Source organism: Eurosta solidaginis, chromosome 3 (assembly GCF_040869045.1).
Source record: "Eurosta solidaginis isolate ZX-2024a chromosome 3, ASM4086904v1, whole genome shotgun sequence".
Lineage (NCBI taxonomy): Eukaryota > Metazoa > Arthropoda > Insecta > Diptera > Tephritidae > Eurosta > Eurosta solidaginis.
In genome coordinates, this window is record NC_090321.1 from 16,886,415 (window position 1) to 16,958,503 (window position 72,089).

The window sequence follows — 72,089 nt, forward strand, 5'->3', positions numbered from 1 at the left end:
AACTAACACCAATAAAGGAGGATGATCGGTAGCTACTATATAAGAATCTCACGTCCGTTGCAAATTGCTCAGGCTGTCAAGCAGCGATCAAAGCTCTTCAAGGTAGGATTGCTTACTCAAAGGTAGCAAAAGATTGCAGACAGTCACTAAATAAACTAGCCTCTCAGTGCACCACAATACGATGTGGGTCTTAGGTCAAAATATTGCACCTGGGAACTGTGTTGCAGATGAACTGGCCTCTTAACAGACCGAGTTAATGCAGTTAAGGCACATCGCTCTTCCTTCTGCTACATGAAAATATTTCCTCACGGGCACTGGAACCCACGTGTGAGCTCTATCGACCAATTTGGTACACATAAATGAGAGCCGAACTAGATTCCTTAGCAAATCAATGCCCGATATGTACTGGAATCCTCTTGTGAGGTTCCTCGACCAACTTGGCTCGCACAATACGTACAAATGAGAGTCGAACTGGTTTCCTTATCAAATCAATGTCACATATCGAATCCTGGGAATCCTAACTAATGAGTTCTATCGAAACTTTCGGGATGAGGAGGAGATAGAAAGTGTTGAACATTTCCTCTGTAGATTCCCGGCTTTAGCCATGACAACTATGGAATGTCTGAATAACTCCTTCATAGGCTATTTAGCAGAGCAGCTTGCCTAAGCTGAAATTGAAGGCTAAGTTCCTCATCAACCTCAATCGTTCCTCCCCAGGTATATTGATCGGAATATTCACGGGACTCTAGGAATCATAACGATTGAGTTCTGTCGAAACTTTCGGGATGAGAAGGAGATAGAAATTGTTGAACATTTCCTCTGTACATTCCCGGCTTTATCCAGGACAACTATGGAGTATCTGAACAACTCCTTCCTAGGCTGTTTAGCGGAGCAGCTTGCCTAAGCTGTAATTGAAGGCACTCAGTGCTACATTAGACGGGTAAATTGGTTAAGACTTTTACATATTCAAAGGGGAAGAGTATTAGCTCATTTAGTGGTGTCACAATGTGCAAGCGGGCATAAGTGTGGCCCACCCCCTTGCTGGGAGGAAGCTACTATAACCTAATCTAACCTTTAGACCTTTTTTGTTCCTGTTTTAAGATGCCGATTTTCGTTCTGAGTGTATTTTCGACGAAGCTACTTATTTTTTGCACTCTTATGAGCGGCCCAGCATTTTTCCTAACAATCGCTTATGACACTTTTTGGTGGGTATGTAGGGAAAACTTAAACGCAGACCTATTTATGTTAGTATTGTTTCATAATTTTTCTTATTTGCGCTAAGAATGACGCTAATAATTGAAAATAATTTGTTTTTAGTATTGATGTTTTAAGAAGGATTTATTTTTCAGGATACTTTTTGGAATTTTGACGGTTTTCTATTTCTGGAACAAAACTAAAATAAAATATGCATTAATTTGTAAAAGAAAGTTCAAGAGAAACGATAAACAGTTGAAATAGTTTTGTTGCAAATGTTGAAAAGGTGAGTACAATTTTAATAAAATGCGTAAATTTTGTATAAAAATGAATGACAAAACAAAAAAAAAAAACTTCACTCAACGCAAGGACATAAGAAAAAGGACATGAAATTGAAAAGTCTCGCTTGCTAATGGCAGTGTTTGTGGCAATGTATTTTATTGCTTTGTATGTATAAATGTATTTTATGCTCTAGAAAACTAAATAGCGCTGATTATTACTTTGACGGTACATAGCATGTATATTTTTATATTCAGGAAAAAGAAAAACAAAAAACTTGCACATTATGTTCCAAGACCTTATTTCATACGAAAAGTACATCGTCCACATTCAACTAAGGGTGGTTAAAATTCGCTTGTAACTTGAATAATAATTTTAATTTATACATAGATATGATCATTCATATGAAACACACGTCAGTCGCATTCCTTGACAATTTCCGAGTTAACAAATGCGCAATTTCTCGAAAGATACAAATTTCAGCGAACTATTGAGCATAAGAAATCATAGAACCACCCCAAATAATGTACGTAAAAACATTTTCAGAATTCATTATAAATATCAACATAGCTATGCGTCATTTATATAAAGAAAATCCCGCTGCGCACTAAAAATCAGTACCACACACAGTTGCGCATGCGCCCTACCAAGTTCTTATCAAACTTCAAGTTTTTCAAATTCCAACGCCTTTTCTTGTGTCAACGCTTGCAAACAAAATGGCTGAAGCGTGTCCTTGCGCACTCCAATCGACAGAACAAAAACTTTCACACGCGTTCGCCACCATAGGAAGGAAGTGTAATAGTAATAGCAGAAAAATGAAAAAGAAAAATCAGCCAAACGAAGCGGAAAAACAAAAGAGGGGATTTCATATCCTTACGTGTTGTGCCATTGAAATTGACAAAAGGTTATAAAAGTTACCATTCGACTTCATATTCACTGCGCATGTAGGCCTTGGGTTGTTCTTTCAAAAATTCTTATTCATACGTGTATGCACAACCGGATTTTATTTTTAAAAAATATTTGTGCTCTAGCATCATTTATGCTTGATTGTCCAGCTTTTGCCAGAACTAGGCGAAAGTACTTCGGTCGCGACTCACTTGGATCTCCCGAGGATATATCCAAAGTTGAGATCGGTATCATTCGGAGCTTTATCGTTGCCACCCAACGATTCTCTAAGTAGCTAGATCTAAGTCACCGTTATTTTTGGTGTATGTGGTATCACAACGGACCTTCGTGTTGTCCAAGTGAGCTATCCTTATCAGGGCAGCTACCACCTAACCTATCCTATCCTATCCTTATGTACATGCATACACTGAAAGAAATGGTGCTAGTAAAATCAAAAAACCTGTTCTGTTGTTCTTGACTTAACGGAGATTCGGTGAAATTGATCGAATTATGGTTAATTCGACCGAGTTCTTTGTCCAGCGAACAAATTAGTTTAGTGATTTCAACAGGAGAGAAATTGTCGCTCTTAAGTTAACAAAATTTTGTAAAATTGACAGATTCCTAATCAATCTAACTGATTTTTCTGTTAACACAACTGATCTTACAAGTCATTTCAACGGCGATCAACTACCAATACATGAGCAAATTTCAAATTTCCCTACTTTTTACTTATGACGATGGTGCCATTTATTAAAAAAAAAACACCAAAATAAGAAAACCATCAAATCGAAAAAACACAAAATGGGAAAACAATAAAAAACTAGTTTTTCAGTTATCAGTACAAAACGAAAAAACCCCTTTTTTGAATTTACTGTGCAAAAATTATGAGATACCGGGACACTTATTTATCGGGTACAATTTTGCAACTTCTCCTCCAAGCGAAATGCAAAATTGCGCCCTCTTGCTGCAAAAGTTTTGTTTGAACGAATAGGATTTTTCCAAAGTTAGTAACATTTTGTTCAAGTTTTTATGAATGAACGAATCTAATAAGATAATAAAAAAAAACATCCTTTTTAAATGTTGATGTTTCCGACAAAATAAAAGTTTGAGTTGTTTTGGAATCGTTTCAACTTAAAGTATTACGAAAATTAAACTTGCCGAATTACATGTAAAGTTACTCCAGTGGTGAATTACCTTTCTGCGATTTGATTATTTACTTTTCTATAACTTACAAGTTCTCTTTTTAAAATGTTACGTCAAACATATATACTACAAGTTTTGTCCGAAACAATCAAGTGTGGCAACTACATGCGAGAGAAGAAATTGAGAATGAGCTGAGCTGCAACTGAAAGAATTGAGAATCAGTTTTGTGACTGCTATTTTCATTTCTATATTCATGTGTATGGATATGTAGCAAGCATGCGTATCTATGTATTCACATATTTACGTATTTATATGGCGGCCGCCGTGGTGTGATGGTAGCGTGCTCCGCCTACCACACCAAACACCCTGGGTTCACACCCGGGGAAATCAACATCAAAATTTTAGAAACAAACTTTTTCAATTAGAAGAAAAATTTTCTAAGCGGGGTCGCCCCTTGGCAGTGTTCGGCAAGTACTCCGAGTGTATTGCTGCCATGAAATGCTCTCAGTGAAAACTTATCTGCCTTGCAGATGCCGTTCTGAGTCGGCATAAAACAAGTAGGTTCCGTCCCGTCAATTTGTAAGAAAAATTAAAAAGGAGCAGGACGTAAATTGGAAGAGAAGTTGGGCCTAAAATCTCTTCGGCGGGTACCGCACCTTATTTATTTATATGGCAACATGGGTACTTTCATACAAAGCTGTCGCAACAACTTTTTGTTTTCATTTGACTACTAAAACGGTCAATTACGAATCAACGATTTGTGCGCAGTTGATTCGACATCTTGTTGCGATGGATACAAATTTACAGAAATTTCGGTTGAATTGACCCGTATTTCGGTTGATTTTACCAGTCTTTTTCTTTCAGTGTATGTGTGTATGTACGTGAGACTGGATATATTTGTATACAAAGGAAAACACAGAAAAATTTTTTATGTGCAAAAAATTTTCACAAACACAGCGACTTTTTTGATACCGAAAATTTTGAAAAATAGAAAAATATGCCGGTATTCAAAACTCTTACCACAAAATAGACTTGAGTTGTGAGTATCACTCGAATGATAACAACTTCGGATGAAAGCATGGATTGCTGATTCTGATTTCTCTTTGTCATATCAACAAACACTTGCGAATTTATTGATTCTACGAGGTACGATCCGTAGTAGCTGGTGCACTAAGGATTACCTACGGTTTCTGACATCACAATGAGCCAACTGGTTGTTTAAGTCTCAGACTGCGATGCAGCTTCTCAGCCCAGGTCTTTGAACCTTCTTTTAGCTAACACTTGCGTGGCTCTTCAGGACGTTCAAGGCTTGATTCGCGAACACTCAATATAAAAACTTTTCATGATTTGAAAATTGAACGTATGCTAAGAAAATATTAAAACGTCAAACGTTTAATTATATACATAAGTATTTTTTTTTTGAAACTGTATAAAGAATAATTGAGAACACCTGAAATCTATCCTAGAAATATTCACGGAGCGCTCTTAATTTACACTGAAAGAAAAACACTGGTAAAATCAACCGAAATACGGGTCAATTCAACCGAAATTTCTGTCAATTTTTATCCATCGCAACAAGATGTTGAATCGACTGTGCACAAATCTTTGATTCGTAATTGACCGTTTTAGTAGTCAAATGAAAAAAATTTGTTGCGACAGCTTTGTACGAAAGTACCTATATTGCGACATTTGCAAGGCAGATGAGTTTTCACTGAGATCTTTTCATGGCAGAAATACACTCGGAGTGCTTGCAGAACAGTGCCGAGGGGCGACCCCGCTTAGGAATTGAAAAAACCTTATTTCTAAAATTTTTATGTTGTTTTGCCCGGGGTGTGAACCCAGAGTCTTCGGTGTGGTAGGCGGAGCACGCTACCATCACACCACGGCGGTCGCCATATACACACGTAAATATGTGCATACATATTCTTACGAATATTAGCAAAACTAAGGGGTGCTGCCATCTCTAAGCCGATGCTAAGCAGTGACGTGAATTTTCATCAATAATTCAATCATTATGTATCTACATAAACGAAACAATAATTGCGTCTACACTTATGTACCATGTACATATACGAGCAGCGGAGAGTTAATGCACAAACACATGCATATATCTGAGATACTCCTGAAAGTATGCAATGAGAGAAGCTATAAAATCGTGCAGTTGTAATCGTGTAAATTCTGGAAGCGCCTAGAAGATGCGAACGTTGAAATCAGAGAGTATAAAAGACAGCAAATGTAGAGGCGCTGGAATTCAGTTTGATTTGAGTTATCAAGCAGTTTCGATTAAGACGCTATCTAGCGAGCCATAGCAGTATTATTTTGAAAGTCAGTTTCATTTAAGCTACCAGTTTGGTTATTAAGCCAGCTAGTTGCAAAGTATTAGTGTGAAGTACTTTAATAAAGACCATTTTTCCATTATTCAATATTGGAGTTATTTATTCAACAGTTTAGTGATACGAGCTTAGCAAAAGGGCAAATAAGAGGATTTGCAAGTAAATTCGTTACAATATATTACACAGCATACATAAGTACAAAGTAGAGAGCGCAGTGAGCGTAAAATTCTCTTTGAAATTTGCTCATGTATTGACTGTTGATCGCTGTTGAAATGACCAGTGAGATCAGTTGTGTTAACAAACAAATCAGTTAGATTGATTAGGAATCTGTCAATTTTACAGAATTTTGTTAACTTAAGAGCGCCAATTTCTGGTCTGTTGAAATGACTAAACTAATTTGTCCATTGACAAAGAACTCGGTCGAATTAACCATAATTCGCTCAATTTCACCGAATCTCCGTTAAGTCAGAACAACAGAACCGATTTGTTGATTTTACTAGCACCATTTCTTTCAGTGTAGTAATCCGATAGGAGACCGAAATATGTGAAAATTGTTAGCATCACAAATCTGATATTATAGGAGTCTCTTATGACTCTGATATGATTAAAATTATGAGCCGCATGGCGAAAGTTAATTTTTAGCAAAGCAATCTTGGAAGAAATATTCATATTTTATTATGAAATTTTTTTCATTTAAATTACATACATACATATGTAGGTACATAGGATATTGCTTATAACGTTTCTTCTGTTTGTGACTAAAATTGCATGGATGTAATTTCTTTTATTGTTGCTGACCATATCTAATCATAAGATCTTAAAAATGTGAGTCTTCCAACCGATTTTCACCGCAGGATCGCCTAAATCGGTATGCCTTACATATGTATGTATGTATGTATGGAAATTGTTCATTTAGTTCCAAAGACTCCCTGCGAAATGCTTGTGGAGACCGCAGTAATGTGAAGAATCTTTTCCAAAGTTTGCTCGAATATATTTCCCTTATTCCAATGTCCAAAAGTTGTCATTTATATGAATATATGCATGTGTATGTAAATATAGTATGAACCTATATGAAGAACAAAAAAATAAAAAATTCGGTTTGTGAAAGTTATAAAAGACTCCGAAAATCTTCGCAAAGTAGTCCGGAGCCCAATAAGTACTGAAAATTAGCTGTTTATAAGTCCATTTGGAGGCATATATGACTCTTATTTAGGGTCATACGATGTATGAGAAAAGGCACATATCGAGGGAAATACATTAATTTTGGACTCCTAAAAGAGTTCATAAAGAGCGTGAACGTTACAATTTTGGACTCCTTTAGGATACCTTTATGGCTCTAATTGTTTGCTGGGCTAATATCGTAAGTATGTATGTATGCGATGAAATCAAATTGAAAACTTTAAAAGCAAACGGAAAGTGCATAGTTCATTTGTCGTAAAGTAGTAACAATTTCGAAAAGACATATGGGCATATGCACGAATATTACTTCAACTTGGAAATATATAAAAAGTTATTGAAAAATCCACCCCTTTTGATTTGCACACTACGTCAGCGAAAGTCATAAAATGTAAATAAAGTAACTCAGTCTTAACCGCACAATTCCTTGGCTCATAAAAAGCCACTCTTTTGTTGCGCATGCGTACAATAATTATGAAAAATTTCGATTTGATTCAACCACCATAATGCCTCATTCTTAAGTGTGTTACCCTAGAAAACCTTATGGTTTACATCTTACACAAATCTTTTTACTTTAGTCGCCTTTCAAAAAGTTTTTTATGTTTTTGTTTTTTGGTCTAGGTACAGTTAATTTAGAATTTGATAGAATCGCAGTCATTATTTCTTGCGTTCGCTATTTAATAGTCACAAGCCAAGCGCACACCTGGTCACACGTGAAAAACCTCAATCGTAGGTATGTATCCCTAATCTTTTCTTTTCATTTAATTTAATGGCTTTTGCGCTTTTATTACGTATTGCGTGTGTTTTTGTCTTGTAGAAGAGGGGCTCCTTGCTACTTTGATATGGATATGTCAGTTATTTCGGCGTGATAAATTTGCTCTTATGTTCTGTGTTCCTTTATGCAAATAAATATGTGTCGTAGAGCCTCAGCGATCGTGTGTTGGGCGAATGTGTATACAAAAAAGGTACCGGTCTTGCAATCGACAGAAAATAGCCAACAAACATTTGATATAATTTGAATAACAGGTAAGGAGACATGTCTTTAGTTCTTAAGTAAATTACAAGCTGCCATCAGAAACTTATTGGGGTGGGAAATGCGACTCATATGTTTACCAGAAAAGCACCCCTACCTGCTAAAGGAAATTAAAAAATATTGATATAAAGTATAAAGGCATTACGCAGGCCAATAGTTAAAACAGTACTATAGTTACTTAAAGTTTATACTTCGTATCGGTAGATTTTACCCCTCCAGACTTCCATATTTTGGGTTACGAGTAAATATTCGAAAGCTTTGGATAATGGCGTGAAACATACAGAACAATACTCGTAGGACTAGTCTTATCTAAAACTTCTGACATAGTCAATCATTCAATTACCGACCAAGTCCTTATCGGTTATATTATACAACCACGTCGATGGCATAACTCTACCGACTGTCCAGCACCGAGCATGCCGCCGCAATTGCAGGATTGTGTGAAAACACTGCGCACAGAACTGCTACAGGATGCATTCTTATGTCACCAGCACCCCATCTCAACAGTGCAATGGAAACACTCTTCATAAAAAAGCGAAATGCTTAAAACAGTTTCTGTTAAATACTCAAAAACCAGAGCATCCAAATAGACATTTGATGGAACGATCTGCCCAGGAACATAAGCAGTTATCTCCGTAAGCACATGAGCATAAACAGGCCGTCAGGCTCATCCACGATGAGTCGACGCAGTCTTGTTGGATAACTTGAAGCACTGCCACAAAAATAACGAGAAGATACAAAACAGGCTTAAACAAGTATACGAATTGTAATTCTGAGTCAACATGCAATAGCCAAAAGGTAACGAATTTGGTAACAGAGGAAAGCCGAGACTTCCAATGAGATGTGAAAAACAGATGAAGAAAGTGTTGTTGCCTTTTATGTTGGCTAGCACTGATGGGAGGTTTTTCGCACCACTTTCTAGCTGCTTGTCTGCGATCAGTTGCCAATTGGCTGTAATACTTCGGCCATGTAAAATACAGAGTTGAGTCCCTTGTTTATCGGGCTGGAGATGCTGAGCCCTTGACAGTGTCCAAGAACCGCAGCGAGTTTGTAATTTTTTTACAATAACCTCAAATGAAATTTTCTCACGAGCGTCCGTGACGGTATTGCATACAATAACGGTGACATAACCTTTGATTACATAGAGATCTCGACTTTGGTTAGATACTCTAAAGATCAAAGTAAATCGATGCCGAACTACTTTAGTCTATTTAAGCCTAGATTCCACTTCATCATACTGCATACAATTGCAGTACGACGTGTTTTCAATTTAAATAGCTTAGCTTTATTTTCCTAAATGGTTTCGGTAGGCCACCTGCTATCCACTTCCGGCCAGAAGAATATCGATAGCCTAACAGACAGGTGTGTCTGCACAGTACTTGCATAGCTGAGTCGGGGCTCAGCGAGATTCGGATTTCTTTGTCGCACGCCAATTTCAGTTGATTTGTATTGGTTCGGCCTAAATGGTATGTGTAATAACTTTACAGGATACTACTACTCCAGTGATTCTAATGCTCCTTATCTTAAAATAAATCGTAGGAATCGCAAGGGAGACCAGACACACACAAATTAACTTCGATTGCAGCACAGTCGAACTCAGAGCCTTATTTACGACTTCCACTTGAGAGACATATCACTCATCAGGCAGCTTGAGTTTGCGGCTTACATCGAGCTAAAACTCTGAGATAAATCTTATATTTCAACTTCGACTTATCTTTAAACCATTTCACTTGTCAACTGTCCCAGTTGAATTCTTCCCCTTATATTTTCTAGAAACAACGAAAGTACTGAAATAGTTGCATGATGCAGTTGTCCGCACAAATATGTGGACTATCCTTCCTGCAGTAAAGTAGAATGCTGTACTACCTGTAATAAGAGGACCCATATCTAATATCACGAAACATGATCAACGCCTTGGCCGCAGTCTTCTTGCCTGTAATATCCACTTATTTGCAACATCATGTACAAGACCAATGTGAGTGTTGCCCTGAGAGCGGCGCTAATGTCAATCAGGGCTGGTAGTGTATGAGCGCCAACAACTAATTAATGCTCGCCGTGTATAATGACCAGAATACACAAAGAGTTATGTATATCAGCTCAACTAACATCTTGTAATGCCAAAGAAGGACTCATGGCAAGAAATCCCATATCCCTATCTCTCTCGCCTTCTGCAGGAGTGCAAGGTAATCGAGGCCTTCTTGGCCCTTTCCTACCTATTGAGTTTCCAAGGCAGCTGTGCGGCATAATTCCAATATATCTAATCCCATAAGACAATGCCAGTGATGGTGCCCCAATCGAGGGAGGCCTGGATCGTGCAGAATATGCAGAAAATTTCTCCTGACCAGCATTACCATGCTATCCACTAAAGTAGCTCCTCGGCAGCCGCTGGCATCGGCAATCTTCTGCAATCATTCTCACACTCGTACTCTCGACGCCTAAATCAACGCGCATGTGCTAGCTACAGGCAAGACATTATTAAACGCACCTATCAAACTATTTTAAAATTGAATGAAGTGCCGTTTGCGTTGAAGTACCCTTGCTATAAGTATGCAGCGATGTTGTGATAATATGCCACGAGGAATTTTATTACTAATAGGAATTTTTCCTCAGCTTTCTCGCTTCGCAAAACTTTATTTGAATTCCTAGTGTGTATCGGCAATCTAAAAGAGAGCTTGGAATGTATTGGTATTTTGTTTTTATCCAGAAATATATAGAAAAAAAATGATTGCAAGGGTTTATTTTGTTGAAATTTCTAATGTTTATAAATCACATCCTTTTTCGCGTGTGAATTTTTTGTGTACTTTTATATTTGTAGCTGCCGCACTCAGCATTGTCAACACAGCATGACAAGTGCATTTTCCCAGGATCATTTGCTTCGATTCCTTCACACAAACTCTCCAATCAATAAATACTCAAAAATACGCATTTTACCTACCGACATTCTCACAGAGCTTCTTCTTCTTCACTGTAATTTTTCATTCTGTTCCTTTTTGAATAAATAAATACAATTTGACTTATTAGTTTGTGAGTCCTTTTCATATGAATAAACATTCCTTTTCATGCTCATTCTGATCGTTATGATAATACTAATACCGCTATTGCGGCCGCTGAACTAAATACTTTTCGGTACAAGGTACGAGTACCTGTGAGAGCTATTCCATTTCTGTTATGTATTGATGTACGTATGTGCCTGTGCGAGTATGCTTCGTGAGAATTTATTCTATTTTACGTGCTTATGCATTTAATTTGATCCTTTTCGTTGTTGCTCTTTATTCATACAACATGCACTTGTTTCATGCATGCTTATAGACTTTTGTTTGTTTGTATGTGTAAGGATATCATACTTTACACATATGTATATACTTTAGACTGGGTCAGTCACCATACGAAGAAAAGGTTGCAAAAGTCTATCCCTTAACTTGAAACTTGTTTCAAGGCTTACAGAGAAAATTATTTTTTATGTGTAAACAACTTTGCTCCGTGTAGGTGTGGTCTGAGAAGGTGGTATGCTGTATGGGGGATTACAGTATGTAAGCGTAAGTGTAGTCACTAAACTGTAGCAAATAATGGCAAGGTGTGTTATCGATAAAGTATGACTAGTTATCGATTTTTTATCGAAAATATGTTGTTTTATTATCGAAAAGTTATCGATTATATATCAAATAATTCTCGATTATTTAATTTTTATTTTTTTTTCATCGAAAATTTTCGATTTCTTATTTCGGAGTATTACCAATTTCTTATGGGCGTGTTATCGATTTGGTAAATAAAATATCAATTTGCTATCGAAAAACTATCGATTTGTAATCAAAACTTTTTGGATGTTTTATCTACAAACTATGGATTTTTTACAAAAACTTATTGTTTTTTTTTTTGGTAAAGTTATCGATATTAAATTAAAAAATTATTAATTTTTAACCGAAAAGTGTCGACTTGTCGTGTGAGTGTTAAACATTTTGTATCGGCGTGTTATTGATTTGGTATAGAAAAATGTATCGATTTGTAGTCAAAGATGTATGGGTTTTTTATCGAACAGTTATCGATTTATTATCAAAAAGTTATCGATTTGATATCGAAAAATTATAGGAAAATAATCGATTTGTTATAAAAAATGTATGCGTTTGCTAAGTTTAGCGATTTGTTATCGGAGTGTTACCAATTTGTTATAGGCGTGTTAACGGTATGCTATTAAAAAGTTATCAACTCGTTATCGAAAAGTTGCCGACTTATTATCTGCGTGTTAGCGATTTGTTACCGACAACTTACCGGGCTGTTATGAAACGGATACCCATAAAACTGCAATATAAAATCGATGACAAATCTGTAACCTTGATAACAAGCTGGTCAGAAACCTATATATAAGGGGCCTATCAGTTGGCGATAACAAGACGAAAACAAACCGATAACTCGACTATAATTTCCATTTCGATAATAAGCAGATAGTAAAATAATAACTATTTGGTATCTGTTTAAGTGACTTAAACTATGAACATTTTTCCTTCGCTTGTTTCATTAACCGTTGAGTGTGCTTGTAATTCTCAAATAGTTAGTAAAATATTTTTAAGACAGAGTTTAAAACATTACACCCAAATCGGGGGGTTTTCATAGCAAAATAAGGTACCAGAACACGCAGCCAATACCTATATACGATAAGAAGCTCACTACGCTCTACCTAGTTAGTCTGGTATTTTTTATAGAGGTAAAGTTACGTTTGTTGTGTTATAACTTCAATTCCTAGGCGAGTTCTAGCTAAATGAAGAACAAAAGTTATCTAAGTCGACGTACACCTATATCTTTGAAGAACATTCAAAGGTCGTTGTAAACACTTTTCTAACTCCTTTTCAATTTAGGGCCACACTTTTCCAACTTTTTTCATCCCAATCTAATGTACTATTCCTTGCGTTATAATAAATGAAAGGGAGCAATAAATGGACAAACATTCAGACGAATTCTGCTCTCAAGTAGGCGCTATCATTTTATTGATTCATGAAGAATAAGATTCAGTGTGATAAAAAAAATAAGAAAAAATAAAAATAAAAAGGAATTGTAGGTGCATTGTAGTTGGCAGTATTGGGGATCAGTAGATTCCTTCAAAAAAAACTCAGAAATGTGCTTTGTGCACTATTTCTTTTGCTCTGTGTGAAATTCACACGCACTTGTTGGTTTCCTTTGGTTATTTGCTTTATTTTTTTTTTTTTTGTTTTGATCGCAATATTTCTAAGAACCACTTTGTTTTGCAGGATAATAGGGATTATTGTTGGTGGCTGTGAAAATAAAGAAATTGTGTCAAAACTATAATTGAGAATGCCTTTCAGCGCTTATTTGTTTGTTTAGCTAGACTATAATTAAATTAATTGCGTACTTGGGAGTTGTGAAAATATGTAATTTGGAGCGCTTAACGATAGGCTTGTGGGTAAGGGGCAATGCTGATATGCAGAAATGCTTTTGTTGGAAACATGGTTAGAGATTACATCGGAGATACATAAGTAGAGTTATTTTATATATAAAACTGGAATAAATATTGAATTCCAATAAAGTCTTTACCTATACTTGCTATAATCTTTTGCAAATACCTGAAACTTCTCAACTCATCAAGCGTAAAACCAGTTTTCAACCAAGAATCAAAATCACCAATGTCCTTGAAGAGTTCACAGCGCGCTGTGGCACACAACTCTACGCCGCTTAACTGCCTGGTTACCATGTATTTAGCAACTTTGATGCCTGTATAGCTGGCGCACAACACTTTTCATCCGAAATATTTATGTAACAATACCATTCCTAATTGCGCATATCCTTGAATAGCCTGCGTAAGTTTTTGTTGAATATACCAGTTTAAGCGCTGCGCATTGTTGCCGACATTTTCATAGCAAACAACTCGTAAAAGTTAAAGTCTTCAATCCGGTTAATGAGCAAAAATCCTTGAGCGCCAAAGGATTTCTTATACTACATCCTTTAGGGATTTGTCTCGTATGAAAGACAAGTTATTGTCTAAATAAATACAGCCAAAGTGATTATTTGCTTTTAAGTATTTGTATTTTGCCTATAAAAGGCAAATTCGTGGAATATTTAATGCAAGGATACGTCAAAGGATAATGCGCTAAAGTGTTGTAAGTCAGCAGCAATTGCGAACAGTTAACGCGAAACGGTAAGATTTCGTTTGACTGTATGCTAAACGCATTTTATGCGTTAGTATGTGTGCGCGCATAGTGAGGCGTGCAGGCTGGTAGAGAGCAAGAAGTTGGACTCCCATTTGAAAGGAAATCTATATATAATATGAGTTTTTTTAAGGATTTTACATGAATGTATACAAAAATTATAAAGAATTGCATGCTGCCATGTTATTGCATAAGATTCGTGTTGCCCAACTGATTATTGTAATTCTCAAAAAAAAAAAGGATACAAAAGCATTTTACGAGTCAATGCCCAACAAAAAAAATATAATAATAAATGCATTTCGTAGAAAAAGAAATCTTCACGCGCAGCTTATGCAATTTTGCATCAACATATTTTCGTATCCTTTTTCTAGCTAAAAACGCTTTCAAATATTGTTTTAATAAAAAAAATGTTAGTGTGGGTTATGTCGTTTGCTTGTATCAAGAAAAAAAGGATGCTAAAAAAAAAAAAAGGATTTTTGTTGTTAAAATTGCATAAGTTACGCCAGTTACGTAAAACGCGAAATGTGTTTACTGATGTTTACCGATTTTTATTTTTCCCAGAATGCACTTACTGCACTTTTAAGAAAAATAACGGGTAACCCCTGGACAAAAGAAATACAAATGAGTTGTAATCAAGTGTTTTTTTTTTCATAGTCTTCGTACACAATAGAATTGTATAAACTAAGCTGACCGCCGTGATGTGGTGGTAACGTGCTCCGTCTATCACACCGAAGATCTTGGGTTTGCGCCCCGGGCAAAGCAACATCAAAGTTTTAGAAACAAGTTTTTTATACCCAGCTGAGCAGAGCTCACAGAGTATTTTAACTTTGTTCGGTAACGATAACGGTAATCCGTAACGGCATAAACTAATCGAGATAGATATAGACTTCTATATAACAAAATGATCTGGGCGAAAAAAGAAATTCATTTAGCCATGTCCGTCCGTTCGTCCGTCCGTAAACACGATAACTTGAGTAAATTTTGAGGTATCTGGATAAAATTTGATATGTAGGTTCCTGGGCACCCATCTCAGATCGCTATTTAAAATGAACGAAATCGGACCATAACCACGCCCACTTTTTCGATATCGAAAATTTCGAAAAACCGAAAAACTGCGTCAATTCATTACTAAAGACGGCTAAAGCGATAAAACTTGGTAGGTGGGTTGATCCTATGGCACAGAATAGAAAATTAGTCAAATTTCGCACAATAGGCGTGGCACCGCCCACTTTTAAAAGAACGTAATTTCAAAGTTTTGCAAGCTGTAATTTGGCAGTCGTTGAAGATATCATGATGAAATTTGGCAGAAACGTTACTCCTATTACTATATGTACGCCTAATAAAAATTAGCAAAATCGGATTACGAACACTCCCACTTAAAAAAAAAATTTAGAAAATTTACCAATCCTTTTGAAATTTTGTAGGTGCATAGCTTTTATGACGCTAACTGTTTTCTTTGAAAATGGGCGAAACCGGTTGAAGCCACGCCCAGTTTTTATACACAGTCGTCCGTCTGTCCTTCCGCTCGGCCGTTAACACGGTAACTTGAGCAAAAATCGATATATCTTTACTAAACTCAGTTCACGTACTTATCTGAACTCACTTTATCTTGGTATAAAAAATGGCCGAAATCCGACTATGACCACGTCCACTTTTTCGATATCGAAAATTACGAAAAATGAAAAAAATGCCATAATTCTATACCAAATATGAAAAAAGAGATGAAACATGGTAATTGGATTGGTTTATTGACGCAAAATATAACTTTAGAAAAAACTTTGTAAAATGGTTGTGACACCTACCATATTAAGTAGAAGAAAATGAAAAAAAGTTCTGCAGGGCGAAATCAAAAGCCCTTGGAATCTTGGCAGGAATACTGTTCGTGGTATTACATATATAAATAAATTAACCGTACCCGACAGATGATGTTCTGGGTCACCGTGGTCCACATTTTGGTCGATATCTCGAAAACGCCTTCACATATACAAGTAAGGGCCACTCTCTTTTAAAACCCTCATTAATACCTTTAACTTGATACCCATATCGTACAAACACATTCTAGAGTCACCCCTGGTCCACCTTTATGGCGATATCTCGAAAAGGCGTCCACCTATAGAACTAAGGCTCACTCCCTTTTAAAATACTCATTAACACCCTTCATTTGATATCCATATCGTACAAGCACATTCTAGAGTCACCCCTGGTGCACCTTTATGGCGATATATTGAAAAGGCGTCCACCTATAGCACTAAGGCCCACCCCCTTTTAAAATACCCATTAACACCTTTCATTTGATACCCATATTGTACAAACACATTCTAGTGTCACCTCTGGTCCACCTTTATGGCGATATCTCGAAAAGGCGTCCACCTATAGAACTAAGGCCCACCCCCTTTTAAAATACTCATTAACACCCTTCATTTGATATCCATATCGTACAAACAAATTCTAGAGTCACCACTGGTCCACCTTTATGGCGATATTTCGAAACGGCATCCACCTATAGAACTAAGGCCCACTCCCTTTTAAAATACTCATTAACACCTTTCATTTGATACCCATATCGTACAAACAAATTCTAGAGTCACCACTGGTCCACCTTTATAGCGATATCCTGAAATGGCGTCCACCTATAGAACTATGGCCCACTCCCTTTTAAAATACTCTTTAATACCTTCCATTTGAAACCCATGTCATACAAACACATTCCAGGGTTACCCTCGGGTCATTTTCCTGCATGGTGATTTTCCCTTATTTTGTCTCCAAAGCTCTCAGCTGAGTATGTAATGTTCGGTTACACCTGAACTTAGCCTTCCTTACTTGTTCAGTTAGAAGGAACTTTTTCTAAGCGGGGTCCCCCTCGGCAGTGTTTTAGCAAACACTCCGAGTGTATTTCTGCCATTAAAAGCTTCTCAGTGAAAACTCATCTGCCTTACAGATGACGTTCGGAGTCGGCATAAAACATGGAGATCCCGTCGCGCCAATTTGTAGGAAAAACTAAAATAAATACGACGCAAATCGGAGAGAGAAACTCGGCCTAAAATCTCTTCAGAGGTAATCGCGCCTTTCATTTTATTTCTAAGCTAACCTCCTATGAAAATGTACCTTTTGTTTAAACAATATTTCTCAAAACTACTTCGTAGTATCTTTCTTAAAAATCATTATTGCTTTCTTATTATACTCACTTAAATCTAGATGACATGAGGCAGGCTCTCAAATGTAACTTCAGCGCTCGCTCGGTATGCAGAACGACTGGGGGCCTCCCTCAGGCCTTTCTTGTGGAAAATGAGCTCATGGGGCTTCGCCATGGACAAGGCAAAACGGGATGTGGGTGAACACCATAAAAAAGGAGCTGGTCAAGCGGGGATTCAAGGGGTTGATAAGCGCAATACAAAGCTTTATAGATTCAGAGATTCCGCAATCCAATTGTCTACCTCACCTACGCGATAGGAATCCTGTTACATATATGAATGTATCAAATACATATTTAGCAGGCGATGCCGGTGACCCCAAGTTACTCATGGAACTAGTGGGTGGGTAGGAGGTATGACTTAGAAGGTTTAATTTGGTCCTATTAATCGTTCCCGTGATGGTCGGGCTGGTACCTTAATGATGCTTACTACCGGAACGTACCGGCAAAGGACCATTAACATTGATAACACTCCCCGAAACCTTCGGGGAGTATATTTATATAATACAACGTCAACAACAACAGCTGGTCCTGCATACTAGAAAAACGCAATATTCCACTTCAAACTAGCTGAAACTGAAATACACTGCGATTAATAGCTACTCTGGAACCAAAACTCCAAATGAATTTGTAACAAGAATTTGAAGAGAGATCATAAAAAACTCTGGCAGTGTGTTAAGGCTTTTTGGGGTGTACTAGGGACTGCTGCCATATTCATCCATGGTATGCACATTCGACTGATATTAAGGAATGATACTCCAAGCTGGTGGAGGTAAACAAAAATGGAAATAAACTAAAGATTGGAAAGTTTTTGTGGTTTGGCTGGCAGGCCTGTAAATATCAGGCGCAGTAGCAGTAAGGGTTGTTTACTTGTTACTTGATGCAAAAAACCCCAGGCTGCGAAAATCAAACATGTGGAGGTACCACGCCACAAGAATGATCAAACGGTGTCAAACTGACGCAACGTTCGATATGGACCATATTAAGATAGGTGTTACTTTTAGCTACAGAGCATAAGGTATATTTCGAAGGAGAAGGGCTTAAACAGTGGTCCGTTTTTTACCGGATTTACAGTCTACACAAATGGCCCAAAGACGAAAAAAAGGAAATGGAGCTAAGTTCCTCGCTTGAAGATTCTGCGGGTGTATTTTAATCGTAGGCCAAGCTAAACTATTCCAGGGGAGTATAGTTTCAAGGACCACCATAACGTGCCTTCTTCTTAAACTAAAAATAAACAAATCTTTACTTTGGCGGAAGTAAAGAAGATGTATCTCTCGATCGTACTTAAGTTCAACTGGGGAAGCAAGATGCTCGCTGAAAACTAATTAGGAATTATTAGTTAAGTCGAACAACGATCACAATAGATAACAAGTAAGGAAGGCTAAGTTCGGGTGTAACCGAACATTACATACTCAGTTGAGAGCTATGGAGACAAAATAAGGGAAAATCACCATTTAGCAAAATGAACCTAGGGTAACCCAGGAATGTGTTTGTATGACATGTGTATCAAATGAAAGGGGTTAATGAGCATTTTAAAAGGGAGTGGGCCTTAGTTCTATAGGTTGGTGCCTTTTCGAGATATCGCCATAAAGGTGGACCAGGGGTGACTCTAGAATTTGTTTGTATGATATGGGTATCAAAAGAAAAGTGATAATGAGTATTTTAAAAGGGAGTGGGCCTTAGTTCGATAGGTGGACGCCTTTTCGAGATATCGCCATAAAGGTGGACCAGGGCTGACTCTAGAATTTGTTTGTACGATATGGGTATCAAATGAAAGGTGTTAATAAGCATTTTAAAAGGGAGTGGGCCTTAGTTCTATAGGTGGACGCCTTTTCGATATATCGCCATAAGGGTGGGCCAGGGGTGACTCTATAATGTGTTTGTACGATATGGGTATCAAATTAAAGGTATTAATGAGGGTTTTAAAAGGGAAGGGTGATCGTTGTATATGTGAAGGCGTTTTAGAGATATCGATGAAAATGTGGACCAGGGTGATCCAGACCATCATCTGTCGGGTACCGCTAATTTATTTATATATGTAATATCACGAATAGTATTCCTGCCAAGATTCCAAGGGCTTTTGATTTCGCCCTGCAGAACTTTTTCATTTTCTTCTACTTAATATGTCACACCCATTTTACAAAGTTTTATTCTAAAGTTATATTTTGCATCAATAGACCAATCCAAATACCATGTTTCATCCCTTTTTTTCGTATTTGGTATATAATTATGGCATTTTTTCATTTTTCGTATGTTTCGATATCGAAACAGTGGGCGTGGTCATAGTCGGATTTCGGCCATTTTTTACACCAATACAAAGTGAGTTCAGATAAGTACGTGAACTGAGTTTAGTAAAGATATATCGATTTTTGCTCAAGTTATCGTGTTAACGGCCGAGCGGAAGGACAGACGGCCGACGGTGTATAAAAACTGGGCGTCGCTTCAACCGATTTCGCCTGTTTTCACAGAAAACAGTTACTGTCCTAGAATCTAAGCCTCTACCAAATTTCACAAGGATTGGTAAATTTTTGTTCGACTTATGGCATTAAAAGTATCCTAGACAAATTAAATTAAAAAGGGCGGAGCCACGCCCATTTTGAAATTTTCTTTTATTTTTGTATTTTATTGCACCATATCATTACTGGGGTTGAATGTTGACATAATTTACTTATATACTGTAAAGATATTAACTTTTCTTTTAAAACTTGACTTAAAAAAATTTTTTTTTTTTAAAGTGGGCGTGGTCGTTCTCCGATTTTGCTAATTTTTATAAAGCATACATATAGTAATAAGGGTAACGTTCCTTCAAAATTTCATCATGATATCTTCAACGACTGCCAAATTACAGCTTGCAAAACTCCTAAACTACATTCTTTTAAAAGTGGGCGGTGCCACGCCCACTGTCCAAAATATTACTAATTTTCTATTCTGCGTCATAAGTTCAACTCACCTACCAATTTTCATCGCTTTATCCGTAGTTGGTAATGAATTATCGCACTTTTTCGATTTTTCGAAATTTTCGATATCGAAAAAGTGGGCGTGGTTATAGTCCGATATCGTTCATTTTAAATAGCAATCTGAGATGAGTGCCCAGGAACCTACATACCAAATTTCATCAAGATACCTCAAAATTTACTCAAGTTATCGTGTTAACGGACGGACGGACAGACATGGCTAAATGAATTTCTTTTTTTACCCAGATCATTTTGATATATAGAAGTCTATATCTATCTCGATTCCTTTATACCTGTACAACCAACCGTTATCCAATCAAAGTTAATATACTCTGTGAGCTCTGCTCAACTGAGTATAAAAATGTCGGCGAGTTGAAGTGAAAGTTTCTATGCACGCCTTCTCAGTATTACGTAACCTTTCAGAGAACTAGTCCCGTAAATTACTGCAATGGTAAGAGCAAGATATTTAAGATAGGGTTAGAGATTTTGAACAATTTTTGATGTTGTTCAAATGGAACCGCGTTGAAGAGCTTGTTCAGTAATGTAAGTTGTAGTTTACCTTGACGTGACCCGGGTGCCAATCACAGGGTGTGATGTGAACAGGTATTGATGGATCCAGTTCTGACACTCCTCTCTTCGGCCATCAACACCGCGTTCTTGAATTGAAGCAAGATTTCACTCAGTTGAGACTGGTATGCCCAGAGTGTTGTTGTTGCAGAACATTAACTTTCTTAGCCTTCATGAATGGAAATTGAGCTCCTCGAAAGAAATGGCTGACTTTTAGAAAGTCTTGTTAGGTGGCTGCTCTCATTGAGTAGACGATGTTGCAGACAACACGGCATATTGCCACAAAATGATTCTCATCAGGAAAGTTGACAACCCAACTATTCCTGCACTGAGGAGAATAAAAAGGCTGAGTAATTTCAGTGCTTTCGTTCCGCCCACTTTTGGATTTCTGCTGTAATACATTTTCTAGATATTTAAATTTCGGAAAATGACATGCTTAGGCGTACCTGGCCCACAAATTTCTTTTAATAAATAACACTGTGCATCAGTAATTTTGGAGGCGCAATCAATTTAGAAAGTTCCAGACCCATTTAGAAAAACCTCGAAATCCTTTGGCATTCTTTAACTCAGTGGTGCACAACACCGACAGAGTTACATATACAAAGGCAATTAATTTTTTAGTAGTATGTGTTTACATGGAGAATGTTTACTGCTTGAAGTACAAGCTATAACTGATTGACTGCTTGCTGTACCGAATAGCTGTCGCAGCGCTCACACGACATATAGGTGAGCGGCGCATAGTCTTCCGAAGCTCTCAAGTGCACCACTGCTTTAATTAAGTATATGAATGAATGCGTGAAAAGCGCGATAACGTCCGAAGAGATTTAAGGCCGAGCTTCTATTTCAATTTGCGTCGTGCTCCTACAACTTGGCTGGACGGGACCTACATGTTTTATGCCGACTTCGAACGGTATCTGCAAGGTAGACGAGTATTCACTGAGAGCTTTTCATGGCAGAAATATATTCGGAGTGCTTGCGAAACACTGCCGAGGAGCGACCCCGCGCAGAAAAATTTTCTTCTAATTGAAAAAAACTTGTTTCTAAAATTTTGATATTGCTTTGCCCGGGGTGTGAACCCAGGATCTTCGGTGTGGTAGGCAGAGTACGCTACCATCACACCACGGCGGCCGACATATATATAAAAGTTATGTTTTTTACCCAGAGTAGAAATCATTTCGTTCGCTGAGAATGCCCTTTGAATTACATTGAACAGTGCATTAAGAAACCTAACAAAATTCGCGAGAAAATTATGCTTTGAAATGTTACGCAAGCAATTGATATATATGAGACTACAATCATCCTTTTCTGCTCCGCGTTTACAAATAATCTACAGTCTTCATATTCTTTTCTACTTATTTTACTCATTCGTTAATTTGATATTTTTCCCAGCGTTTATATGCTTGCATATCCTTTCCCATGCACTTGTTTCCTTGCCTTCGACGGCCGTTGCACTCGGCATCTAATATACTCAAATCTACAATGGGGGATTCTACATACATACATACATACTTGTATTCAAATTTATACACTCTGAACTGAGGGTGGGCTACATAGCAACACAAATATTTTGCTTTGTCATTTACAGCCTCTTTTGGATTCCCACAGTGTGGCATTTCTGTGGTACATACATTTTGCGATTCGTTCCTTTACCTTGCTTGTGGTTCCTTTCGCTTGCATATCCTTTACGTTGCGACTGTTTTATTGTCTTTCTACACAGGTTGATGGGTATTTGTTTGTTAAAATTGAGCATTGGTTTTTAGCCTTTCGGATATGTGGGTTTGTGATGGATTCTTTACTGTTCGACTTTTTTACATTTGCATTGTTTGTTTTGCTTTGCAATTTGTTGTTGCACCGGAAGCAAATTTCATGCGGTTACATACGGAAATCTTGCTTTACTGTTTAGGGTGCGGAACTAGTTTTTTTAGAGTATTCTTTTACTTATATGTTTGTATATTTAAAATATTTCCCATTCGACTCTATAGACTCGGATAAGGTTAATGTGACAATTTGTTTTTTGTTCTCAAAATTACAAGGAACAAGTTCTATTGTTGTAAATGTGAAGATTCCGTTCTACTTTTGCGTATATGTCAATGAGAAGAAAGGTGTGAGAATAATCATCATTCCGCAATGATTGGTACTACTTCCAACAATTACTGTTAATCTTTATGAAATTAGGTCCTTTCTCGTTAATTCAATACCAATTTTGAAACGGAAATAAAATCCATTGCAGAGATGAAATAATTTACCATCGCTTGAAAAAATCAAACTATGACACACCTAATGATGACTAGGAAATAGTCGAGTTAGGCTCTCACGCACTAATGCCAAAATGTACAAATAAATACAACCATGTATGTGATAATGTTAGGACATCGTAATTTGATATCCGCTTATACACAGAAATACACTTGAAAACAGGATTTTCAAGGACATGGTGAAACATGGGTCGCCACATTTGATCCTTATATGAAAGCATTTAGTGAATAGGTAGGGGTCACACAGCCTTTGCTTACCCACATAGAAAATTCAAGTGCTTACAAATGCTCTTACAACGCATAGTTACATCATATCTACATTAGGTTGACCCTAATTTGTATGAAGAAAACATGTGAGCCGCACCGATGTTTGACAGAGAGGATACAACAGTTTCGACACGGGAGACTACTACAAAAGTAATTATTTGATTGGTTTGAAAGTTGGTCCTTATTACTTTAAGATAAATTTGTTTCAAGAATTCGGCCATGGAATGATCTACATTCACAGTATATGGAAAAATCTTGCTAATGAAGCGATTTGCCTGAAACTTTGAACCCTTTCGTTAATGTTTGCAAAACTCTTATTGGAGTTAAATTGTATGGTTTTAGAGCAAGAGAAGGAGAGTTGGAGGATGGCGAATGGGAACAGAGAGTTGTAGAGGTGAACAAGCACTGGTGTGGACCTGGGTCGCGTATAAGGGCAGTGACGAGTAGAGAAGGACTAATAAGGAAAGATGTAGGGTGGGAAAGGGGACGAAAGAAGCATGGGAGCGGGAAAGCTGAGAGAGAGAGGGAGAGGGTGTGAAGAAGAGGCAGAAACAGAGGTGAAAAAGTCGTGCGAAAAAAATTGTGGAAAATACAGGTAGGGCGGAAAAAGGGAGAGAGCGTTGAAGAGAGGGAAACGAATAATTAGAAGGTGTGAAGAAGAGAAAGAGCTTTAGGTAAAAAGCTTTGGAAAGAAAAAAAGAGTTTGAGTGGGTGAGAAAGAGAAGAGAAAGAGCTGACGTAGGGAAGATAGTGGCAAACACAGGTGGAGAGAATAGAAGGAGTGAGTGATTAAAATGTTCACCATAAATCAGGCTGAGTGTCCGCTATTCCAACTGGGTGAAAACAGATAAATTGAACACCTACAGTTTGAGCAAGGTGACATCCACCATTATTTAAGACATGGATGGGCTTTAGTGAGCACTAGCTGCACCGAGCGCTTGGCATCTAAAACTGACCAGAATAAACTTCCCACTTAGTAAGAGTGACGCTTCTTTATCTTTCCAGACGCACTTTTTGTAGATGTAGCCAAATTTGTTTTTGAGATCTACCTCAACACGCAAGTTGCAGCTCGGGCCAGGAGATTCGCGTCACAACTGTTTGGGATTTCACTGTGCCCTGTTATAGTTTCGTACCCCGGCCCTCTACTATAATCTGCGAGTATATATTAAACTTCAATATTAAACTCCCAAACACATGACGCACTCGATATCACCTGCCCACCGCGTTTGTAATACTTGTAAACTTGGAAGGCGCTTTAATGGTCGGGTAGGTTTAACTTATGACTTACTCTGAGTTCCTTCCACAAATAAGTTACCAGCCTCATCCTTAAACAAGTTTGCCAGAGCCCCACTCCTGATAAGTTCTATTTCCCACTAATACCTCGAAGCGATATGAGTTGCGAAGATAGCACCCGGCAAAGAAACTGATAGAGTAATTTTCCTTGACGGAATGAAGCCCCAGTAAAAATGTTCGAGTGTCCGTTTTTATAATTCTGTATTCTGCGTCTCGAATGTGAAATATAAATTACAACCTGGTTTGTGGTTTTTGTTGAAAAAAACTCAAATTCAGGTGCTCACAGCTTAATTGATAACTTTCATCTAAAATATCGCAAATTCCCTAACAGAACTAACATTCAAAAAAATGTCAAAGGTTATTCAAAGGTAAGGAGAATTAATCAAAATTTCAAAAATGATCATCAAAATTAAAATTTTTTTTTCAGAATTTCTAGAAAATTTTTGAGTATGCAGTTTTGTAGCCCAATTAATTCTTAGTAAAATAATGTGCAAGTTAGAATTAGCTCAAAATTTTTCCTGAATTTTCAGAATTATATTCGGCGTGGGCGTTGAGCAATTTCTTCCATACATCACATGAACAAAAATGCATTTTGTATGTGGGGAATTGCTCAACACCCTCGCCGAAAAAAAATTCTGACAATCCAGGAAAAATTTTGAGCTATTTCTAACTTGCACATTATTGCACTAAAATTAATTGAGCTACAAAACTGCATACTCAACACTCACACACCTACATAACCTACATACATATTTATTTTTACATGCCTTTTAATAGCACTACATTTATAGTTTTGAGTAGCGGCAAAGGAACCTGCAATTATTAATAAACAACCAACATTCTCACCCTCCTACTTCAAATGATTTCTTCCTTCCTTCCTTCCTCTTTGTTTCGTTTTTTATTTATTGTGTAATTTTTTAATTTTATTCAGAATGCAACAACTTGCCGTTAGGTTATTTGAGTTTAGCTGATTGCGTTTTGTTGGTGGCTTCTGTTCCGGTTCCTTGATTTTCTTGTGTTTGGATGTATGTGAGACGAGTTTTTTGGTCTTTGCATACCTTTTCAGACGTATCCACATACATGCAGTCTTCTATTATTTAAAAAATAGTGCTTGTTGTTGTAGTCACTTCCGGTTTGTGAGCGAGTTGTGTCTGTTGCATTTCGATTTCGACAGGACATTGAAGGGATTGTTTCAAGTGGCTATTCTTAGAAATTCGTTATAAATTTTGATTTCATAAATTTGAACATCTGGAGAATGAGATAAAGTTGATTCGGATGACTGTATAGAGATGTACTATTACCGTATATGTATGTATGTCTATGGCTAAAGGAATTCCCATATGAGTGAAAGTAAAATTAAAATATCTTTAAGTTCTATATTGTGGCAGCGAAAATTTTTGTAACAATTTTTGGTAAAACAAGTAAATTGACGTTTCCGCTATTTTTTGAAACAACTTCTACATCCCAAATTCATTTTAACAGGTAAGCGAGAATATTGCAGTGGGCCAAATCTTTTGACTTTGTTAGTACATTTTTAACAACTCGGATCCTTTACTCAGCGCGAGTTTTACGCCTGGTTTAGAATGAATCCTTTACAAGACGTTGACATTAACAGATGAGTTCAATGTATAGTTTAGGTGCTGTTTTGGTAAACAGGGATTGGGATATGCTGATGATATTGCAGTGGTAGTAGTGGCCCAGAAACTGGACCTGCTTCAAGCATTATATAATGACGCTGTAGGAAGAATAAAGAAGTGGCTGACCAATATGGGACTGGAGCTGGCTAGCCAAAAGTCAGAAGTGGTATTAGTAAGCTCCAAACGGTCGGCGAACTAGTTAGTCTTAACTGTTAGGGATCATCAAATCACCTCAAAGGATTCTCTAAAATACTTAGGAGTGCACGTTGATTAACTTTCAAAGAGCACTTCAATGCGGTGGGAGAGAAAATCACCAATGTTAATTGAGCATTGAGCACTTACATTGGTGGTCCGAGCGAAGCTACCCGTCCGCTATTGTCCACAGTAACCAGCTTGATAATACTATACGCAGCACCAGTGTGGTACGCATCTAAACGGATCCAACAAAAATATGTATTAGCAGCATACCGACTTGCAGCTATAAGAATAGCTAGTGCTTATCGGACGGAGCCCGATCTGTATAACACTAATATCGAACGACCATCTGAAAACGCCAAGAAAAGAGCAAGTACACAAACAATAGCTAAGTGGCAAGAACGGTGGGAGGCCTCGAGTAAAGGGCGTTGGACCTTCACGTTAGTTTGGGAGCTAGCTCAATGGAATTAGCGGAAGCACGGCGAACTGAGCCAATTTCTCACGCAGATACTGAGTGGACATGGCGGTTTCAAAGAGTGTTTATGGAAGCGTAGGATAGAGGAAGATCCTCTTTGCCCAAGGTGTACCACGGGGTTAGAAAACGCATTCATGTTCCACTGCCCCCGTTTTCACGAGGAAAGACTCACCTTGCATAGAATGCAACGGGAAGGAATGCTGCACTGCAGTGAGAAAAATGGCATTTATAGTGATGCCACGCCTGATGGATGTTGAGAGGGAGAGCAGAGAAATGCGCAGGCGAAGAAGTTGCGATTAAATCGACACTCAGACTCAGAGCAAATAACGGGAACCTGGACGCAGGGAGAACAGTAGGCTCTTAAAAAATGAGAAATATGGAACGCCACCCTGAAGCAATGCGAAAATGGTAAACGTTGGAGACGGTTCCAAAATTATGCCCCAAAAAAAAAAAAAAAGAAAAAAGGTGGAGTTTTGGGATTTATAAACGGAGCGGTCCATATAAGCAAATCCGAAAACAGCACTTAAGGAAACGCTACCCAGCTGCGAGCGTATGCAGTCTGGATAATAAAACTGGTCGTTTGGGAGCGTAATAGAAGAAAAGGATGAGGGTGGCAAGGATAAATCCATAAAAATGATTCCTACTAAAGACTTGGCTACACGGAACATGATAGCATCATATATGCGACATTAGAAACCCGGCATTAGGATATTTACAGGAAGTTTACGAGGTAGGGGAAGAAGATTTAGTCAAAGATAATACAAGCAAAATTTCAAATATCAGCATATAAAGGCTTGCCTTGACGTAGATAATAATCCAACATGATACTTTTGCTACCTCTTTTTAGACTCTCTCTATTTTTATTTCTGGCTTACTCAAAAAAATCATGTTATTCTAAAACGGTAACTTTGTCGCTCTTAAAAATTCTTTTTTGTTGTGAAACTTTCATCTTTATTATGAGTGTTTCTTGATTCGATATTCGATTCAAATAATTTATAAATTTTTTCTTATCGGTTCGTTTTATTTAGTCTTAAGCTGCCCACTTGTTACTTTGGGCTTAATGGTTTCCTCTTAAGTCCTTTAGGCTTGGAGCTGAGCGAGCTAAGACAGGAAACAACCTTCATGAAGATGAAATAAGCGCAGGCTGGATTGTAAAGGAAAAGAATAGTGGTATCATATATGCGCTCTACGACGGGAACAATCGAGCTGTTACTAAATAAAAAAAAAAAAAAAAAATAAATGTAAGGCGCGATAATCTCCGAAGAGATCCAATGCCGCGCTTCTCTTCCAATTTGCGTCGTGCTCCTATTTTTGTCCTAAAATTGCCGGAATGGGACCTACTTGTTTAATGCCGACTCCGAACGGCATCTGCAAGGCAGATGAGTTTTCACTGAGCACTTTTCATGATAGAAATACACTCGGAGTGCTTGCCAAACACTGCCGGGGGTGACCCTGCTAAGAAAAAATTTCTTCTAATTGCAAAAACTTGTTTCTAAAGTTTTTGATGTTGATTTTTCTGGGGAATGAACCCAGGATCTTCGGTATGGTAGGCGGAGCACGCTACCATCACACCATGGCGGCCGTCGAGCTGTTATTGCTGCGCGTCTAATTCCATTATTCAAAGAGGCTAGATTAATAAGAAATTGAGATCTTTAAAAGCAGCTGAGCTAAACGAAGTATAGTGCGATGTCAGAGTTACGAAAGTGGCCACTTAAAACAAGTTTTGGTGAGCGATTTTGGAGACGAAGTCATCAAGTTGACGTCCAATTTTGACTGAGGATAACCTTACCTTTAATATGAGGAAAAGACTTATGACGTACAACGTCCAATATATGCATCTAATACTGTTTTCACACAGAAACTTAATGATATCATTCCACCTGCTAATGAAATCGTAAATTTTGTGCTTCCACACAGAAGTAACTGCTCGATTAGTATGAAGGATGAGACAATCATGGCGGAACGATACAAGGTGGGAGCATGGTGACATACCTACAAAGAAAAAAAATTCCATGTACTTGTAAATTCGATGGACAAATGTCAAAATCGTACTGCGCCAGTAGTTGATGTATCAAATCAAATAAAAAAGGTTATAATCAGCTGTTCGATGCGGCCACCTTGTATCGTTCCGCCATGCAGACAATGACATTTGCTTTGAAAATTAAGAAGCGGAAACGGAAGCGGAACGCTGCCAACAGAGTTGCATTGTGCTTTTGACTTCATTAGGCATTCGATTAGCTACTAATGAAATAATATTAGTAGCTAATCGAATGCATAATGAACTCAAAAGCACAATGCAACTCTGTTGGCAGCTTTCCGCTTCCGTTTCCGCTTATTAGTTTTTCAAAATATCATTGTCTGCATGGCGGAACGATACAAGGTGGCCGCATCGAACAGCTGATTATAACCTTTTTTATTTTATTTGATACATCAACTACCGGCGCAGTACGATTTTGACATTTGTCCATCGAATTTACAAGTAAATGGAATTTTTTTTGTTTGTAGGTATGTCACCATGTTCCCACCTTGTATCGTTCCGCCATGATTGTCTGTTTCATCCTTCATACTAATCGAGCAGTTACTTCTGTGTGAAAGCAAAAAATTTACGATTTCATTAGCAGGTGAAATGAGATCATTAAGTTTCTGTGTGAAAACAGTATTAATGTAGAAAATTGCCTTTATTATTCAATAAGCCGTCTGTGTGAAATTAGTATAACCTTAGTTCAAAATTAGTGCTAAAGCAGTAAAAAAATAGTCATCGAGGTGAACCAGCGGAAGTGGAGTCCGATAAAGCAGACGAAGGTACTAAGTTAATGGTTTTCATGGAGGAAACGAAGTGAGAAAGATCAAGAAAAAGATTCAGATTGATAGCTGTGCTGGAGGCAGTTTAAGTGAACCAAGGACTGTGAAAGTTGCAATTTTTAAGCCTAAATGGTGAATTGAAGTGTAACCAATAAAGCCGCTTCCCATTTCATCCTTAGATAAACGGAGCTTCGACCTCCTATTAACAATTACTAAAAACACAATTTACTTTATTTAATTGGATCATTTTCAATTTTATAATCGCACTTCTGCACTTATGACTTTTATGCAATTATCTGAAGATTTGAGAGTGCATTGGCAGATCTCATAAAACATTTTTGTGTGCCGGTGTTAGTGAGTAAACAAATTTGGTTGGTCTCAAAGACCAATGTCAGTCAGTAAGTTCATTTTATTACCTATACCAAATAAAGGCGACAAATAATCAGGGAAAGAGTGGGAAGAGTTTGATTTCTACGCGTATTTATCGATCTTTGATGAGAAACGAGGTGGTGCGACCGGAATTGATTTATGCGGTGTGAGTCTCTTCGGAAGACCTCTAGAAAGTTTAGATCATTTTATGCGCTGGCACCACTTAACTGAGATTTTCTGTACATCAGCACATACCACACCGGAATTCTGCGTGCCGAAGATACTTAGCAATGCATAACATTTTCTGTAATCTCCTTCAAGACGATCACGATTTTTGACATCACAAACAGAAATTTGAGATCAGTTTTATTGATTTGTCGGCATGACTCACTGAGCCTTTTACTTTTGGACCATATAATCTCTTATTGTATTGTATCGTTTATGACATGCAGGCAGCAAACAAGCAAGGTTTGATGGAACCGACAGTAATGAGAAGGCTAATAAGCTGGCACAAGGAGCTCCTTAGAAACAAGTGAAGCAATAACAGCACAACGAAGCACAATCTAATTAAACGAGTTTCTGGAGCAACTTGGCCAGACGACGTTGATAATAGAAGTCTTCTAAGTAGACCTTTAACTGCCACCTATAATCTTATTTCATATTTTTTTGGAAATGCGCGGCTCTACCTAGAACACGTCTAAGATTAGAAAAAAGTTCGTCCAAGCGGATCGCTCCTCGGCAGTGGTTTGACAAACCTTCTGAATGTATTTCTGCTTAGAAAAGCTTCTCAATGAAGATTCATTTGCCTGCACATGTCGTTCGGAGTCGTCATAGAACATAAAATGACACCCCGTTAATTTGTAGGAAAAATTAAAAAGCAGAACGACGCAAAATGCAGGAGAGGCTCCTTTAATCTCCTCGGCGGTGAGTCGCGCCAAGTATTAAGTTTTTTTTTATATTGTTACGAATATTAGCAACACTAAGGGGTACTGCCATCTCTAAGCCGATACTAAGCTGTGACTGTATGCACATCCATAAATCAATCATGTATCTACATAAACGAATCAATCATTATGTCTACACATATGTACACGCAGCGGAGAAGAGATGCACATGCAGATATCTTATCTGAGATGCTCCCAAAAGTATGTAATTGTAATTGGGCAAGTGTCGCTCACAAATACACGCGCATATGAGAAGCTATATACGTACATCTGTAGTTATATTATATGGCGGTAACTAAGTAAATTCTGGAAGCGCCTAGAACATACCACGAGGAAATCACAGAGTATAAAAGGCAACAACAATGGAGGCGCAATAATCAGTTTTGATTAAGCACGCAATCTGTCGGGCAATAGTAGAGTTATTTATTGTGAAGTACTTTAATAAAGATCATTTTGCATTATTAAATATTGGAGTTATTCAACAGTTTAGTGATTCGAACTTAGCAGAAGGTTGCAAATAAGAGGATTTGCAAGTAAATTCGTTACACTATTTTTTATGAGCGACTCCAACCGATTGTAGAATGTAGGTTTTGACGAGCTCGATGTCATCAAAAGAGCTTGCTATATCTAGCCGATGTAGATTTTATACCACACTCGATATAAAAAAATGAATCTTGGGGTTCCAACATGTATGCAAATACGTTGGCAAAGAAAAAAAAAAACCTTTTATAAGTCTCTCGTCAGGCCAGGTACTAATACATAGCTCGAAATCATCGATGCCGTTGGAGTTTTGGAGATAAAAGTTTTCTCGAAGATGTATTGTCCTGTCCGCGATGCCGATCGCGAGTATCGAAGAAGGTAAATTGATCAACTGTAGGAGCTTTACGCAGGTATGAACGCATTCCCACAAATTAAAGCCCAATTTAGCTCGCTGGCTAGATCATCTTATGCAAATAGTCGAAGACGATCCGCCCAACACCAGTGTTTGGAAGCAGAGTAAGGGTGAGGCCTCCACTAAATTGGTAGAAACAAGTGGATCAAGACTAGATCCCCTTGGTGCTCCGAATAGTACTCAGTTATAGGGACGCGCGGATAGCTGGCTCAAAAAGAATTACCTAGGCAGCAGTTAAGCGCCAAGTAATAATGATTGATAAAGAACTCAAAATAATAAAAATTTCGTACCCAAACGCATTTTCTTGAAATCGTGCACTGTACAGCATTAACTTTCTGTATGCCCAAATAAAAATTCAGTGGTGAACTTACGTACGTGGGTTAATAAAAAAATATTTGTAAAGCTCTTTCAACAGGAAACTGATTTAGGTGCCATCTACTGGCGAATAGCAACGACAGAGCGGAGACAAGAACCAACATTTTGCTGTCACTGTATGCGGCCTGTTTTTGCTTCTGGCACAGTTTGTACGCCACTGCATTCAATGATGAATGAAATTTAGTGTCCTCAGTGAGTACAGGGTGGCGACAAATTTGTTTAACCCCAGCGGCTTGGCTATCAACAAAGATTGTTACGTTGGTGTTGGAGACCGCGCTATCTTGAAGCAGCTTTGCCGCTCTGTCTATGGCATAGACCTCGGCTTGGAATACACTGCATGCGTCAGGAAGTCGGAATGATTGGCTTAGCTGTAGTCCCCAGTATCGAGTACATCCCAGCTCCAGTTCCTTTTTTGATTCCCCTACCTTTGTCTAGGCCTACTTCCCATTCCTCCCTTGAAGGATACCGTATGTTCTGAACCTGGAAGTTCAAAACCACTGTGATGTTGTCTGTTTTGGATGTTAGGTACGTTATTATTCCGTTTAATTGCCCCTTCGTCATATCGTCCAGAATGGTCGCGTATCCGTGCTTAGCTGTTTTCCACATGCTGGATTCTCTTAGTCGTAGAGCTCCTCTAGCGGCTAATCCCTACACGAAGGCTTCCTGAGGTGCGCTCATCACGGCGCCTGACATTCCCAGGCATGTCAGCCTTTGTACCTTCCCGATACTCTGCTGATTACTCGTTTTGTCTAGCGCCTTCCACCAGACTAGAGCTCCATATGTTAGTATCGGTCGAATGACTGTGCTGTACATGCCATGAATGACATGTGGTGCCAGTCCCCAGTTCCGTTCAAAAGCCCTTTTGCAGGCGTAGTATGCTGCTAGAGCTTTCTTTGATCTCATCTCAACGTTCCTTCTCCAACTTAACTTGGAATGGAGTATAATTCCAAGATATTTCGCTTCCGAAGACAGGTTTAACGTTGTGCCATTTAACCTCGGTAAGTTAAAGGAGGGTATCTTTTTCTTTTTGTCGTGAACAGGACAAGTTCGGTTTTTGTTGGGTTTACCCCCAGCCCATTTTGCCCTACCCATTGCGAAATGTCGCAAAGTGCCGATTCCATGAGTTCGCTGATAGTTGGCAAGAATTTGCCTGTGATCAGAATCACTAAGACATCGGCATTTGCAACTACCTTTATTCCTTTTCTCCTACAGATTTCAAGAATTTCATTGACCACCAGTATCCAGAGAAGAGACGATAGCATCCCGCCTTGTGGGGAGGGTGCCTCTGGTGGTCATTTTGCTAATAGAACCGCGTCGCTTTAAGTGGTGCTCATTTCCGGGGCTGGGACTGGGAACGATACTCGGCCTGGGACTGGGACTGCGAATAAAGGGTGGAGAAGAATAAAAAGAACTACAGAGAAGACAAAAGAGGGAAGGAGAAAGAGACTGAGAAAGAGATAGAGTTAGACGAAGATAGAGAGACTTGAATAGATGGGGAAAATATGGAGAGGGAGAAAGGGACACAGATTATGAGAAAGGCAGACGGATGAGTGAATTAAAAGATAAGGAAAATATGGTGAGAGGAGGAGGGTAGAGGAGGAGGGAGAGTAAGAGGTAAAAACTTCGTAAAAGTTATGCATATAGACAAAAGTTAGGGCAGGACAACGTCTGCCGGGTTTGCTTGAAGGTTTTTTTTTATTTTTGTGTAATTCTTTTATTTTCTTTACATAATTTTTGTATCACATTTTAATTTTTATTACACTTTCACATATAAGCTTTAGTGTATCCAATTTGAATTATTTTTCAGCGTCGCCATCACGAACTACTACTATTTTTTGGTTGTTTTGTACGAAGACACAGATTGTTGCCACTAATGTTTGCGATGACCATGATGATGATGAGCATGCGAGCTGGAGGAAAGCAAATCCTTAGAATGACTAGTCGCGAGTTCGGGTAAGCGTCTGTTTGTGTTAGTTATTGTCCTTTAGTGACTGTTTACGACAAAGCACACGCCGAGGAGTAGGAAATTAAAAATGACCGAAATAAAGTTAAAATTTTTTTCACGATTTTCTTGTTACTCGCAAAAAAAAAGTAAACACCACATATGGAGATGACGAAAATGTATGTAAACCAAGCAAAATCTTATGAAAAAAGTTAATAAAAAGTATTAAAAAACTTAAAAATGAAATAAAGAAATAAATTACGAAAATAAATAGAAGAAACTAATTTGGCTTTAAAGTTGACGGCATGCGGCATGACATGGCCGCGCAGGGCAGGAGCAAGAACGCGAATGGACGCAAGGACTTTGTAACACTAAAAAGCTTGAGAGCAGCACATACATTCATGTTTGTTATGTAAAATAATGACAAGAAAAAAGTTGTGGACAATATCCAATTAAGTAAAATAACAAAGAGACTGGGTACTCAGTCGAGTTTGAGTTTTTAATTTATTATATTTTAAATTAGACTAAGGTAGAAGGCTGTTTTGGCCAAATGAGAAGTTTTTTCTACAATTCGTTTAGTATTTTACAATTTAACTTGTTTTTCTAGAAATCAGAGCTTCAAGCCCCGCAATGTTTTATTTTTTGATATGACACATACGCTTATAGCAGTGAATTCGATAGGGAAAGCTTTCTCGAATTTTCTGACCTACGGTAGCACGAAGACAGTGGAAAGCATTGTGTGGATAAGACAAGTGTGATAACTTCTGCATAGACGTCAAAATCACAAATAGAAGCGATCACCTGATTATTAGTTGACTATCGCGGTCTCATTCTGTATCTCTTTATACCACCCGCTGAAGATATGCGGCACTATGCGTCGCCATGTTGAACATACTGACATACTGCATAATGCCAAAACGCTGCCAAAACGCTAAAAGGTAGCCATCTTGAATATCCTGTGCGACAGTTGGCGGATTAGATTACACACTTGTTTTTTCCACAATGGTAGGAAGTTCTCATTGCAATAGGTTAGTCTTTGCTGGTTTAGATCAGTGGTCGGCAAAAATTAAAATGTAAGTGTGTTAGTGAGAGCATGAGCATCCCCGCAGAAAATTAAAGTTAAAGTTGCAACTAGCAGATGGAGTATTTCTTAAAAATAGTTATACCAAAATTTTTCGAAACTTTGATTTTTGATTCCTAAATAGTTTGCAATATAAGTCCCTTTGTTCTTCAAGATGTAGTCGCACATTTTTTGCAGAGCAGAAGCTTAACTATAATAACTTTTTTTTTGGCTCAGGAAAAAGTGTGTCCAGAATGCAATTGCTACAACTTTGTTTTTTTTTTTTAAATAATTAGAAAAGAAATCACATTGATTTGAAAGGTTCATAGCTATAAAATATCCAAAAAGGTAAAAACCCATGATTCAATTACTAGAGGTTTGTTCTTCAATGATGAGAGATCTTTGACACTCCCAAATTGAAAAATCTGGACGGTTTGCTTTTACGAAGTAAGGAAAACGGGGAATAATTCAATCAGTGAAATTGTAGTAGACAAGTATCTTTGGTAGTATATTAGTAGTGATAATAAATTGGTAAATGCCAAAAGTTTTTGGGGAAATAATTCATTTTCTACAAAATATTTCGTGCATAGATAAAGTTATGTTGGTTTGCTCATTCTTTCAGAAATTGTTTGAAGAATGTGGTACGTCAGAATTTTATTCAAAAATGTACTATCTCAAAATTTGTTTTTAAAACTCCCTACATGAACATAAGTTGAATGCATTTTTTCATAAGAGGGAGTTAATGAAAAGCATTGTGAGATGAAGCGTTCTTCAATCTAACTGTAATATAGGGCGGTTTTGTGACAAATCCTGAATTGGGAAATTTTTGAAAAATATTTCGAGATAGCATGATTTTGAACAGGCTGCCGACATGGGGTGTTACGATACCCAGCAGCTGCCGTGAACTGACAAAAACAAAAATAAAAGAAAATGTCTTATTGTCTTAGAACTTTATATTCCTACCTTGACTTTGACAGAAGAGTTAAGGTTTTGTGCGGTCCTGCTACACAGGGAGTATTCACCTTTTTATTCTGAAATTTCGGAAAGTTCTTTTCCGTTAAGTATTCATGAGAGCGTTCCAGATAAGCCGTTAATTTAGAATATTCGGAATACGTTCATTTGATACTACATCACGAGGTCCGAATATGCATAATATTCCAAATATAAACCGATTCTTCAAATTCTTAAATGGGGACGAATGTTTCGTACATACGGATTTAATGGAACAGAATGTCGACTTTTAATACGCGCCCAAAAATATCGAAAGAAGTGTCAAAAGACGCGTATTGACCTCGATAGCAATAATTCGATGGCGGAAATAAAAATTTTAGCTCGTTTAAAAGATATTGACGAAAAACCGAAAAATGACCCCGAGTTGCGTTGCCGGCTTTCGGCCGAGCTTATAAAAAATTACCCTGATCGGTCCATCAATGAGGTGGGATCAAAATTAAATGCGTGCAAAATACCTTTGTACACAACATCTTTTTCAGTGCACAAAAACATTACAACAACCACATGAAAAGTGCCAACTTCAACTGCAAATATCTCCAACAGAGATAAAATTTTTCTTTTCCGCCTTACCATTATTTTTGTCGAGGTGACCTCTCTCGACATTTTTGGGCGCGTATTAGCAGTAGACTCCTGTTGTAGACTTTTACCTGAATTAGTTAACATGCCCAATGAGTACATTTCGTTATGGCATCTCCATTATTTACTAATGACATTTTTACGTGAATCAATTTAGTAGTCGAGGTTTTGAGGGTGAACGATGAATTTTGATTTAGCTTAGGTTTCGTATATTCATAGGTTTACGAGAGTGCACGATTCCTTGGTGTCCGCACTTTTCATAAAACCTATGTTCAGCCACACTAATAGATCATGGCATAGTTAATAAATTCATCATAAAATTAAAATAAATGTTCTAAGGAATTATGCAGTGAAGTACTTATCGGGTATTTGTAGACTGATTGCTTCCTATTTCTACTACTAATATTTTTCGAAAATTCGCAAAGAAACAACACAGTTAACGGATGTCAATTCGATTTGGGAGCAAAATGGCTGCAATTTTCAAAAAATGTGCCTTTCGAACAAACCTCTTGTGATTGAATCATGGTAAAAACCCAAACTTAAAAAGGTTTGGACGATGAATTAATTATGTAAAGGCCATCTTACCAGCTACGTTGTCCAATCATAATATTTCTCACAGGGAATCTTAACATTTGTGCAGCAGCCGTGCGCAGTGCTTATTCGCTGTTGTGTCGGTGGCTAACGACAGAACGATGGAGAGCAAGAGTACGCGTGAAGCTAGTGGGGCTTAATTGAGCCATGGCGCGACGACGACTGGTTTGGATATCCCTGTGGAGAAACAAGCGCTTTAGGAAGGCCTTCAAAAGTCTTTTATCTCTACTTAAGGCTCCGACAGAGTTCTCTGAAATGAAATTATAAAAACCTGATTCTCAATTTGCTTTTGGAATAGTCCAAAATTTTATGTATACGATACCTAAAAGAAATACTGTAAAAAATGTTTACTTCTAATCGCCCACTTTTTTACCGTATATGGTTTGAGATTAATTACATCACTTTCGTTAGACACCATGGAGTGCGAAATCACAAAGCGTCGCAATAACGAGCACAAAAGCACACTCAAAATAAGCAGCAAAAGCACAAAATATTCCAAAAAAAAAAAAATTTAAATAAAAATCAGATGAAGTTTGTATAACACAAGGACCTTTGCATATTGAATCAGTCGATTTCACCATCTTCTCATATCAAATATGACGCACACATCCTAACTTACATTCATCCTCGTACATTCAAGTCCAGCCTGATTTAGCTTTTGCACATGCATTACTATAATTTTTTTCGTTTATTTATCTATGCAACCAAACACCAATTTATCACATTTAAGCTATGATTTTTTACTATTTTTTAAATTGTGCTTTGAATGACTGAAGGAAGAGATAATTTTGCATGAAATAGAAGGAACAAGCGGCTCTGCAACGGTTTCATGGAATTGGGCAGATTTTTTTTGATATGTCACGCTTAAATTCCTTGGTCTTTGTTTATTTTTTTTATACTCAGTTGAGCAGAGCTCATAGAGTATACTAACCTTGATTGGATAACGGTTGGTTGTACAGGTATAAAGGAATCGAGATAGATATAGACTTCCATATATCAAAATCACCAGGATCGAAAAAAAAATTTGATTGAGCCATGTCCGTCCGTCCGTTAACACGATAACTGGAGTAAATTTTGAGGTATCTTGATGAAATTTGGTACGTAGGTTCCTGAGAACTCATCTCAGATCGCTATTTAAAATGAACAATATCGGACTATAACCACGCCCACTTTTTCGAAATCGAAAATTTCGAAAAACCGAAAAAGTGCGATAATTCATTACCAAAGGCGAATAAAGCTATGGAACTTGGTAGGTGAGTTGAGCTTATGACGCGGAATAGAAAATTAGTAAAATTTTGGACAATGGGCGTGGCACCGCCCACTTTTAAAAGAAGGTAATTTAAAATTTTTTCAAACTGTAATTTGGCAGTCGTTGAAGATATCATGATGAAATTTGGCAGGAACGTTACTCCTATTACTATATGTATGCTTAATAAGATTAGCAAAATCGGAGAACGCCCACGCCCACTTTAAAAAAAAATTTTTTTTAAAGTCAAATTTTAACAAAAAATTTAATATCTTTACAGTATATAAGTAAATTATGTCAACATTCAACTCCAGTAATGATATGGTGCAACAAAATGCAAAAATAAAAGAAAATTTCAAAATGGGCGTGGCTCCGCCCTTTTTCATTTAATTTGTCTAGGATACTTTTAATGCCATAAGTCGAACAAAAATTTACCAATCCTTGTTAAATTTGGTAGGGGCTTAGACTCTGGGACGATAACTTATTTCTGTGAAAAAGGGCGAAATCGGTTGAAGCCACGCCCAGTTTTTATACACAGTCGACCGTCTGTCCTTCCGCATGGCCGTTAACACGATAACTTGAGCAAAAATCGATATATCTTTACTAAGCTCAATTCACGTACTTATCTGAACTCACTTTGTATTGGTATAAAAAATGGCCGAAATCGGACTATAACCACGCCCACGTAAAACGAAAAAAATGCCATAATTCTATACCAAATACGAAAAAAGGGATGAAACATGGTATTTGGATTATTTTATTGACGCAAAATATGACTTTAGAAAAAAACTTTGTAAAATGGGTGTGACACCTACCATATTAAGTAGAATGAAATGAAAAAGTTCTGCAGGGCGAAATAAAAAAACCCTTGAAATATTGGCAGGAATACTGTTCGTGGTATTATATATATAAATAAATTAGCGGTATCCAACAGATGATGTTCTGGGTCACCCTGGTCCACATTTTGGTCGATATCTGGAAAACGCCTTCACATATACAACTGCCACCACTCCCTTTTAAAAGCCTCATTAATACCTTCAATTTGATACCCATATCGTACAAACATATTCTATAGTCACCCCTGGTCCACCTTTATAGCTATATCTCGAGAAGGCGTCCACCTATAGAGCTAAGGCCCACTCCCTTTTAAAATACTTATTAGTACCTTTCGTTTGATACCCATATTGTACAAACGCATTCTAGAGTCACCCTGGTCCACCTTTATGCCGATATCTCGAAAAGGAGACCACCTATACAACTACCACCACTCCCTTTTAAAACCTTCATTAATATCTTTAATTTGATACCGATATCGTACAAACATATTCTAGATTCACCCCTGGCCCACCTTTATAGCTATATCTCGAAAAGGCGTCCACCTATAGAACTAAGCCCCACGCCCTTTTGAAATACTCATTAACATCTTTCGTTTGATACCCATATTGTACAAACGCATTCTAGAGTCACCCCTGATCCACCTTTATGGCGATATCTCGAAAAGGCGTTCACCTATAGAACTAAGACCCACTCCCTTTTAAAATGCTCATTAACCCCTTTCGTTTGATACCCGTATCGTACAAACAAACTCTAGGGTCACCCCAGGAGAGAGGACTTTACTTTTCAATTGCCTTCTAACTCCAAAATAGCACTTGGTGACAGTGCTTATCCGTGGGCGCCACGCCTTAGTATATATATCACCCTGAAGACTTCGTGACTTCGTACATTTCAATGGTGACCACTAATCGCTATAAATTGCACTGCAAATTCTCGAAGAAGTTACGCTACACAATCTCTTCCTCGTGGTTTCAAACCTGTAGTTCCAAAGAGGCACATATCTGCCAAGAAATAATCATGATGAGCCCTGACGACAGCAGCATCCTCGTTTTTTCCTCGTTAATCTCAAAGAAACATTGACAAAATATTTCTCCAACATTTGAGAAATTTGTAGTTCTCTAGTTGAGATTCAACATCATTCTCCCGTGGTTCCCAACCTTTGAGAAATTTATAGTTTTCAAGTTATTATTAAATATTATTTTTCCGTTATTTTCCAATCTTTGAGAAATTAATAGTTCTCAGGTCTTAATTTTGCATTATTCTCCCGCTATTCCTCAACCTTTGAAAAATTTAAGGTTTTTGAGTGGATATCCTCAAAAAATTATCTATGACTGAAGTATTAGAGCGCTATGGTGCTGAAGTTGATCGACTGTTGAGCTTGAGATTTAAGACAACTTGACTCTAAATTTAAACTATCATATGACTCAAACCTAAATGTTTACTGGATCCCTATAACCATTTTTTATCTTTCATTAGTTTACCAGCTTCCATAGTTGTATTCAATGTTCTTAGAAAGTACCTCAGGGAGTTTTGAGCCACTGTTGTCCGCACCTTTAAGCGACGGTGTTAGTAGTGATCTACAGACTGTAAACTTTTTAGTTTTTATACCTTTCATGAACATGAAATGGTATATTAACTTTGGTCCGATATTTGTAACTATGAGAAATATAGAAGATAGACTCACCATTAAGTATACCGAATTGATCAGGACGACGAACTGAGTTGATATAGCCATGTCCGTCTGTCCGTCCATCCGTCTGTCTGTTTGAACGCCAACTAGTCCCTCAAATTTTGAGATATCTGAATGAAATTTGGCACAAGGATGTATTTTTGTATTATATTAGACATTTGTAGGATCCGGTAGGATCGAACCACTATAACATATATCTCATATACAACCGATCGTTCGGATAAGACGATTTTGGTCATTCCTGCCGCAATTTAGAAAGTATAAACGTAAAATTCGGTGATATATATACTAATATATCATAGAAGATATCCTGAAAAAATCACTTTGATCTGAGCTATATATAGTTATATCCCATACAACCGATCGTTCAGATAGAAAAATTTTTGGCAATTTCTCCCTTAACTTCCAATATAAAAACTTTAAACTTGGTGATATTTATTCTAATATATCATAGAATATTTCCTGTAAAAATCATTTCGATCGGAGCTATATATAATATATATCCCATACAACCGATTGTTCAGATAAGGGGGTTTTTTGCCATTTTTCATTTTATATTAATCTTAAAAATCGTTTATGTATGTACATCTGTTCACTATATATTTCTTATCTTATTGAGTGGACTTGGAGATTTTCTCATCGCTTTCAGCTCTGCGTTTTCGTCCACCCACATTGTTGGAACTATTAGGACCGGTGCTGCAATGACGTGCAATGTGGCCTGGGTTGCCGCACTTGAAACATTTCATAACTCCAAAGTTTTTCTGTTGTGACCGCTTCAGTGCTTCCAAAATTGTGCATACCCAGTCTGGCCTTTCTACTTCCACGCGATGAGCTTTGTACGCTGGCTTACTCAAAAGTGAGCCTGTTTCCTGAGTTAGTGCATGCGATACCGTTTCAGCAAATGTTAGTTTTGGATTCGCATATGTAGCTCGTTTCGTTTCCACATCTCGTATACCATTTATAAAGCTCTGAATCTTTACCCTTTCAGTGTATTCCGCGGGTGCGTTCGCATTTGCAAGATGAGCCAATCTTTCAATGTCTGAGGCAAACTCCTGCAAAGTCTCGTTGGATTTTTTGGCAGCGGTTTTGCAATTCTATTTGGTAGATTTGTTTCCTGTGTTCGCTTCCGTAACGTCGTTCTACAGCGGCTATCAATGCTTCATAGGTGTTCCGCTCTCCTTCGGGAATCGTCTGTAGGATTTCGGCTGCTGGCCCTTCAATGCTACGAATAGAGCTGCAACTTTATCTTCAGCATTCCAGTTGTTCACTGCTGCGGTCTTCTCAAACTGTAGCTTAAAGACCTAGAAAGGAACAGAACCGTCAAAGGATGGTGTTTTTACCTTTGGATTGCTTGCTGAAACAGCTGTCCGATTTAATGCAACTCCTGTATACGACCTCTCAAAGCATCCACCTCGGCTTCGATTTTTTCCTCAAATTGCGTTATTTTCTCGTCCATACGCGCTTCGAGTTTTGATGATATGCGCGCCTCTTGCACTTCGAGTTGTACTGTTATGCGTGCCTCTTATTATTTCAGTTGTGTTTCCATCTTTGATGTAATCTGTGCCGACATTTCTGAAATACGCGTTTCTGGTGCTTCAATCTCTGATGTTATGCGTGTCTCCTGCGATTCCAGTTGGGATGACATTTGCGTCGACATTTCTGAAATGCGTGCCTCCTGTGCTTCCTCCTGTGCCAAAATCGTGTTCAAGCCTGTGCTCGTAACTGTCTGCGATGTTTCGTTTTTCTATTCAATTTTTGTTGTCTCCTCGCCATCAAGATGAAAGACATACTCTTCCACGTTAATTCCCTCTAATTCCATTGCCTCTCGTAGTCGTGCCTGAAGTTCGAGTTTATTGCCGGTCTTTCCTCAGTTGCTGGATCTTCAATTCACTCCACTTTGCCATGTCCAAGTTGTATTCAAAGTCTTTGGAATTTATTCAACAATTCATCTTCTGACACCAATTGTAACGAATTTACTGCAATTCCGCTTATTCCAAATCTTCTGCTAGCGTTCGAATCATTAAACTGTTGAATAAATAACTCCAATATTGAATAATGCAAAAATGGTCTTTATTAGACTACTTGAAAATAACGCTTATACTACGCAGCTAAAAGCTTGCTTAAATCAAACTGACTGACTGTGCCTCAACTGTTACTGCTTTTATACTGTTTGGTTTCATCGTTGGCATATTTCTAGGCGTTTCTATTTCTAGTATTCGCTAGTTACTTACCAGCTGTACTACGTTTATAGCTTCTCAAATGCGCGTGTATATGTGACTGATACTTGCACAAATAATTGCCTACTTTTGGGAGTATCTCAGATATATGCATGTGTTTGTGCGTTGCTCTCCGCTGCTTGTATGGACATATGTACAGACATAATGATAGACTTGTTGATGTGCATACAAGTCACTGCTTAGTATTGTCTTAGAGATGATATTATCCCTTAGCGCTGCTAATATTGGTCACAATAAGCTATAACTTAGCAAAAAATAGTTTTGAATCAATGAGATTTCACTTATCAAGTTTTATTGTAAGAGGAAGTGGGAAGACATTTTTTTTAAAGTAATATATCTGAAATGAAATGTACAATTGAAGCTCACGCTGAGTATATAATGTTCAGTTACACCCGAACTTAGACACCTTTACTTGTTATATGGTGGAATTGTTTTCTGAGTATCTGCTTGAAGAAGTACACCTCAATAGTTGAGAGCTAAATTTTGTGTTACATTTGTTAAAACATATCGGGTAAATCCCCCTTTTAGAAATATTTTCATATAGTTTCCAACAAGTGCAAAAAAGTTTCAATATGTGCATGCGAGTTCGATGCATTATCAGAAAATTTAATATAAACTGAAAACTTTTGATTATAAACAAAATCACTGCAAGTAATACTTTGATAAACAATGTTTCGCATCCTTAACTTTGAAAGATATTGGGCCAAAGTTTTGATTCGGCTTGTGGTAAACAGTGGTCCTATACCTACATTTGTATAAAAAAAAAAAAAATACTGGTAATATTTCATTCCTCATAATTCCAATAGAATGCCGTTCTAGACAAATACCAAAAAATATAGGACTTAAAGTAGTTTGGAACATAAGACTTAAGCGGCAATTACCCACCGACGTGTGCCGTACGTACGGACGTTTGTCGTACGAAACACGTTTGACCGAACCCTCAAGCCCGTAGGAATCAATGTGTGCGTCTGTGTACATGTACATAACATATTTGTGTGTGTACTGTTTACAGATAAGCACTGTTGCCATTGACCAGTTTGCATGCATGCTTATGGAAACATCAACTATTTCCAATTTAATTTTTGATGTTGTAAAAGGCTGGAATTAATATTAAATAAATATAAATAGATTACATATTTATAATCTGGACTTTTACATAATTATTTCGAATTATTTTCACAATTTTTCAAACTTTAATTATTAGGTGTTTTTGCATAAAACTGCAAACGGTCAAAAATTAGAGCACAAAAGTTTATTAGGCAACTCTATCTAGTGAGAGAGCGATCAGCTGACACGTTCTTACGGAAAAAATCTAAATTGTTTTGATTTCTACGTTCCGGGCTACGTACGTACGGTCGTTGCACGTCGATGAGTTTTCGTTTACATTGCACACTTATAAGATAGGTCGTGTCAGCTGACACGTTTTTGGTACGTACGTTCGTGAGTAACTGCCGCATTACAGATAAGAGGTCCAAACAAAACTTGTACCACTGCGGCTGCGATACGAAAGTGTTTACTCTTATCGCAACAATATTTATTTATTTATCTTATCGCATTGTATTTTTGTTTATAATTTGCGTTCATAGGGTATTTCAATAGGAGGGTCAATTGCACCGTGTCATTCGTTTCTCTTCCATTAGGGCATATCTCATTTGCTTTACCCAATTAAATGAAAATATACCCAAAGTAGCAACATAAGGCTATCAGCGCAAGAGTGGCGTGCAATTTATTTTGGTTTCTATTCTAATGTAATGGCCGAGACACAATGAAGTTTTTGCGTTTGTAAATATGAAGGACCTTCAAACATGGCAATTTAAGTTTATTTCGCCTTGGCCATTCACATACAAAATTTTGCGAATCACAGTTATAAACATTCTCACTATACCAGAAACATACTTTCTAACATATTTTGTCTGTTAAATTGCAGTTTTTAACTGTGAAAAATGTTAGAAAAGTTACCAACGAGTGGGAAAAATAATTTCACATGCAAATTGTGTCAGAACGATTAGCCAAAGCAAATGTTAAAACATTCTTCTTATGCTTTGCTTGCAACAGAAGTTGCAAGTTGACAATTTTTTCATGTCAGATGGCGCCAGTCTCGCTCAATCTACCGCTCTTCATAAAAATACGTGCAATCTACTCATAATGCATAAGATTGAATTAAACGCATCTATACGAAAAACTGCTTATGTGGCGGGCTTTCAGTTACAATGGTTGGCATGGTAACGCTGCATGCCTTAACAATCAAGTAATAGCAGAATTTTTGTAGTAGTCACTTACTTTCCGGAGTCCCGTAAAACTGTCAACTATTAGTTAGGTTTTTTAAGGAAATGTTTATTTTTTTCCACAGGGTTATCTTATGTAATAGCTATGTTTTTTTTAATAGCGCACGCTGTTGGAAAATGCTATATAGAAAAAGTATACAAGAATTTTGAACGCATGTAGTAGAATAATTTTTGTTTCGTACCAACAAAAGAAATTATAATTTCGGTGGTGATGTTTCAGTTGCAAAATCGTGTCGGCCTAATGTACATACATACACACATACTTACATACATATTTGAGTGAATATCAACGTATAAAAGGCAGCAAACCATTGACGCGATAGTTATTCCCGATCTAAGTGTTAGAGTAGTGAAAGTAGTCGGCATGTCCAGCTTAGTGTTCATTGTGTCCTTACTTTTAGGATGCAAATATGTGTTATCATGCCAAATTACCATAAAAGGCCAATCCCCGATTTTTACAAAGGACTTTGGATCTAAGACTATAGTTTTTAGAGCGCACTCAAATATATTGACTTTGGAAGATGAAGAAACTATAAGGGCTCATTGCAGAGGAATAACAGTGTCTACTTTGTCTACGAGTTCGTCTAGACAGTATCAATATGGGTATGATGAGTATGATGAGGGGTATAATATTTAACATTTTTTATCATGTATTTTTTGTTTCTATGCATGTATTGTTACATAGCAATAGACAAATCGAAGAGAGGATTGACATTAGTTCACCTCGTCAGGATACGGAAGTTTTCACTTGTGAATCGAATTCATTGAAGATTTTAGGCACATTGTATGAAGACGTTCAAGTTTTATGTCCTGTTTACCCTCGTTTAAGACTTTATGAAAGTCAAAAAAAGCTGCCAAAATGCACAAACTTTACGAGCTACGCATTCGGGTTTAAACTCCCGGAAACTGGCGATGTCATCAAATCTGCCGTCTGCTACGATCTAGATCATCTGGAATTGAAATTTGCATCTTATGTTACTTACGAAAAGAAAGTGATGGTCTACAATAAGGTTCAAGTTGGTAATGAATTATCTCTTAATCTCAAGCAAGAACTTAATGGATTCAGTAAATATTTTGAATTTTTAAAGTAAGTAAAATAGTTTACACAGATCTAATTTGTTGCCTGAATATATTTTTTATACCAAATTAAATTTTATTTATTTGTTATCAAGTGAAAATTCTGAAAATGCAGTTGCACAATCTGCGAAATCGTACTTCAATGCAAATGAGTTCGAATTCGACAGTATCATACAGGATGAATCACTAAAAAAGGAGCTTCAAGACTTCAAATATATCTTTAATGTAATGTGGTGGCGTCAACTGCGTCAAGAAAACTGGCATTTCTTCCTCGACGCCTTGAGCGAGCGCACTCAAACGGTGAAGTATGTGGTTAATGTAGGCACTTTTGGAAATGTTACTATACCAACTGCTCAAGAAAATTGCACTTCATCTAAAAACCAAGTGGTATCCATCGCTAATGAAGATATGATAATCAAGGCACCAGGATATATATGGACATATTTGAAATCAATAACACCAGGTGTGGAGGAGGAATTCGTTATTATAGGTCATAATTCTCCATATGTAAGACACGCAACTTTATTTACCATATTTTTGCAACCTTAATCTCATGTTTTGAAAAAATGTTTTCACAGAAAGAAAATCCAGATCACAGCGAATTTTGTAAAGTTGACATATGCGATGAAATCGAATGGTTGAAAAATAGTCTGTTCGGTAGATTAAGACATCTACCGACGCTGGGTTACACTTTCTGCTGTAGCGCTGAGGAAGTAGCAAAAAAAATTGATTATATTCCTTTTAAAGCCAACGAAATTGCGACTTCTACACAAGAAATTCCATTACCAGAGTTACCACGTGTTAGTTTAGAATAAGCTTACATGCATTGATATCTGTTTTTTTTTTGTGGTTTTCAAAAAAGCTTAGCGCATTTGTATGGAAATGGTCAGGGCTGGTTATTTCAACATTATTTGTCAAATACTAGTTAAGTAATTTCAGACGAAAAATAAGTATGCCAAGTTTTAACTGTTATACCTACATACATATATATGGAAGTGTTATAATAAAAACATAATGAGCGGCCAACACAGATGACTTTTATACTGGGTTCATGAAATCAAATTGGGGTATAGGAAACGAAATGTAATTTGCAAATTTTTTTTGCAATCTCTTATAAATAAAATAAATACAAGGCGCGATAAACTCCGAGGAGATTTTAGGCCGACCCTCTCTTCCAATTTTCATCGTACTCGTTTAAATTTTCCTACAAATTGGCGTGACGGGACCTATGTGTTTTAAGCCGACTCGGAATGGCATCAGAAAGACAAATAACTTTGATTCACTGAGAAACTTTTAATGACAGAAACACACTCGGAGTGTTTGCCGAATCACTTGGAAAAACTTTTTTCTAATTGAAAAAACTTGTTTCGATTTTTTTTTTTTGCTATGTATGGAAATCGAACCCAAGATCCTGTTGTAGTTGTTATTGTACCGATAAGGACACTGCCTGAAGGCCTTGTTATCGATGTTGATAGTCCTTTGCCTGATGCAGATCCAGTACGTTTCCGTAACAAGCACCATAAAGGCACTAGTCTGACCATCTCGGGAATGATTTGGTATGACCACTTGCAACCTTCTAGGCCATCCTGCCCGACCATTCCCTAAATCCATCGGGAGTTCGGGGTCGCCAGAGCCTCAGCTGTTAATGAAACAGGATTTGCCACGGGTGTGTGTGGTTGATAATTGGATTGGAAAAGCTATATATTGCGCTGGCAACCCTTTGGAGGTTTTTGATTTTTTTTAATATGAAAATGCTTAAAACGGTCTTCGAAATTTCTTCGAATTAATTTTGTTTAAAGATTGGTTGCCATGCCAACTTTGCATGACTTCCCAACCGGTTAAAAGCTAAAGCTGGTAGTTTACTATGTTAGGTTAGGTTGAACTGGCCTGTCAATAAAGACCTCACATAAACTGAATGTGTCCGTAGTGTTACAAGAATTTGTTTGACGAGCAAATGGAAGAATCCAAATCAGGTGCCAGGACTTACGTTCAGTTCTCTTGGCAAATACTAGAAGTTTTCTAGGACAAAGCTTAATTGCTGCCTCTGAACACTCTGTCGCCTATAATATTCAGCTGGCGAGCGCAGGACACGAACACGTGCTCAACCGTTTCTTCCTACAGTACACACTTCCTACATCTGCTCTTACTGACGAAGCCTAACTTATAAGCATGTGACGCCAGAAGGCAGTGTTCAGTTAATACGCCCATCGTGAGTCGTAAGTTTTCTCTCTTCATATATGTAAGCCACTTTCTGAGTTAACATCGTAGGATTTTCACATGAACTTAGGAATTTTGCAGCCCGCGCTTCTGTCCACACTTTTCCTGCTTGATGGATCATATGCAACTCCTGTCTCTTTTTGATTTCCCCAAAAAATATTGGGACATCTACCGTCGATTCAGCGAGTGCTGCACCATCTTTTGCCAACTAATCGTTCACAGTAAAGATGTATGGTGCGGCCTGTTCGAAGTTTTCCCTATGCTGCCTTGCATTCCTGGACACATCTTGACGAAGTACTGTTTGAGATTATTGCCTTAATCGGCGAATGACTATTAATATATATATTGACGCGACTGCAGCTTAAGCAAGCTTCCTCTAGTATTTCTGCTGCTTTCTTCAAGGCTATATTTTCTGCTTCAAAGACGCTGCAGTAATCTGGCTGCCTGTCTGGTCTACTTGTTTCTGGATGGACACAGTAAACAGAAGACCCGACCCGTACCGTTAACTTAGATCCATCGCTGTACACGTTTTTAGTATGTTTTGCTATTTTTGCACCCTGGCGCCAACCCTCCGACTCAGTTGTTGCCCCAAGATCCCTTTCGCGGCTCAGACACGGGACCATATATACCATTTGCCCTATATTAGATGACGTTATATTGCTATGGACATGCGGCCTGCACTCAAGCTGCCCCGAGGCCTTAAGCCTTGTTGCAGTTGCTAACTCAATATTTTTGGCCATTAGGTTGTTGTTTTTGTTGTAGCAGTGCTTCGCCCCATCCATTAGCTGCGACCAATCACAAATTGTCATCAATATCCTCTAACGGGAGTCCAAGGACGCTTGCTCTTTCAACAGGGGTGGACCATAATGAGAGGGGTGTTAGGGGCGTTAGTTCCACATTACAATTAAAGAGATGGTTCGTGACATGTGGGGACACATTGCAAGCAGGGCATAAATTTTATATGGCCGGGTTGATTATGGTTAGGTAAGATTTTAACCTGTTACAGTATCCAGATCGAAGTTGAGCTAGAGTGACTCGCGTTTCCCTGGGGAGTGTGCGTTCCTCTTCCGCGAGTTTTGGGTATTGTTCTTTGAGTACTGGATTCACCGAGCAATTCCTGGCATAAAGGTCCGACGCCTGTTTGTGGAGTTCACTGAGGACCTGCTTGTGTTTTTAGCCTCATACGGCTGAGTTCTCAATCGCCGTATTTCGTCATAATGCTCACGGAGATTACTCCTTAAGCCCCTGGGTGGTGTTGGCTCATCAATTAGATAACTGTTGGGATGCCCAGGTTTCTGGGTATTCAACAGGAACTGTTTGGTTAGCATCTCATTTCTATTCCTGCTGGGGAGTATTCTCGCCTAATTATGTTATATTAGATGGTGTTCTGGGGACATAAGAAGACAGCCCCTGGCGGTTCCGGGAGCAGTATTTTGGCAGGCCTGTAGCTTCTTCCAGTGAGCAGTTTTTAGGCTTGGCGACCATATAGGGGACGCGTAGCATGCAATCAACTGGCCAATTGCGTTGTAAGTGGTAATGAGCCTTTCTTTGTCTTTTCCCCAAGTACTGCCAGCAAGAGATTTGAGGATTTTATTACGGCTCTGGATTTTCGGTACAATTGCGACTGCACACTCCCAAAATGTAGATCCTGATCAGACGTCACACTCAAGAGTTTGGGGTGTAGGACAGTCGGTAGAGTATGGCCGTCGACGTGGATGTTCAAAATGGTCGACATTTGGGACGTCCCTATTGTAAATAAAGTCGGGGAGGATTTAGTCGGTGATAATGCCAGGCTTTGCGAGGAGAAAAAACTGGAGAGATCAGTGAGGTAGCCGTTTATTCTGTTACAAAGCTCATCGATCTTTGGCCATTATTGTGCCGTCATCGGCGTAGGAAACGATAGTAACTCCTTCTGTTGGCGAAGGTAGCTTTGATATGTAGAAGTTAAACAAAAGTGGGGATATGACACCACACTGTGGTACCTCTTGTTTAATTCTTTTTGGTTTTGTTGTTTCGTTTCTAAATTGCACCGATGCCTACCGACGACCCAGATAACTTAAGATATGAGAGAAGGGTAGACCTTTTCAGGTATTGCAGTAACGTGCCATGGTTGACCGTATCAAAAGCTTTTTAAAGGTCTACTGCAACGAGGACTCTTCTATGGTGGGGGTTTTGATTTAAATCGCAATTTATCTGGGTGCTAATGGCCATTAGGTCTGCAGGCGGCATGTGTAGAATGGCATGCAATGTTACCAGAAGTTTGTTTTAATGACCAAATTGAAAACCCTAACAAAAACCAGGACCTATATAATAAAATAACTCCGTCCTCTTGGCAAATACTAGAAGCTTTCTAGGACTTGCTAGTTACTTGCTGCGTGCGCAGAGCACGAGCCCAAACCGTGCTCGATCATTTCTACCTCCAGCTCGCACTTCCTACATCTGCTATCACTGACCAAACCTATTGTTCTTCCAGTTGAGATGACATTTCGGTTGACATTTGTTTCAAAACTGCTAGTATCGCGTTAGTGTCAACACTTGCCAATGGATTCGTAGTCTCTATCTTCTCCTCCATTTTAGTCGCTGGCTCTTCCACATCAGGATAAAAGACATACTCGTCCACATTAATTCCTTCCAACTCTATTACCTATCGTAGCCGTGCTTGGAGTTCGATCTTATTGCTAATATTCGTCACAATATACCTAACCACTTGCACTTTCTTTGCCATTGGCAATAAAACTAATTAGAAATTCATTCTCCGAGAAATCTCATTTAAACTTATCGTGCATTGAACTCTAAAAGCCATGAAAAGACAGCAAAAATCCATCAAAACAACATCGATTTCTAGAACAGGTTGTAATTATTAATAACATCTCCGCAGTTTCTCACTTAGTCTCTCATATGACCAAATTTTTTTCGGTTTGTTTCTATCTACGTCAAAAAGCAGTTAAGAGATTTGAGCGTTTTCTTGAAAGTTGTCTGCTGTGCGGGAGTACACTATGTTCTACCAATGGTAAATGATTTGAGTGATGTCAGAGACCAATTATGAGATGCTTTAAAGGGTTGCCACTTTTTAATATACAAAGACAAGGTATATGGTAGAATTTTAAATCTTCTTACTGTACCAAACGTCTCAACTAACAGTCACCACCTCAAGACAAAGCTCGTCAAATATTTATCTAGCTAACGAATGTCGAGCTTGGAGCGTTTAATGATTCGTTCTAAACGAATTTTGAAGCCATACTAGTGACCTTTTCTGATCCTTTTTTGAAAGAGAGCTCTCAAATGTGTTGAAATTAAACCACAGCTGGGTTAACTTTTTTAGAAACAAATAACCTGTGGCTTTGTAAGAAGAATTTCAGTAATAGTAACCGATACCGACTAGTAATTGCTTTATTATCGGCTTGTTATTGATAGCGAATTATTGTTGGCGAGTTATGGGTTTTGTTGTCGGCTTCTTATCGTAGAGTCATCGGCTTCTTATTGTATTATTATCGGCTTGTTAAAGAACGGGTTATGAGTATTTTTTTTATAACAAACCGATGATTCGTTGATATCAAATTGCTTAAATTCCTCTATGAAATCGATAATTTTTCTTGCACAAACCTATAAGCTTTTTAATTCGATAACTTTTCGATAAATACTCAATAACAAATCGATAATTTTGCAATAATATATCGATAACTTTTCGAAAAATAGTTGATAACTTTTTTATATTAAATCGACAAGTTTTTGATAGATTTTCGATAACCACTTTGTGATAATAAATCGATAAATACTCGATTACTTTTCGATTGTAAATCGATTTTTTTACCATATCGATAATTTTTTGATACCGAATCTATAAGTTTTTTACAAGAAAATGTATGAAAACCTTAATTATCGATCCGGCCTACATCACTAATTTTTTCCCACAATGCTTTGCAAACCGGGAAATCGATAATTTTTCTTGCATCAAATCTATAAGTTTTTGAGTTCGATAACTTTTCGATAAATACTCAATAACAAATCGATAATTATGCAATAATATATCGATAACTTTTCGAAAAATTGTTGATAATTTTTTTAAAGTAAATCGACATGTTCTCGATAAATTTTCGATAAATACTCAATAACAAATCCATAATTTGCAATAATATACCGATAACTTTCGAAAAATAATTGAAATAAGTTTTTGAGTTCGATAACTTTTCGATAAATACTCCATAACAAATCGATAATTTTGCAATAATATATCGATAACTTTTCGAAAATAGTTGATAATTTTTTTAAAGTAAATCGACATGTTCACGATAAATTTTCGATAAATACTCAATAACAAATTCTTAATTTTGCAATAATATACCGATAACTTTTCGAAATATAATTGATAACTTTCTTTATAGTAAATCGACAAGTTTTCGATAGATTTTCGATAACAACTTTGTGATAATAAATCGATAAATATTCGATTATTTTTAACATATCGATCGTTTCGGATAGTAAATCGATAAGTTTTTGACAGAAATCGATAGCCTTTCGATAAAAATCGATAGATTTTTGATAACAAGTCGATAAGCTTTCAACAAATAATCGATAACTTTGCCTCGACAAAAAATCGGTAACTCATTGAAAACCTTAGTTATTGGTCCGGCCTACATCATTAACTCTTTCCAACAAGGCTTTTAAACTGTCAGAAAAAGGTACTTTTTTTTGACATTTACGAAATAACACTACAAGAAAGTAAAATGAATGTTTGCAATGTGTAGTTTTATGTTTTATGGCAACTCTTAGATAAAAAGATAACTTGTTGAGTAGCATTACTTACAAATGCAGAATGTCTTGCGGCTAGTGAAAGGTGGTATAGAATGTCGATAAAAAGAAAACGCTGCTTATTGGCAACAACTTTTTAATGCTTGAACGCATGCGCAGAAGCTGCGTGCAGTTATTCTTTGGCGTTCAAGCGGGTCGGTTCAATAATTCTAATTTCCAGTAAATTTTATTTATAGCCATAATTAAAATATTGTCCAGCAATGTTATTTTCATATATTTTCCTAATATTTCATTGTGCTGTTTTTGTGACTGGGCTGTTTGAACAGTGCAATCATATCATAGATTTGAAAGCTGCTGAAAAGATATTAATAAGTTCACCCTTTTATCCAAATCCATATCCGGCTGGAACTTCATGTCGTTATACGTTGAAAGCACCAATAGATTATCAATTGGATCTCAAATGTGATATTGATATAAAATTGGTAAGAAAACGAGTTGGAAGAGTATAGCTATTGAGATCAACCTTATGTTTTGCTGAAGTTGATAGAACGCTCCAGGACAGTAGAGCCCCAGAGACTAATGTAACGATTTTTGTTGATAGCCTTCAAGGTATCACTTAAAAGTAAAAACATAAAGTCGTTTATAGTGAGGCTGTATCAAGCCTCGCTGGGGAGCAAATATTATCTAAATGCCTTCATTTTATAGGCACCTGGGTACAACAATATTTAAAGAAGCGAATTCGCTGATGAGATAAGATCGAAAGGATCCGAAATACATATATAGATTACAACGACTACTGAGGCTAAACGGGGAAGATACTATTAACGAACCTGCAACGAACTTGCTGTGGATCAACAGTGATGATTACGAGTTCTCAAAGTCGTTATTCCACGTCACGTTTTTCCAATAGTCTGACGGAAGTAAAGAAGGTGGATCTTTGGCACCTACTTAAGTTTATATTGCAAAACAACTGGTTTGATGAAAGCTTGCCCCAACGGGGGGACACGAATAAGTAAGCAAGACAGATAAATTGCAGGCAATGACTTTTTGGCTGCACTTTGTGTTCTGTCGCTCAAAGATTTGAAGACTTTCTCGCGACCCTTGACATAACTTATGATCGCGCTGATGTTTGTTGAGATAAAGAGCCTACTGTGAGTAAGTGCACTTTAAATCCTAGGATTGTTGAGGATGTGAATGAAATCTTTGCTAGTGAAGCCGTGTTGAAATTACTGATTTCTTGCAGTGAAGAAAAGGATGAGGTAAAAATTCAAACTTATATAGGAAATCTTTGTATGCTCAAATTTGAGGTCAAAATCTAAATGTATTAGGCGGTTGCTGTAATCTCTTCTCTTGGATGATATGATTTCGAGTTTAAAGGTTGAACAAAAAGGGGGGAAAACCTCACCTTTGCTACTTCTTTCCTATATCACTGTGTTTTCATACTTGATCCCGAAATACGACAGAGATTTGATAACAACTCAGGTATAAGGTACCCCATAGACAAAATTATGTCGACGCTGTTAATACCTTCTACAAGTTAAGTGAGGTTTACTGCGTGCGAGGTTTTTCTGTCCTAAATATCGCCTCTGGGTATTGCCTTATGGTAGCCAAGTTAGGAACACGCCTATTTGCAGCGAATAAAGTGCATAAATTGTATCAAGAATAGTGTGCCGTCGGGAAGTTGCTGACGAAACAAGCAGCTGATTACTCTAATTGGATTTCACACCCGGGAACTGTGAGAAGTTTCATCCTAATGAGCAGTCGGAGCACATTTATCCCCCACCTCGTCCCCACGTTGCTGGTACCATAAGTTGTCAACGAGCCCAGAAAAAAAACTGGTACCATGAGGAATGTCGAGTTGCCTCGAGAAAAATAATATGTACGTTGATTACGGGCGCAACATCGTGCGGTGTATGGCATCGTGACAAACTGGATAAAAAGGTGGGCAGCTGGGTCTTTGCACCTCAACTAGGGTGGAATCTATCCTTTAGCCTACCCTATCATTGTAGCGTTTATCAGGCGGAGGTGGCTGCTATAAATGAGGCCGCTGATCACTTGAGGAATGCTGTTTACGGCTAAAATTAAATTTGTATTTACTCTGACAGCCAGGCTGCACTAATAGCGCTTTGAGCGGTCACATGTAAGTCCAGGACAGTAGAAAAGTGCCGCAAATCTTTTAACGAGATCGCTGAGCAAACCTCGCTCAGTACCTGGACACTCGGAATACCGGGAAATGAGATGGCCGACGAACTTGCAAGAGGGTGCACATCTGTTCCGCTTTCGTCGTCCTGGAAGGGAATGAGCATGCCGCACGCTACCTGTAAGCTCAATTTGAAAGGAATTTTCCTTAGGGAAGCGAGTGTGAGATGGATCAATCTCGAATCCTGCTACGACACCAAGATCGTGTGGCCTGAATGGGACGCGAGACGTACAAGAAGTCTCCTTCTTCTTGGAAGGGGGGACATATCTCTGGTGGTTGGACTTATAACCGGCCACATAGCAATCGGGAAGCATGCACAACGGCTGGGTGCTCTTTATAATGATTACTACAGGAGGTGCAAAGACGAAGAGGAGATAGAAACAGTCAAGTATTTTCTGTGCGACTGTCCTGCGCTTTGGAGCAAGAGGAAGAAATCTCTGGGATCTCCCTTCTTTGGCAATCTTTGTGATATGGCTAAGTTGGCACCTAAGAAATTCCTGACATTTGCTGAATCAACCTGTTGGTTTGAGAAGGGGAGAGATCCACGTGGTATCACAATGGGACCGTTTGGGCATAAGTGCACTGGTGCTCGCACCGGTGGCCACTTTAACCTAACCTATCCTAACCATGGCATCGTTAAAGCGAAGAATTACCGACTTAGCTATTCAAACACGAAGGTGAAGAGTCTGTAACTACGCCAATTACCATTTAATCTGTACTTGGACTTCATCCGAGCAGATTAGGACCTGGTAAATCTACTATCGACCAGATTTTCACGATGATCTTTATTCTGGAGAGGACCAACAAAAGTAAAATCGGCATGCGTATGCTTCTTGGTTTGAGTTTCCTGCAAATCTAATACAGCCTTTTGAAATAAAGTTGAGCTAAAGATCTATATGGACCGACTACGTAATTGAAAAGTAAGGTTCCCTCTCAACGTTGCGATATACATACGGTTCGGAAGCAAAGACGTTGTCGACAGAAGACAAAACGCAAGTCGCTACTCTTACTTTACTTACGTCGCAAATATTCGGTCAGTAAAAAGTTGGCAACGTCTATACGATACGCTGCTTCCACCGTGTCGAAGTGCATAATTCATTCATTATTAATTGGCGCTTAATCGCCTAAGCGATTTTGGCCGTTTCATAACAATGCACGCCAGCTATCTCTGTTTCCCGATAGCTGTAGCCAATTAGAAGCACGAAGGGAGGTGAAGTCTTCATCCACCTTCAGCTCCCAACTCAGTGGAGGTCTCCCTCTTTCTATGCTTTCAGACTGCGGTATAGACCCTGGCCGGAGCGACTTCGTCCATTCGAATAGCATGACCTAGCCAGCACAGCTTTTGTGTTATCGTTATATTTGCATAAAGCTCATACAACTCATCACGATAACTCTTTCGATACTTGCCGCAGGCATAATGGACAGGACCATAAATCTTCCGTAGAACTGTTCTTTCGAAAACCCGAAGAACCTTTTCATCAACGCCGTCCATGATTCCGAGCCAAACATAAGGGCAGGTATGATGAGCGATTTGTAGAGCGTGATATTATCTTTCAATTGCCAAGCTTCCTCAAAGACATTTTCAAATTTCCTTCTTCTTAAACATTTGGCTCCTAAGCAAGCAGCCGAATAAAATGCAAATCGACTTAAAATTTTGACATGAGACATGTTTTCCATGGTAACATTACTGATATAGTCATAGATGGAAAAAAGCAATTAATTTTTCATAATCTTAAACAAAGAATGTACTGTAATTTGAAAGATGATTTAAAACCCTATTTAGTGATAATATTTGCTCAAAAATTTAATTCAAGTTAAGTCAACAATGAAAATTAACAGCACGAAAGCTGCTGCTGCAAAACCCAACCAATTCTCATTGGCTGGAGTAAGTCAATGCTCAAAGTGCCATAATCTCACTTTGCTGACTGCTCATACAAATTAACTCTGGAAAAAGTGAATATTTTTTTCCTTTGGAGTTTTTTTATAAACTTCTGTGCATGATTTTTATCTTTCCATGCTCTTAAGCATTAAGTTAAATATTTTTATAAAATTTAGTTTTCGTCTACATATAAATACATGTATACGTTTAATATTTTTACAACACATACACACCCTTTCTTTATACATTTTTTTTCATCTTCTTACCTTTTTTTCACATACGACCATAGCCTGCCGTTGTGTCCACAGCTCAGTTGAATGAACGTTGTTATGATGAGATTTTCTATTTCAACCGTGAAGGAAGTGAATTTTTATCCGGTTCTGAATACTTTTGTGGTAGCGGTAGTATGGAGAGAAAAAGTTTTCTAAATCGCGCTGTGATTTCATACATATCCATGCAACCGATGCGTTGGCAAGTCGGTAGCACTAAGGTGGGCGTGCCAGGAGGTCTTACAGTTGCAGCAGCAGGAGTGCCGCAAAAAAATCACCATATAAATAAGATTTACAATAAAAATAATATAAGTCATGCTCAGGCGATATCACATCATACAGATCATGCGACTAACACATCACGTCCTTCACAAGCAGCAGTTCAAAGTGAGCTTGGCAATGCTTTTACGCATTTAATTCAGTTGCTGTCTAACAGGATAGAGACGGGCGTCTTCATAGCACCGCCACCTATAAAGAAGCACAAAAATACTAAGCGCCCAAATAATAGACGTAAAGCCGTAAAACCAACGCCAAAAGCCTCTACAACAACGCAAAGCACGGATTTCTCAACATTTTCTGCATATCCATTGCTCCAGTTAAGCGTAACGAATGATTCTAATACTTTAAATTCAGTTGCAGCAACAACAATAGATAACTTCTCAAATACAACGCCTGTAATGAATTCTTCTAATCCCGATTTACGCATATTATCTTCGAATTCTCCCAGCTATAATGAATATTTAGGCGCTGGTAATGGCCGTTTCTCCTGCATAGTTGAGGCAGTTGCTGCTGAATGCGATTGTGGTTGGAGCGCGCATATGCTGAAAGTAGTGAGCCCATCGGGTGTGGCAGGCGTTAATGAGTACGTCTCCATGGCGGGTGTGTTGACTATTGAGTATGGCAAGATATTTTGTGGTGCTGTGATAAGTGAGTATCGTTTATACAAGTTTTTACAAAAATATGTTACGTTTACTAAATGATGCTTTCCAAAAAAACTTCTGCAGTTCATCATCGCTTCTTGCTATCCGCTGCACATTGTTTTATGTCCGCAGCCACAAATCGTTCGTCTTTGATTCAGGTGGTGGTTGGAGAACACGATCTTTCGACAGGTAAATAAAAATTACGTCGGAACCAAGTACTCGTGAATCTCGGTCAAGAGGTTTAGAGAACTAATGCTTTTGAGTAAAATAGAATTCGCCAAAGGTTTGAAGTCAAACTAAAACTAGAAACAAAATATTTCAGGCTTTTTGAGAAGAGCTTCGACTTTTTGATTCCTATCCGAGAGAGGCAAGTTTTTGTTGAATTGTCGGCTTACTACCGATAGCGAATAATAATCACCCCCTTATCGGCTAGTTATAATCGGCTTCTTATTGGTTTCTTATCGTCTTGTTATCGGCGGGTTTCATGTGTATCATTGATTCATATATTGAAGTTTTATCAGTATATGTTTGACAGTAAGCCGAAAAGTCATAGCTAACAAATCGATAAAACTTCGATAAAAAATTTGTAACACTTCTACGAGAAATCGATAACATTTTGATAACAAATGGATATTGTTTTGATAACAAGTCGTTAAATTTTCGATATAGAACTGATAATTATTCGGTAAGAAATCGATAGATTTTTAATATCAAATCGATAACACGCCAATTGGTAGCGCTAAGGAAATAAACAGATACTTTTTTCGATAACAAGTCGATTAAATTCGTATAACATATCAACAACTTCTTGATAAATTTTGAATAACTATTCGATTATCAAACTTTTTGATAACAAATTGCTATCTTAATAAAAAAATAGATAAGTTTTCGATAACGAATTAATAAACTTTCGATCACAAATGAATAACACCTCAATAACAATTTGCTAACAATCCGATAAAATGTCAATAAATTTCGTATAGCAAACTGATAACTTTTTGCTAACATATCGATAGCTTTTCGATAACAAATTGATAAGCTTGGAATGATAAATCGATAACTTTTCAATAACAAATAAATAGCTCATCAATTCAAAATCGGTAATTCATTGATAACTTTGTTACCAATAGAAAAATAATAACATTTCGATGCCAAATCAATAACTCGTCGATAACACACTTTTTTGCAAACCGATAACTCATTGATAAAGCATTTGGAACACGAACATAACCCGCCGATAGCAAAACGATAACAAATTGATAAAACGCCGGATCAAGTTGAAAGGAAGGCAATTGGGATAAAGTTTACTACAACTAAGGCACAACGTGGCTGAATGCGTTTGTAACACTTCAACCATCGTAGGAGTGCGGGTTCAAATCCCACTCCCGGGAGAAAAGGCTTTTAAGAGATTTACAAGATATAAACGAAACAGGTCTTGCCTTGTCTGTTCTGATGTCACGTTATTTAAATTTTTCCCAAATTATTAAATACGTTCCGGTCTCGGTTTTGTCATCTAATATTTACTTACCCCTGATCTCCTCTTCTTACATTTCCTTATCTCTCCTTTCCTTAGTTTTCTTTTCCTCGCTTGATTTCGCTTATATCACCTCTACCACTAACATTGTTTCCAGTTTATGCTTCAGTGCAGTGACTACTTTACGCTTACATTCCATCTATACTCCCCCTTCCGTGAGATGAAATATGTTTACAAATCAATAAATAATAGTTATGTTATAACTAAAGTTTTACGCTTATGTACTTTTAAAACTCCTCTTTTCAAAATTTTACTCATTAGCTTATGAGTCGATCTACACCAGCTACTACAGCATTGACGCGCTCATTTTACACGAAAACTTTCTTGCCACAGCGACTCACGTGCTCAACGATATAGCACTTTTGCGTACAAATAAAGCGATCGAATGGAATCGTGGTGTTGCGCCTGCTTGTCTGCCATTTCGTTCGTTTAGCGACACAGCTGCTGATCGCAAGCCTCCTCTAGCAGGGCAACAAGTGGAGACTGCCGGCTGGGGCAGTATTTCGTTTGGTGGTCCTCAATCTTTGATACTGCTACGCGCACAGCTGGATGTAATTGGTGCTGAGGAGTGTCGTAATGCTTTGGGTGTGGCACCGCCAGCAACATTTTGCACTTATACGCCGGGACGGGATACATGTCAGTATGATTCGGGTGGTGGTTTGTATATGCGTGATCATGGTCGTCTCTATGTGGTGGGAATTGTAAGCTATGGGTATGGTTGTGCAGCACGGCAACCATCGGTGAATACGAAAGTGGCATCACACCTACTTTGGATCAGAAGTCATACACCATTGGCCACGTATTGTTTAAAGTAATGGGTTAAGTAAGTGATGTAGAAATATATGCTCTAAAGTTTTTAGTGTAAGTAAAGATTTTAAAACCTAAAATAAAACAAATGCTTGAAAAAATTTTAAATACTATTGCAAAAAAATTGTTTCATAATCGATGCGCCTAAAAGCATATCTCACGCACAACGGATATTCACTCAACTTTTGCATTTAAGATACTTAGAATTTACATAGTACATATATATGTATCCTGTCTGTTTGTCTAGACAGCAACCTCAAGAAACGCAAGTACATACGCACAGACATACAACTTTTTGCTCCACTTTCTTACTTTTGATAGTTTTCTTCTTTTGACTCATTCCATAGGTTTGCATCAATTTCATGCGTATTTCCATATCCCCATATCTGGATTTTGCTTACAAATGTTTCATGTCTAGCCTCCTCTATTTGAGGCACTTTCTCTGTACAAATTCATAAAGCATACAAAATAAAAATGACAATGAAATGATATTGATTCTTCTTTCACTTCCGACCCGGCATGCGACTTAAAGAACTACAAAAACTGCGCGTGAATCAAATTTTTAAAGCATACTACTAGGCTGTTGAGTGAAAAAGCAATTCAATAAGTATTTTTCTCAGTATGAGTAGCAAAGTAAGTACAATTCAATATTTCTGTAGAGTATTTTTCAGGAGCATTTTCTTAACGCTATTCATTGGTTGTATTTATGTAGATAATTATAATCACTTCTAAAACCTCTTCAATTACGCCAGGTGTCAATTTTGACACTTGCGCTTGAACGAAAATCAATCGCAATTATTTTACGCTCCAAATGATATAACAAACATGAAAAGTTCTCCCGCCACTTCTAAATTTATTCATTTGCCTTTTTATTTAAAATCTAAGTACTCAATAGAAGTTCATACTCACCTGCTCAATTAAACGGAAATGTTAACTAATTAGCGCCTACAAGTATGCAATACAGTCTTGTAATTGGTTACATACAAATCGTGGGTGAAGCTAGAATAAAAGATATGTGTGTGTCAGTTCAATCAAAAGTATAGACGAATTTCCAATTAAATATGTTATAGCGAAATACAAATACGACGCCAAAGCACAGCAGCGTCGCACAGTGGCGCCTTTTGAGTTTTTTCTTTGCAAAAATCATAACTTTTGAACCAATGAAGATATTTATAAAATTTAAAATGCAAATGAAAGCTAATTATTTGAAGTTTTTATGTGTGAAGAATTTTAGAAAAATGCAAAAACAATATGTTTTTAGTAAAAAATAATAAAAATAAAATGAGATTTGTCTTATAATGACATATTTAAGTACTAAATAAGATAAACTAATGATTTTGATAGGATAGCGTGGCACTGCCCACTTATGATAAAAAGTTGTATCTAAGTAGTCACGTAATCAATAACTACCAAAATCGATAGACGTATTGTTTCTTTTAAATGGCAATACTCTTATAAAACTCAAATGTCCGTTTTTGGTGCCACAATAACGAGGTGCTTCAAAATACATCGTAAAATTTTACATGTTTTTTTGTTTTTTATTTACAAGCCAAATATGTATTTTATTAATAACTAAAAGTTATTGAAAGTGGTTCAGTGTAATTTTATTTGAGCTAAAGATTAAACAGCCAACGAATTTTGGAAAAGGGTAGTGGCACTGCCCATTTATGCTAAAAAGTTTGATCTTAGTAACCGCTTTACCAATTTGTACCAAACTCGATAGACGTATTGATTTCTATAAAAATTGAATACTCGTTTGAAAACGAAATGCCTAAGATTTAAAATAAATTTGATAAACTTTAGAGAAATGCAATAACGAAAAGTATATATTTATAAATTAATAAATTAATTAAAACTTTTATTTGAAATAAAAAATTAACTTGTACATAGATATTTATTCTATTATTATTGGGCGTATTTATGCCCAAGGTCGTTTAACTTTATTTGATGTAAAAAGTGAAGTTGCAGCTGGACGCAGGTAGACTTTATGAATTTAGGTAACTGAATATTTTACAAATAACTACTGTTAATATGTGCTCCGTCATATTTTAACATTTTTTTTTCATCAAAGTTTTAAAAAGGGCCTAAAAATAGGCAATTCAACTTTTAACAAAACAAAAAAATAATCCTAAATTAAATTATCTTTAATTGCTATACCAGAAAACGACAACCGGCCGCCTTATTTACTCACAAAACCATTTTAAATACAACGAAAAGGAAGAAAAATTTCAAATTTTTCCCAATATTGAAAATTGGTCAACTTTGAGCGGCTCTACCTGGTAAACTATGTATAAGATTTAGCGAACGCTTTCATGATTTTTTTCATTTTTGCCATGCTTTAACGGCAGAGGCGCCACTGTGCAAGTGTGGGTGTGGAAGGTTTGGCAAAAGCAATTTCGATGTGTCAATATAACAACTCTTTTATGGTGGATTTTTTATGCTGCCTGCAAAATTTGCAGTGCTTTGCGCTTCCCGTCTGTGTTCAATATCAGCTTAACGCTTTAGTGTTTTCTTTTCAAACACATTTTAATAATTAAAAAGCTAACGCATAACATATGAAGCACGCTTTTAGGCTTAGACTGAGACGAATGCGAATGCGAAGAGATTTTGTACATATCAGGTACAGTGAAACATACAGCGCCTAGAAGCATGCACCAATGATTTTTGGTCTTCATTTTGCAGCATACAGAAAAGTAAGTATATCCAGCTTATCACTCAAATAAGCCAAATACTTTTTGGTTGTTTGGGAACCAGGTAGATACACAATTTTGAAAATGTTGCATACTTTTAGGCTTAAATTATAAGCACTTCGTGAGTTTATTTTTAGTGAAATTACAGTATAAGTTTTGAATCTGTTATTTAGAAACTCAAACTTTTAGAAAAAAAATATTTTAAATTTATTCTGAAAATGTTCCACGATAAACTCATGATTGGTCTGAAGTATATCGTGGTATCTTTCCTACATCAAAGCAAAGAAAATTCCAAGAAACCAAGCTGAAATGTTTCCTATTACATCGGTGAACTGCCTAAAATATATTCGTTTCTTTTATGTAGTATTAGTTAAACTTTCCGTTAAATTGCTATAAATCCTCCTCATATGCATAAGTCGCAGATGTAGTTTTACGAACAACTCCCAAGTGCCCACTTTGAATTAACAACCAGGCCGCGTTTGGAGCGATCTTTTCATTAGAAAATTGCTGGCGTATTTCCTAGCGAAAGCGGCTACGAGGTGCAATGGAGGCGTGAAAAATTCTGCACTAATTGCAAACGAACTGCGCCTCAAGTACACACAGACACATATGTTCTCACACACACGCAGCTATACGCATACACACACACAAACTTAACAAATTTTTTTAGTATGGAGCAATTTTCAATTATTAAAGAGAGAAATGTATGCAACAAAATGCCGATTTTTTCCTCGCCTTTGCAATGTGATTGTTTGTATGCGCAAGCATAGATGTATTGGTCAGTTCGCCATTTTTATGGTAAATGCATGTCCAAGTGGCAATGCGGACTGAGTACGCTTAGTTGCGCTTTCTAAGCAGTAATTTCACGTTCTAGTTATATTTTTGTTAGCTGTTTTTTATTTTTTCCTTAGCTCATGTTCTGCGCCTAAATATATGATTTCAATAGCAGAATTTTTATTGTGCTCATTTCTTCGCTTTGAGCTGAATTCTGCTCGTTAAAGCCTGGCATGTATTTGCGTCATACTTTTTCATTTTAATTTTCGTTGCATTTCGAATGCATTGCCTTTTTTGCAACTGATTTTTTAGACAATTTTTATATAACGTTTTGCGCCTAAATGCATGCAAAGTCTGCCAACTAACGCTTACCCATTCATTAGCGCTTGCCACAGTGCAACGTAAAACCAATTTACCTTGTTGTAAAACACAGTTACACATACATATGCACAAATAAGCTGTACAAAATCGACGAATACAAAATTATTGTTAAAAATACTAAGTGCAGTTGTACTACATCTACATATATACATACATATTAACATTTACATGACTAAGCAAAGTGTTCGCGCTAAATTTGTATGTACCGTGCGTTTATTGAGATGCGCTTTGGCTGAGGCGCAGAAATTAGAAACGAAATTGGATTGGTGGGCTGTTGTGGGTTCCGTTGTTGTCTACGCTGATTGGCAGGGTGTGAGGATGTTTTTGTTATTGCTGCTGTCGGCAAGAGCAGGCTCAAAATGTTGGCAACACAAAACCATGCTGTCAAAAGAGCCTACCGCGCGACTAACGGTATAACTACAATTTAGATGTGTATATAGATGACCAGACTAACGATTTACTGCAAAAAATGCATAAAAATAAAATCATGATGACCTCTCTAACCACTGAAAATAAAAGCAAATACAAAATTGGTAATTCATAAAAAAACTAATTGTGAAAAGTATTCAACGAGGCTTTTCTCGAAAATTGCAGTTTTTATTTGTGCTCAACAAATTTGTTACAGTTAAAATTTTAAATGAGTGGTTGTGGAATAAGATTTTATATTGTTCATCGAAATGACTAAACGGATTCTTTCAATGATCGGGTCTTATGAAATTATATCATTTTATGCTAAATACGTGGATGACATAACATGCGTTTTAACTACTTATAACGAAGAGCTGGTACTGGAGTACCTCAACAAGCACACGGAAATATAAAATTTACAATGGAAACCGAAAAAGACGGAGGACTCAGCTATCTAGACCTCACGATAAATATTGATAAAGAAGCCAAAATATTTAACTATGACATATATAGAAAGTCAACGGCCACCGACACAATCATACACAGTACCTCAAATCACCCTCAACAGCATAACAATGCAGCATTAAGGCACTTGGTACATAGACTTGAAAGAACACCTCTTACACAAGAGGCATATAAGAGAGAACTTGAGGTCATATATAATATCGCTGCAAACAACGGATATAAAAAAGCACTAGTAGATAAGCTCAGAAGGACAAATGGAGAACCAAAAAGAAATAATGAAAAGGAAAATAATAGCTGGACGACTATGACATATACTGGAAAAGCAACATATAAATTGGCAAACTTCTTTAAAAAATACAACATTAACACAGCACTCAAAAGATAGAACAATCTAGGGCGAAAACTAAGAACTAACATTAACTCAGAGGATCCGTTTAGCAGCCACGGCGTATACAAGCTTACCTGCGGATGCCAGCATAGTTACATAGGACAAACAGGACGGCAAATAAGAACGAGGTTCAGAGAACATATTAGAGATTACAACAAAAAAATACGGAATCCAAACATTATACCCGAGTCTAACTTTGCGAATCACATGGTCGAGAATGGGTGTTACCCAGCAAACATCAATAAAATAGTTAGAGTTCTTCACATACAAGAAAAGGGCCGACGTCTCAACGTACTCGAAAACATGGAAATCTACAAACAGAAAACATTCGACGGTAGAATAAACGAACAGATAAACACAATTTCTGACAAAATATTGGAGCCTTTAAAACTTGTTTACAGGAAACAACTTAATCACACAGGTACAACAGACAAACACACAACAACAAATAAACACAAAACAATTAACACACCAAAACAAAAAACCGACAAAGAAGGTCAAACGACTAAAATCACAGATTTCTACCTACCCCAGTCAGCCACACAAATCGATTAGTAAACCACCCTCGGTTCTGAATGAACACACAGCACATACACATAACTAAATATACACAAGCATCAATTTGACAATACCTGCTCATATACCTACGAACTATAAATACAGGACAAACGACAACAACAGATCAGGACGAAAATCGACAATGATGATGGCACAACATCGAAACCGGTTTGTCTCAAAACCAAATTTGACAAGGGATGACGGAAAATCGTTCCAATATACATCATTATATAAATTTGTTATTCATCGACTTCATAGTTAGTTGGGGGCTCAAGTCTTCGTCCATTTGTCTCTCTCAATCCAATTGAGGCCTTTCTCTTACGCTGTTGCTAAATAAGAATATCAATAGAAATACTTTCAAGGCCGAACGTCATCATTCATTCAAATAATATCCGTTAGTCCGTGAAGCTTTGAGCTATTTGTACGATACACCAGAAGAACCACAAACCTTCCGGAGAACTTTTCTCTCAAATAACTTAAGGGCCATCCCATCCCATCTTCTTTCGAAAACGTTCATGATTTTGAGCCCTACATAACGAAATGTATGATGAGAGACTTACAGAGCGTGATTTTTGTACGCCCGTGAGAGGCTTGCCCACTTAGTCCAAGATAGTGCTTATTGACAAGAATGATACCCTGTTGGACTTGTTATCGCTGCTAATGCTAGTTTCCAGAGAAGGCAAGGAAGCAATTATAAGCTTTTGTAATATACAGGACCATTTTGAACAAGCTAGAATTATCTTTTCTAGGATCAGGTTAAACAAATTTAACTAAAGGATGTCTTGTGTGGAGCCTCGTTTGGTTTTAAATAGGGGAGATGTCCTTCCAAATCTCTGATGGTGTTGCTTGGCGAAGGGGGACTTGCAGAAAATTGAAACTTCTTGCCGTGCATAAAAATCTGGTTTGAAGCAATAGTAAATTTCCCAGCTATAAAGCCGCATAAGAAGTTTATCGGCTCTGGGTTTCGGTCCTGTGAAATGGCTTTTCTGCGATTAAATTTTGTAGATTGCCATTCTCACTTTGCTATAGTCGAATGGTGAAGCACATATTCCGTAGTCAGCAATTGGTTTATCATGCTCGTCATCTCCCAGCAATGCGTTTTCTGTGCATTCCTATAAAAATTTGCCACGGATTTGAACCCTTTTGGCCATTCGCAAATTTCTGATAGTATTTTCCAGGGACGGAAACTATTATTCTTTTTAGTTTCCTTGAAACTATTAATTTTGGACTTTTAATATATTTGGATCATGATAAAGATTATTTTCCGATTTTTATTATCTGAGCCCGATAGAACTAGTTAAACTCGGACTTTTAAAAATAAAAGTCCGGAAATAAAAGTTAAATCCGGACTTTTATTTTTTAAGGCCAAAATAAAAGTCCGGCTTGATAACAAAGAAACGGCCGAAATAAAAAAAATTTGAATTAATTTTTTTTTTATTTCGTATAAGCCGTTTCTTTGTTATCAAGCTGGACTTTTATTTTGGCCTTAAAAAATAAAAGTCCGGATTTAACTTTTATTTCCGGACTTTTATTTTTAAAAGTCCGAGTTTAACTACACCTTTTCAACCCAATAATGAGAAAGCGTAAGTTAGTAATGAGAAAACGTAAATTAAAATGGGAAAAGGTAAAGTGGTAATGAAAAACGGTAAATTAGTAATGAGAAAATATAAATTTTTATTGAGAATATGTAAATTTATAATGAGAAAACGTAAGTTTGTAATGAGAACTCTACACCTTTTCAAACCAATAATGAGAAAACGTAAATTTGTAATTAGAATAAGTAAATTAAAATGAGAAAGGTAAACTGATAAGGAGACCCCGTAAATTTTTAATGGGAATATGTAAATTTATAATGATAAAGGTAAACTGATAATGAGAAACTGTAAGTTAATAATGAGAAAATATAAATTTATATTGAGAATAAATAAATTTGTAATGAGAAAACGTAAACTTGTAATGAGATGGATTTTATAACTTTAGTTATTTAAACTTTATGCATGTAAATAGTAAGCAGGCTTTCAGAGAACAGAACATCATACTGCCCTTTTTGTATTCTGTCTTTAAAATAAATTAAAAAACGTAGAAAATTACATAGTCGGTACAATGGAGTTTCAAGATGACTGCGCGATTTGCTTAACAAATATGAAATACAAATGTATTTCCCGTGTTCTAAATTGTAACCATTTATTTCATACAACGTGTATTGCACCAATAGTGTCTCGAAGTGAAGCGTGCCCGATATGCAGAAATATTATTCAAGGTAAATACTCTTATCCTATTGATGCAAATATCTTTACACTTACCTACTTAACTGTTTTGATCGCCAGAAACTGAAACTTGCCAAAGGAGGACGTACAATAAAAATACGGAAAAAGATAGGGAGAGAATAGTTACTGCTGCGGCAAGAGCGGAGGACTGGACCAAGCTTGCCAATAATCTTGGCATCAGTTACAAGACGGCACATAGGTGGATTAGCAGTGGGAGCATTTCAATGAAACAGAGAACACACCAGCGACCCAAAAAAATGTTGAATGAGCACCTATCATGCATAATTGAATGGCTGGAGGAAGATTGTGGGCTTACCTTGCGTCAGATTAAGCAAAAACAATTCCGCGATTTTGGCGTGGACGTAAGCACTACAATTGTTGGAAATCATCTTGAGTGTTAAAAAAGTGCACACGCAACCTACTACGATAAACAGCGAGGCTAATAAGGAAAAAAGAGCCGAATATGTTAGAAAGCTAAATGCCTTCATACAGCAAGGTAAGCAAATAGTATGGATTGACGAAACCAAACTCTATCTGTTTTGTCGATCTACCCGTGGACGATCCAAAGTAGGGAAACGTGCTATTCAAACAATGCCCGCGGCGCGTTGTTCGAATGTACACTTGATAGGTGCCATTACGGAATCAAACATACTATCAATGGATCGAAAGCGAGGTTCGTTCACAGCCCGCGGCTGCGGAAATTGGATTTCCACCCTCATTCAAAAGTGGCAGCGGTTGGGCAACACCTTGGAAGAACTGGCAATTGTGTGTGATAATGCGCCTTGGCACTCAGGCATCGAGTCAGCGGTAGCCCAGCACTCCAACAATTTGTCACAAGTGCTTCGATTGATTCCATACTCACCTACGTTGAACCCCATAGAAATAGTATGGTCCAAACTTAAAGCAGAAGTAAAGACGATTCTGCGCGTACCTGTTCTAACTAGAGCAGGATTAGGCGAACAGCGGCTCCAGTATTTAGAAAACGCCATTGATGACGCCAAAACGAAGTTGACGGGAGGGGATTGTGCAAGAGCTGCACAGCATACAACAACATTTCATGCAGATGCACTCGCACAACAATACATGACAGTCAATAAATGAAAAAGTTAGATTTTGAAAAATTATCAGAGTTCTCATTATGAATTTACATATTCTCATTTTGAATTTGTGTTTTCTCATTACTAATTTACATTTTCTCATTACCCGTTTACATTTTGTTATTACTAATTTACGCTTTCTCATTACAGTTTACGTATTCTCTTTACAAAATTATATTTTCTCAATATAAAATTACATTTTCTCATTATAATTTACATTTTCTCATTACAAATTTACACATTCTCATTATTGGTTTGAAAAAGTGTAAAGTTCTCATTACAAAATTATGTTTTCTCATTACAAACTTACGTTTTCTATCTGACTCAAAACATAAAAATACAGATTTTATTTTTATATATGGAGTTTTATGGAAAAAGTTCGCAAAATTAAAAGGATGCATGATTCGACATGATATTGCTATAGGGATACCTGAGAACTCAAATGTTTTCACCCAGGATAATTTTTTTGACCCGGACTTTTTCGACTCCGAAAAAAAAATAATTATTTTCCGTCCCTGGTATTTTCGGCTATTATTCCTATCAGTCAACACCATAAGCATCAGGTACTCACGCCGGTCGGCCTGAGGCTTCTTTCTTCTAAGCGGTCGTCTATCTTCAATATACACCGCTTGCTGCTGCCCTCCTATGCAACGACGTTCTGTAGGCAATGTCCTTATTTTTCTAGACTGCGCAAAAGTCGTCATTGTATCAGTTGTTTTTCCGGGATCTCTGGAATTCTTTAGTGTTTGTTGCCACCTCACTTAATGAAAGAGCAACGTGTTTCCACTGCTCGTTAACTTCATCAAGTGGAAGATCGCTTTCAATGGAGAGCCGAAAGAAGGTACCATCAGTTTTCAGTGAGTCGATAGCAGGACACTGGTACTGTGCGTTCAGTCGATCAAGATGGGATGGATTTGGTTTCATAATATTCGATTAGGGGGGACTGTTACTTATGTTGTTGTTGTATATACAAAACTACTTCCCCAAAGTTTATAGGTGTGTTGCTAATTTGGGCAGTCCTTTAGCGGATATGATGATGATGAATCCAGCACGCTTCTTTAATGTCACCTTGTGGCAATAGCCCACCTGCCTCGGGAACGGTTTTTTGACTCGTCAAAACAGTCGGGAATGTTGATTTTTAAGGCTCTAGAGACAGTCAAGTTGTTTGGTGTATCTTTTTATGCTGACACCTTGTACTTCAGATGACCTTACTTCCAGCCATGGCGAAGTCGAGCAACCAAAACTCATTGGGTGATGCTATAACGAAGAGGTCCAATTTTCCTACGGTAGAGTCAAAGATCTCTTCTATGATCACCGTGTAGTTAGGGTTGTCAATTATGGTCTTGCTCTCGCATGGCAAGGGTGTTCAGCGCACGACTTTCATAGATTCTTGTTGTTGTTGTTGTTTGTAGCGATAGTGTTACTCCCCGAAGGCTTTGGGGAGTGTTATCGATGTGATGGTCCTTTGCCAGATACAGATCCGGTAACACATCACCATTAAGGTGCTAGCCCGACCATCTCGGG

The 72,089-nt window shown here is 37.5% G+C and overlaps 2 protein-coding genes and 1 long non-coding RNA gene across 3 annotated transcripts; all 3 read left to right on the forward strand.

Annotated features, from left to right (window-relative positions):
- Window positions 1-1,355: 1,355 nt before the first annotated feature.
- Window positions 1,356-34,597, forward strand: LOC137243387 (uncharacterized). Its single transcript, XR_010950514.1, has 4 exons — window positions 1,356-1,480; window positions 7,632-7,743; window positions 7,828-8,036; window positions 34,221-34,597. It is a non-coding gene; the product is annotated as an uncharacterized lncRNA (long non-coding RNA).
- Window positions 34,598-46,231: 11,634 nt separating this feature from the next.
- LOC137246261 (uncharacterized) lies at window positions 46,232-47,990 on the forward strand. Its single transcript, XM_067777363.1, has 4 exons — window positions 46,232-46,488; window positions 46,571-46,972; window positions 47,058-47,469; window positions 47,541-47,990. The coding sequence occupies exons 1-4, from the start codon at window positions 46,250-46,252 to the stop codon at window positions 47,775-47,777; spliced, it is 1,290 nt and encodes a 429-aa protein (XP_067633464.1). The 5' UTR covers window positions 46,232-46,249; the 3' UTR covers window positions 47,778-47,990.
- Window positions 47,991-54,188: 6,198 nt separating this feature from the next.
- LOC137245850 (venom serine protease 34) lies at window positions 54,189-61,555 on the forward strand. The gene is made up of 4 exons (XM_067777064.1): window positions 54,189-54,410; window positions 58,297-59,203; window positions 59,281-59,385; window positions 60,992-61,555. Exons 1-4 carry the CDS (start codon window positions 54,189-54,191, stop codon window positions 61,543-61,545), a joined length of 1,788 nt encoding a protein of 595 aa, XP_067633165.1. The 3' UTR covers window positions 61,546-61,555.
- Window positions 61,556-72,089: the final 10,534 nt, after the last annotated feature.

Bases quoted from the DNA above. Each gene is read 5' to 3' on its own strand.
- LOC137246261 (XM_067777363.1), top strand. From the start codon at position 46,250: ATGTCCAGCTTAGTGTTCATTGTGTCCTTACTTTTAGGATGCAAATAT. The intron at 46,489-46,570 runs GTATGATGAGTA...ATTGTTACATAG, and splicing joins TCTAGACAGTATCAATATGG to CAATAGACAAATCGAAGAGA. The intron at 47,470-47,540 runs GTAAGACACGCA...ATGTTTTCACAG, and splicing joins TAGGTCATAATTCTCCATAT to AAAGAAAATCCAGATCACAG.
- LOC137245850 (XM_067777064.1), top strand. From the start codon at position 54,189: ATGTTATTTTCATATATTTTCCTAATATTTCATTGTGCTGTTTTTGTG. The intron at 54,411-58,296 runs GTAAGAAAACGA...ATACGACCATAG, and splicing joins GTGATATTGATATAAAATTG to CCTGCCGTTGTGTCCACAGC. The intron at 59,204-59,280 runs GTGAGTATCGTT...AAACTTCTGCAG, and splicing joins ATTTTGTGGTGCTGTGATAA to TTCATCATCGCTTCTTGCTA.